The 72,089-nt window shown below is 41.5% G+C and overlaps 2 protein-coding genes across 2 annotated transcripts in view; both read left to right on the plus strand.

Annotated features, from left to right (window-relative positions):
* GPR78 (G protein-coupled receptor 78) overlaps positions 1-119 on the plus strand; it is a 7,413-nt gene extending 7,294 nt beyond the window's left edge. Inside the window, exon 3 of the mRNA XM_026121894.2 lies at positions 1-119. This exon is cut by the window's left edge and continues 2,025 nt beyond it. The gene's annotated coding sequence lies outside the window, so the exon portion shown is untranslated.
* A 14,458-nt stretch (positions 120-14,577) lies between these two features.
* CPZ (carboxypeptidase Z) lies at positions 14,578-53,907 on the plus strand. Its single transcript, XM_026122014.2, has 11 exons — positions 14,578-14,866; positions 28,022-28,045; positions 29,271-29,645; positions 30,462-30,674; positions 32,358-32,554; positions 33,560-33,721; positions 41,084-41,242; positions 45,995-46,130; positions 47,256-47,395; positions 50,689-50,788; positions 53,343-53,907. Exons 1-11 carry the CDS (start codon positions 14,779-14,781, stop codon positions 53,696-53,698), a joined length of 1,950 nt encoding a protein of 649 aa, XP_025977799.1. The 5' UTR covers positions 14,578-14,778; the 3' UTR covers positions 53,699-53,907.
* The last annotated feature ends 18,182 nt before the right edge of the window (positions 53,908-72,089 follow it).

A 72,089-nucleotide genomic window follows, 5' to 3' on the forward strand; every position in this document is an offset into this window, starting at 1 on the left:
TGCCTGTGTTAAAACTGAATGTACTACAATGGTTTTGTCTTCTTAGTAAAGTATTTGTACTCTCTCTAATTTTGTGTAAATACAATATTTCAGAAAAAAAATATATATGTGGAATCTTTCCAGCTTTATTAGCTTCCTTTCTGCCTACACATCCTTCCCCTCTACTGCCATGCTGCTACAAAAACCTGATGCTTCAGTCTTTCATGTCAGCTGCAGCAGAAGGATCAGATATCTCTGTAGGGGGAGGAATGCTAAATTTTCAGTTATTTGATAGTCAGTTCTGTGCCAAAAAGTTTTGATAGACTACAATATTTATCTGTAAATAAACATGAGCTTAATGATGCCTACAATAGTTAGGTGATCTATAGTTTTCCAAACCAAACGTTGCTCACTTTAATAAAGGAATATGTTAATGTAGTTAAATGTCTTACACTGTCACCTCCAAGACACTCAAGCTAAATAAAGCTTTACTCTGTGTTTATGTCTTTTAGTATTAAGAAAATAGTAGAGAAGAAAAAAAATGTAATAAACTTCTGAAGCCACATTTAAAAGCTATAAAACAGAAAGTAGTTAAACTGATACATCTGTTATTAAGTTAATTAATTAAGCTGATTCATGCCAGCTGAGGGCATTGTCGTGCACACATTACAATCACAATCCAGTCTTGCAAAGCATGGAGCATTTCTGGAGGTGCTGCAGTCCAGATGAAAATGAAGAGAGGAAAAAAAAAAGAAAAAGAAAAAAAGGGATTTTGAGCCTGTCCTGGGTGTTGCAAAATCTCTTTTGGATTTAGTTCCCATAGAGAATTAGGCTGTTAAGCCCTACAGTGTGCTCTAAATGAAAAGTAAAGACATTGGCATGTAAGGAAGAGCAAGGAGTGCTGTATTCTTCTTTATCCCAATTCTTCGCTCTCAGTCTTGATCTGCAATGAAGTGCTTTGCTTAGCCTTGCCAAAAGACATCTTCCTCTGCTCAGTATGCAAGGCCAGTTCTGCAGGTAAGTTCTTTCTCTTCTCCTCACCTCTCCCCACACCATGCCAGAAAAGGGGCTTGCTCTACTTCTGTAATCAAGCAGGAGCTGCTCAGTGCGATGCCTTGGCTTCATTCCCCCACTTTCCTGATGTAGGAAGAGCTACTGTGTCTCACCGCAGTGCTTTGTCTAGTGCTCTGGGTTATTCTGGGATAGGAGGGGCTAAGGGGAAACACATTATGTCTCCAACTTCTGAAATGCTGCAAAAAGGATCAAAAGATTACTGGGTGACTGGAGATGAGAGACATGTATCTTTAATGGTGGGAACATTCCCCAGAGGGGCCAAAGCTGTGGATTCACCCTTACTGCTGTTCTAGATAAAATGGTCACTAGAAACACAGCCCCGACAGGGTTTAGATCTGTTCAGAAGACTTCCAGAAAAGCTGAAACGTGGTATCCAAAACAGCATCTTGCCACAGGACCACACTCTTGCTGACTCGAAGGTGGCGTTCCAGGAAGCTTTGTCTGGATTTCATGCCAGGCAGCCCTGGGGCCCAGGATGCTTTTGTGATAGAAGATTAGGGACTGGCAAATGCCTGACAGGTCTGCTGTGGAGCTAAATATCCTGAGATTTGGCTCTCTGGTAGAAATGGCCAGCAGGAACTGCCTGATACTACGACTTCCCTGAGCCAAGGAGCTGTGACCCTCCTGCAGCTGCTTAGTGAAAGCAATGTGAGTTATTAGAAGAGAACTTGAGAAATACACATTTCTACAGAGCAGTATCAGTAGGCCTCAGAAAGGTCCTGGGTTGTGACATTTCAGTTCTTAGCTGTGGTCAAGATTCAGAATCAGGTCAGAATCAGCTGCAGAAACTAGAATTCAGAACTGCATCTTCCCTGGATACATCCTCATCCTAATAGCAGTCAGAGTATAAACTCTGCAGCATAATAAACCTTTAACCAGTCTATACAAACTGGCCTAACTGCGAAGATGCTCAGCTAAAACCTTTTTGTCTTAATGCACCTCCACCTAAATATTTTTAAGCCTGATGGTCTGGACATTTTCTAACAAGATCCAGGATGGAGTTTTTAATCTACTTTTACAGAAGAAAGAAGCAACTCTGCATGCCCTATTTCCTAGGTGAGTGCTCTAACATTTATTTATCAAAAGGAGAGTCATCTCCTCCAAATAGGAACATTTTCTTCCCTAGTGTGCTGATATTGCAGGTAAACTCTGAGTCTGTCAGTCAGATTGAGTTTCTGAGGCTATAGAGATAAAGCAGTAGTTGGACCATAGATTCCCAAAAGGTTGATTATGAGTTGGATCCCAATCTGCTCAGTCCTGGCAAGATGGACGTGCTTTAGTCCAAGTGCAAAAATTAAACTAGGTTTCCTGAGTCGTTTGATATTGAAAACGTGTGTGTCTCTGAGATTAGATGGCAGCTGAGCAAGGGGCTCCAGAATCATAACTTTGGCATTAAATGCCTAAATTCCTCTTAATCCACTTTAGTGATTTTAAGATGCTGTTTGATTAAGGACCTCAAATCCTCTGAACTTTCACTCTGCAAATTCCTTAGCCCCATTGCAGAGGGGCATATACTTCATCTGGATAAATTAGCATGTAATAAACCCTTGCGAATAACCTGCTCAATGATTACTAAATACAAATTGAGCCTATTTTAACATGACTAACGGTGATACTGAACTGAACTTTCAGAGCTATTTGCAATGTTAGGATTATTGCAGGATTAAGCATGTGAAGGTCAAAGTTCTTTAATATAACTGTTCTTATACAACCAGATAGTGAACTTGCTCTTTACAATGGTGTGTTAAAGATCAGACTCTGAAAAATTCAGCAGCTTTAAATGTTTTTTGGATAAAATGACCTGTGGCAAGATGTTTTAAGCTCACCCAGGTAAAGTGTTAAAAAAGATCCTGAAGAAAATAATCTTTCATGAATAAGAAGGTTTGACTAGAACCCATGGAGGACATGTTTTCTGTTGTATTCAGGATGTTTTTCCACCAAAATAATTATCTGCAGTTGTGCATGTAGAACGAATAATCAACTATGTGTTTGTCTCAAAAGCCCTTTCAGGATTGTCAAGTGCAAACGGCTTGCTAGGTCTAGTTCAGGAGGACACCTGGCTTGTGTGAGGTGTTAATTGCACAAGTAAATTAGAGGTTCTGCTTTTTATTTTTGGAAAGCAGGTCCAATTAATATTTAATAGCTCAACTGAAGACACAGCGGAGATGACCTTAAGAGAGGTTGCAAATATATGAATATCTTTCAGTGCCAGAAGCTTTGGAGAGCAAAATGTCACCTGGCACAATATATGCAACTAGATCCTGCTCTGAACTGAAGCTGCCTTTCCCCATGGCTTACAAATGTGACAGAGGCCAAATGACTGGTCACATTTCTGCATCTCTCTGGTTCTTTTCCTTTTACGGATAGGTTTTTCTTGCAAGGATGTGAGGGTGCATGAAGGTCCCTGGGGTGCATGATGGAAACTTGGTGCCTTCTGCTCTTTTTTTTTTTTTTTTTTTTAAATGAGTGAGCACTGTGTGAAGCATGAGTGGCTCACAGCCAGGCTATTCATATACTTTCAGTACAAATGAAACATATTGTAAAACACATATGTTAAATGTCATGGAACCCATATGGTAAAAGACATTTTTGAGTGTCAACTATTGGACCACTTCTGCCACCTCTTTTTTTTAACCACATGCTTTCAGGAATATTATGGACAGTAACTAAAGCCTCTTCATCCCTGAACTCAATCTACTATCACATACTGCCTATGCAAGCTGCTGAGCAGCCTCTAAACAAAAAAAATCCCCTTTGGGACACAGCCTATGCTTTTCGTTGTGCATACTTAATCCATTTCACTGCATCTTGCTCTTTGTGTACGACACAGACAGATTTGTATTCAAGTCCGTAGAGCAAATTGTCTGCTATGTGTTCAGTGAAGTTTCCAAGTTTCCATTCCTAAACCAAAGTGGTGAAATCTTGAAACACTTTCCAAAAAGATTCATTTTCCTTATGCCTGTCTCTAAAGTAGCTTCACTTAACTGGTTTTCTCACATTTGCGTTTTTCCTTTAACTCAGAGCTTAACACTCTAATTGTATTCCAGTGAAGCTTGAACTTAAGTGGCAGACTCATTACCACCTTGCTTTCACTTTTATAATTTCTGCCTTTACATATACAACCCTCTGGTCTCCTTGCTTGCAGCTGTCAAACCTGAGGCACATTTTCAGAATGTTTTACTGAAATGCAAAATATAGCTCAATGCTCTTGTTAATGGCCTGAGACTGGAGAGTGGGTCTGTGTGTTTATTCTCACCAGAATATTTAAATGTGTTTTAGGTCTCCTGTCTTGTATATTCTCCCTGTTCCTATTAAAACAAAATGTTAATTGGTAATACATGACCTTTGTTCTGTAAAAGACTGCTGCTCCCTCCTTATAGGTACATAGTTCAGGCTCTCAGCTTTAAATCTGGCTTTTCAGCTAATCAAAGCCCCTTGGCGCCCCCCCCGCCCAAAACCTGGTTTAGGCATTTAAAATATTTTTCTGGGCTCCCCACACAGTATATTGCATGCTTCATTATCTTTTTATTCTTACTACCTTACTGGAAGCTAATACCAAAATTGCTTTTCTTAGGAGACCTGAGTCACAGACAAATGAAAGACCACAGAGCCAGGAAAGGACTGAACTGCATGAAGCACACTTCATAAGACACATAAGAATGGAAGATAAAAGCTTTCATCCTGAATACATCTGCTGATCTACTGCTCAGCATTTCTCATGCATTTAAAAATGTGCTTCTTCTCGTGGCCAGGGATACCTCAGTGTTGACAGTGCAGCTGAATTCACACAAAACTATTTAGGATATTGGACAAGTTCCTCTGCCCGTCCTGAGGAGCTTGCACCACCAGCTTCATGTAGAAAGGGATGTCTGTCACTCTCTTTTCTGAAAACACAGCTCTGTGTGTGTGTAAGTTGTGACTGCCCTTTCTATCTATCTATTCCTTTCTATCTCACCATCTGAGACCGCAAGCTTCCAACATCTCCTGTGGGGCAGAGAGCTTGATCTGAGGTCTCTCACCTCCTTGGAGAAAGCCACGGCGGCTGGGCTGGAGGCTGGGAACAAGGATGTCCTGCTCTCCCTTTCCAGTTAGAGTGGTTTCATTGTACAGAAATGAATTGAAGATGCCAGTGTGAGAAAGCAAAAGGCTCCATGCACGTGATGCTGGAGCTCAGCGGACACTCACTAAAAGGTGGGGTAATGCTCCTGTTCATCTTCTGAGGGCTATTCATATCTGATTTATGTATGATATTCCGCTCACCTTGTTGGTGGGTGAAGAGTATTCCTGAAAGGGAAATATGTTACGGGCAAGATCCTAGCCCTGTTGACCTCAGAGAAAGGTGAGCCAAGATTTTACTCTAAGTTTTTCATCATTACAGAAAAAGTCTGAATTTGCAGAAATCTTTCCAAAAGACCATTTAAGACCAGTTCAGTAAGGAAGTCTATTCATTGAATTAATCATAATTATTAAAGAAAAAAAAGTCCTTGAATTTTAGGATATCCCAGCAAATGGCACTTATATTATACTTTATGACACTGAGATGTAGTCTGTGAGGTCTAGGTTTTTCTTCAAATGATAATATAAAGCTGTTAAGCAGACTGAAAATGCCGATGGTGCAGCTATTGGGCAAGCTGCACTGCAGTCCTCTGACAGTCACACACACCTCTGAGGCCTGCCGTTCTTAAGATTTCTCATACCTCTCCAGGTACAACCATGCAGTCTTCTCTCTCTTACTGGATACCTGGGCTTGTTTCAGAGCCAAGATCTCTTCAACCAAGTGTATTTGGCACTAGTAAGCTTCTTTCCTCTAGAAATAGGAGCACTGTGATAGCAGTGCTGAAAAGTGATTCAAACGTAAGGGTTTTTTTTTCTCCTTCCTCTTTAAAAATCTTGTTTATTCTTTGAAAGATACATATCACACAAAACAAGGAATAGTACACCCTCTGCCTGCATGTTTTATCCATAAGCTTTCCTTGTAAGCACTAGCGAATTCACTTTAGCCTAGTTACCTTCATAGCTGGGTTTAGAGAGAACTTGGCAGGCAGGAACAGCAGTGTTTTCTCTTTGCATCTCTGCCAGCATGTTTCCCTTGCAACTACTGGAAGCTCATTCAGTCGCTATCCTTCCTTCTCCTTCATCACCTTTTAAAGTCTCTCGCTGCTCTCCGTTCTCTCACTTTGTCTAAGACAGGTGATCTTCATCCCACACACAGTGACTTCCCCCTGGTGACTCTTTCCTTCTTTCCATGATGCATTCCCTCAGACTACTGTGTTGTTGTTACTGAAGCTTCTTCTGTGGATTTGGTTTTTTGCTGCACCCCCTTTTTTAATTAGTTTTCCACTTACGGTCTCTTTTAATTTTTAATTTTGTGCAACTGAGTAGGGTTGTAACATGCAAATTAACTGAGTAAACTAGAAAAAAGCTATGCCTTTCACTTTTTTTTTGGTGTTTGACAATGAAAATATGCAAAGAAATCAAACCAAGAATCTATTCTACTGAATCTCTTCAGTCCCTTACGATTTGAGTCTGCCAATTTCTATAGCCAGTAGGGCACAAGGGAGTAATATGGCTACTATCACATCTAACTGTATTTTAATCTTCAGATTAAAGATATCCATTTATGGCTGAGTCAAGAAGGAAATGGTGTTCAGCATGAATTCCTCATGAGAGTAAAATTCATACTTTTTGGAGCTGTGAGAAGACTTCCTACCTACTGTAGTCATAGGCCTTGTGAAAGGAAGGTTGGGTGGAAATGTAACCTCCCCAAAGTGACGATATACTGTGCATTCCTCTGGTGTATGTGCCAATAGCTAAGGGTCTGCTTTTGCCCCAGCAGCTAATTATCTCTACTTTTAATGCTGGTGCTCTCAGGTTTAGCCCTCAGAGACTGTCAGTCACCTGGTGGCTTTCAATTATACATGATATGAAACTGTAAAAAACAGAGAAATGGATCCCAGGACCTTTTGCCTCGTAATTTCCCATATGATAGACTACTGTGTTGATTTGACCAGTCCCGAGGGTAGCTGTTGCTTGGCAACATGAAGCTAAACATGTCCAACTTCAGGTGGAGTATGTAAATGGCTTGCTCTTAGCAGCAAGTTTTCTTAACATCCTGATATCTTCCTCACAGAGGAAAGCTGGAGGTCAGACTTGCCTCCTGGTGCAATATAGTTTTCCTTCAGGGCAAAAGAAGGAGCGATTGAGACTGTGTCCAATACAGTCATCTGCAGGAAAAGAAAAAATTCAGCTTCTACAGGTATTTCTTTGGATGTCTGTGCTCCAGCAATGTCCCGTTTAGCAGTGGTTTAAAGAAAGGGCCTGACTACCCAAAATTCTGGAAGGAAAAGTTGGCCATTTGGATGGGTCAGTGGTTCCTTCCTGTTCCCCATTTCAGTAAAAGAGCAGACATAACTCAGTGAAATGAATGGCAGAGGGAAATTAGAAAAATACAAGTCCCCACTTGTCACAGGGAGTTCACTGTCACAGTAGGTCAGGAAGCCAATAGCATGACTTGGTATGAAAAGGCCGAACCACTGATGACAGCTTTTGAGCCACTAGCTTCTTATTCTGAAGCATTCGAGGGTGAAGGAGTGGAGAAGCAACCTCTCTCGTGGAGTTTAGTCTCATATGTGGATGATATGGCATTTCTCATCTTCTTACAAAAGTTAGCAGTTCTGGATTGGATCTTTAACCAGAGGAGCCTCATGATATCAGTATCACTAGATGAATTTACATTGGCAGAGATTTTAATCCAAAATACTGGGCTTTGTCAAAAGCAGGAAGAAGGATTTGACTAATTGATGGAGCTATTCCCAGAGTTTAGTCCATGGCTGGTATTGTAGACTCTATAGCTTTTCTTTTATTCTTCCTGGCTGTCCTGTTCTTGATCTTTTGATCCTTCATGACTGTGGCTTGGCCTGTCGTATAAAATTTATTTTTTCAAAAGTGTCTTGAATGCTTGAAATACTTGTAGATGACTCTTGCATATCCAATTAGTCATTATTTGGCCAGGAAAAATCCATAGTCAGTAACTCAAATTATTTCTCATGATGAGTCAGTTCTTCAGCCCCCACCCTATTTGTAACCTCTCTCCAAATTCCTTCCAATTTAACTTCCTGAAATTAAAACGCTAGTGCTTTCAATGCCATTGGAGACAGAGTAATGTGATGCAAGTGCAGCACAGAGCAGTACTGTGCAGGGCTGTAGCTGAACCCTGGAATGAATCACGTGGTGGCATCTCTGAGCCAGTGACCCAAACAGATACTGTCACAGACTACATATATGTATCTTGGGACCAATGAGCTTCTTACAAACAGGGAGTCGGAGTCAGGGGGCCATTACACACATCACTACTTTGCGTGGCAGAGTTGTTGCGTACGGGTCTGGCTAAAAGCCCATGGGTTGTGCCCTCGTGGACTTTGCTAGACAGCTGGGAGAGCAGCCCTGAGCTCAGCCTGGGCTGTGGCCAGCTTGCCTTTGGTACTGAAGACCACTGTTTGGGATGGCTCCGTGGCACTGCACATCGTGCTGCTGAAGGTGCTGGCTGTGTGGGGTCCTGCATCATCCCAAGGGTGGTCTCCAACGTAGTCCTCACCTTCACTATCCCTATACAGCACCTCTGGTCTTTGGAGATGTGTTGAATTACCCACAATATTACTGCAATACCATGTGGCTACGTGACTCTAAAGACTGGGAACTTTGACGTAGAAATCGGATCTTTGAGACACTTTTTAAAAACAAACATAACCCAGAGTTTTTGTTGGATTTAGGATCTTAATATACTGATGTGTAATTTCAAAGGGCCTAAATGCTATTAAAAATATCCTGTGTTAACTAATTTAAAAGCCTAATTCTCCTGACTTTCAGTGAGGCTTGGATTTTGATTTGACTCAGGAGATTATTTCTGAAAGTAAAGTTGAAATTCTCAGATCTCTCAGGTCAATATTATTTGAAATGGCTACTGATCCTTTCTGTTCAAGTTTAACACCCAGTTTTCTGGAGAGTGTCAGCCCTGAAGGGACCAATTTCTCAGAAAATGCTGAGGATCTGCCTTCCAGGAATCAGGGTCTTAAGTATCTACAAACTAAAGCACTCAAAGTCACCTTTTCAAAATGCTGCCCAGCCCCTCTGCAGATGTGCAAAGCAAACCCTTAGGGACTTCTTTTGAATCGTGTGGCTTCAATGTTTTGTGAGACAGGGAAAAGAGACAAAGTGAAATGAGTCTCAAAATAGGACTGTCAAGTTCTTTTCTGGTAGAGCTGATATTAATTTTTAATACTCCATCTGTGATCAGAAGAAAAGAAAGACCTTTAGTTCTCAGCGCAAATCTTTTTTGAGCACACTTATTTTTCATTGCAGACATTATATATTCACTTCTGTGATTCACAGACTTATTTGCATTATTTTTCTTGCTTTATGGCAGTCCAAAAAGGTCACTCTTTGGCCTTATCTTGAACTAAGACCACAAAATGCATTGTCAGAAGTCCCTCCTGAATAATCCTGCTTGGCTACTTTACATGTAGGAATAACAAGATAATTCACTTTGGAGTCTTTGAGAGGGTAAGAAGGTCCTCATGTCAGTTCTGTCTTTTCACTGCTTAAGTTTAAATAATAATGTGTGCTGATGGTAGGGTTTCGTGATCAGCATATGATATTTTGCACGTTTTTGCTGCATGTAGGATTGTATTTATTACTACCTTCATCCCTTCGTGGTCTTGTTCTACCCTCTCATGCTAGGTTCCCTTCTAGATTTGCTGTCACTTGTACCTTTGATCATGGCTGAATTTTAACTACATGAAATTTTCCCCATCACCAACAGAAAGTTTTCAAGTGGTTTCATTTCTTACTGACTAGCCTGAACAAGCACAAAGGTCACATGAAGAGCTTAGTAAAGGAAAGGCACATATTCAGTTGAATCTTTCTAGAATGGTAAGGCCTCCTCCTGTTTTAATTGCATTCCTTTACGTTAAGATAGGATCAGTTCTGCGAATCACTTAGAAGTGAGACAAGGAACTAATTTTGTGGGTCCATGGCTTAGTTAATCTATGACAAGTCAGACAAAAGATGAAAACAAAATTTAATTATCACTGGGAATACCTTTATTGAATTTAAATGAACTGAAATTTTTTAAGAGCTATAATATGTATATATATTTTTTACATTTAGTATATTTTACCAGGGAGGAAAGAAAAATCTGTGACCCTAATATTAACAGAACAAAAACCACCCACTTGTTCATTGCTTGCTTTGATTTTGAGCAGACGAAAAAAATTTAGGGGGAAAGAAATTGGCAAAACATGTCAAAACAACAGAAAGAAAAAGAAAAGAATAAGTCCAATTGTGGAGCCAGTGCAGGAAATTTAATTTTTGGAGCATGGCTAGACTGGATCACTCTGGGGGTGTCTACCAGAACACTATTCCTTTTCCTATAGTGTGCTGGTACAAATACGGGCTTAGGTCCATAAAGATCGAAAATAACTGCTGGAAGCGACAGGCAGTCCATAGAGTATTTGAGATGTACAGAAAGTTTTAGTCCATGATCTGTTTTAGGATAAACTCTTAGGGTACAGTGTAGCAAAACATAAGAAAATTCTTGTGTGGTCTTTTTGTACCACCCTCTTTCTTGTTTCTCCACCTAATTTCTGGCTCTGGATGTTTATGTACAGTAGTTTCTAAAACTGGTTCAGTCTTGTGGGTCATAAGGGGAACAAACCGAATGTTGAGATAAAAAGCACTGCTGAAAACTTTCTCTGCAAGAAAGTTAAAAGCTCCCCAAGCATAAATGTAGATGGTCCCAAATGACAGAAAGAAAGAAATTTCCCCAAATATCTATTCCTCTTAACAAATGGAGAGCTCTGAATACCACGTGTATTTTAAAGTTAAACAAATACTGTAGTCTTTTATCTGCATGTATGTTAATTTATATTAGAAATGTTTTTTAGAGAAGGAGTTCTTCTGATTTATGTGAACAGAATTTAACACTTGGAAGCTGAAACAAGAGCCCTGGTAAGCCTTCCTCACATCTCTTTGCTTTGCATGAAGCACAGTCAAGGCATGGGGGGATGAGGTCTTGCAAAGATAGGTAGAACAGGGTTTTTTTTTGTTTTGTTTTTTAAATGTGCTTATATTTTCTGTAGTGCAAAATCTTCTGGATCAGTTTGAATTACTGTAAAGTCTCTTAAAACTATATCTGCTGACTTTGCACTGAAACAGATGTGATGAGCTCAAATATTCCACTCTGCCAGCTTCCATGTGCAGGAACTAACACCTAGTGGGAGAGACCACAAGCTAAGAGGGAGCATTTTGACTTGCAGTTTACACCCTTCAGAAAACTGCTATTCAGGCACCACCACTTTTGTTTATTGTTTTATCTCCTGTGAATGGAGTCTGCAGTGAAGGAGATTTGAAATGAAAAAACAAAACAAAACAAAAAATAGGTAATGAAATCTGGCCTGGATCTGACAGATCTCTGAGATCTCTACGCTAAATCTCTCTGGCGGTAGTAAGGATCCCGAGAGCACAAGCATGTTCAGTGTTCAGTATTTAATCCTACTTTGAGTACCTGCCAAACTGACATAAAAAGAGTTTTGGTATTTAGCCCTATCTGAGGATTTCTGGATGGCTGCTGTAATGTGGACTAGCAGAAAGGTTGCTGATCAGGAGAGGGCTAATCCGTAACATGAACTCGTAAAATTATTTTACTAATGTTATTGTAGTGATTCAAGTGCAATGATTAAACCCAGCTGGTGCTCCTACATCTGCCACTCTTTCCTTAAGGAAGCAAGAAAAATTGCAAGAGGGACACAAGAGCCTAAAAAGGGCTCCTGGGCATCTCAATGCGCCTGGTTATGGTGTGGGGTAGGATGCAGACTTGGAAGGATGAATAAACAGGCAGAGTTCTGCTCCTGTCACCTGAGACCATGGCCGCTTAAGGACGCTATGTAGCTATCGACAGTGGCCATACAGAAATGTGAGGTGACTCAAAGGACGTGTGCACCACATTGTAGTAGGGTGTAAAGCTGCAGCTCTGGTCCTGGGTGCTCTGCACCGGACACGGTCCTGGACCTCGGCTGGGCATGTGGCCATGATGATGTGACTCATGGTTCTTGTACCAGAGCTCACCCCCGTTAGTCTTCACGTGGAGCTGCCTTGCACAGAGTAGACAAAACATTGTCTCTGCATCATTCTGATGAATATGATGTCAAAGCACAAAAGCCTGTTGAACTGGGGAAAAAAATCAATGCATAGATTAGCAACAATTAATATTAAATGGATACAATAACCTTGAGAAAGAGAAATAACCTAATATAATGTCTACACAACTCATTTAATTCAGGGAAATAATGAACAGCTATTCCTAAATGAGTCCAAATCAGTATTCCCAGTGTGATGAATCACCTATACTTTGTCTCATCAGTATTTGAAATGAAGTATGGGCACAGTATCATTGCCTGGTAGGGAGCATGGAGCTGCTGAAAGCAGGTGGTTGTGGTTTGCAGAATGTTTTAGGGGAGCCTGGCAAAGTGGACTTAAGTTTGCTGCTATTCTAAAAACATGATCTTAAAGTATGTGGCATCTAAACTAGGACTGGCGGCCTGAAATATGGTGGAGGGAAGGAAACACAGGATATAGCGTCTAGGCTGAAGGATGGGAGACAGTGAGTGAGAAGGCACAGGCACAAACGAAAACCTGGCAACAAGAAAAAGGCAGAAAAGAGGAAAGCTTTTTGGACTATAGCCACTGAAGAATTAGTTCTGAGGTGGAGCTCACCTCAGTGGGATGTATGGTGGATGAGGTGTATCATTCCGTACTCATAAGGGCTGCAAAAAATTTCAAGGAAGAAATCAACATTTGGGAACGTGGGTCAGCTTCTGTTTGTAGGTAGAATCTCCTCAGCCTTTTTCAATGTGAGGAATTTATCCTTATCACTTAGGTAATATTTAGGTGTTTACTGCTGAGAGCAGCCTGAAACCCTCACTTTTTCTCTTTAATGCAAAATGCATCGTCCAGGCACACAGCGAGGTTTGGGGTTAAGTGCAGCCAGAACGAACCCTCAGAGGTACCCGAGGACAGACTGGCATTCAGCGCAGCCGTCCCCAGGCTGCCGGGGAGCTGGGCAGAAGGTGAAGTACGTCCTGCCCTTTCAGAGATGTGTTTGTACTGTCTTTTTGTTGAAAGTCCAGGCTTGCCCCTGTGTGACCAGGGAAAAAAAGGCAGCCAAATTATACTCTTCTCCTTAGCATTTTATTTTTGACTCCTGATGAGCTCGGGTGCTGTTTGCCCCCACTGTTACACCTGAGATGGACTCTGAAGTCTCCAGATCTAGTAGAAGTTACTAGATGCGAGAGAAATCACCCTCCTTCGCAGAACCTGGCAGCAGAGGACTTCCTTTTCTGCTGAGGTTCCCAATCTGTCTAGCGGTGTAACCCCTTCCAAACACGGCGAGGAGTCGGTTACTTCTCGAGACACATACAGCACTCTCCTGCCCTGTCAGCCTCTTCTGTGTTTCCCTGCAGGGCGGTTTGTTCGACTACATTACCAGAAAGCACAGAGTTTCCCTACCAATCTATCGGACAGTGATCAGCATGAGTCAATGTGCTATGACTACAAGGACAGACTCTCTGCGCCCGGGGTCCTGCCAGCACAGCACCTGGGAGATGGCTAAGCGGGTGTCTGTCCTCAGAGGAACACGTGCTACCTGGAAAGGCAGCATGCTTTGGTCTGTTTTGGTCCCTAACAATGACAACAAAAAATCCCTTTCCTGTGATATGCACAGAAAAAAGGAGAATTTTTCTATATGCAGGTAAGAAAGGAAGAGTTCACATCCTACCTGAGGAAATCATCTCCCACCATACATCGCTGTTTTAAAGAAACTGGAAAAAATCAGTTTAGGGTAAATTTAATATAGATCTACCATCCAGTTAATATATTTATTGTTGTTTTGGGATCTTCTCCAGGTTTCTGTGAAAAAACTTTTCAAAGAATAGACAGAAAAGATTATTAGCTCTCCAAGTTTTCTTGTGAAAGCAAATCTTATTTTTAAGTAAAATGGCATGCCTGGGAGGAGTACGTGGAGGGGGAAGCTGGTGCTGTGTTGTGGGCTCCCGTTGTCACTGTGCTGGAGGGGTGGCAGCTCCGAGCTTCTGCACTACTGCGTTGTGTTTTAAACTTGCAGTTAAGCTGGTTATGAAATACCATTCTTCAGGCAGAAAGTTGTTTTTCCTTGTGTGCTTTTCTCTTGCTCTAGCTTTCTGTTTCCCCCTGTTTTCCCCGGGCAGTCACTCTCCACTTCAGGAGGCTTTAACGCGGGACATGCTTTAAGGAAGCTCTCATTTTCCTTGGAAAAACTGCAGCACAAAGACCAAGTGTGTCAGAGACCCTTGGTGGAAGAGCAAGCAGACCCCCGGGGGACCCCCCTTCCCTTCAACTTTTAACGCAATTATAAACCAGGCTGCAATGGGGAGGCAGGCGGGAGGCAAAGGGGAGGGAGAGCTCGTTCCTCCTCCCTCTGCTCTGTCTCAAATCCTTTTGCTTTCCAAGCTCAAATGTTAGCTGAAATCTGATGCCTGGACTGCATATGCTGTGAGACGTGGGCATGCCCTTGCAGTGCACCGGTTTCCTCCGCGACTTGGAGAGCCAGAGCCGTGCTGCGGCTCCAAGTAGAGGAGCCGCTCCACCAGGCAGCGAGTGCCACATCACTGGGTTGCGGGTGCGAGGGGCTCCAGCATGGTCCTGAGGATCCTGCTCCTCCTCAGCGGGCTGTTTAGGGCCACCGAGCTGGCCCCTCGCTGTGAACCTGGCCAGGAGACCCTAGGTAAGGCTGACGACCCCGAAAGCCCTGCTTCCTTTCTCCTCCCTTCCCCTGCAGATGAGCAGAGAAAAGGTCACCAGCTTTGAGGAGAGGGAGGTAGGAGCTCTAGCCCTCCCCTGGGGACGAGGAATGAGCTCTTTGGAAAACTGAAAACTGCCAGGGATGATATTGGGTTTGTGTTTGAGAAGCACGGACAGTAAGCAAGGCAGTGGGGTGACTCTGTAATAGAAGAAACAAATCTATGATGCAAGTGGATGTGATGCTTCCCCATCGTTGTCTTTTAAGGCCATGTCTGGATGTGTCTGTCTGTCAGTTTGAGTTCCCCATCCGTAGGATCCCCCCTTGCTAGCTCGGGAATGCAGCAGATTGTCCCGGTCTCTGGCCTGTCCTTCTAGGAATGTGGTAGTTGGATTGCTAGAAGGTGAACTTTCGACCTTGTGCGTGTTTTTCTGTTTAAGAAAATCTCCTACATTCAGCTTTAGGTCACTTATTTCAAGTCCAAAGTATGAAAAGATTTATCAGGATCTGACAGCTGTAGGGTGTGTTTTAGCTTGTTACAAGCAATAGGGAATTTATACAAACCGATTAGCTAGAAAGAAAGATTTACCTATTAGAATAAAAGTCTGGATAGGAACACTTTGATACATGGATTAAAAGTTTTTGATTCAGTAACCAGCTGACTATTAAAAACAAATCTTTTAAAAATATGTGATTTTTTTTTTATGAAGGGGGCTTAATTCAGACTACATTTATGTGGGGACAGTGGAGAGAGAAATCCAGAGTAATACCAGTATAATTAAAAGGTCGATTCCAGGAAAACAGTAAAAGAGAGGAAAACTGTTTTCAGAGGGTTCAAATTCAAAATGATTTGGAAAAAAGATTTTATAGGAATATAGGAAGGGAAAGGTTAACCTGAAATTGACCTTAATGTTGCTCAAGGAAGTTCAGCAGTACTTGAGTTTTTAAATATAAACCATAGATTGTCACTGGCATGAAACTTCTAGACAATGCAATCCATGTGCCATGTACTGCGTATAATTTGAGAGTGCTGTTCCCATGAACATCAAAGTGAGGTCTACCGTAGCCTGAAGGAATTTTATTTTTGGATAATGCTGCACAAAGAGAAGTGTTGTAGGCTATTTACAGCCAGTTACAGGAAGAGGCTTTGCGGTTTGCAACATACCCTTTCTCTGTGAGGTCTGATTCTACTCCAGGTCAAGCTGATCACAGTTTTGCTTTGGGGGATCAGTCCTGGCAGCCATGAATGTATAGATAATGGAGGGTAACCCAGTTGAAGGTGTTGCAGAATGTCCTGTAGGTGCCTGCAACTGTGCTGGCTTTATGGAAGGACTTGAGGAAAGGCAGGCAATGCAAATACATCCTGTGTGTGGAAGGGCTGGACCTCCGAACACAGCCCTACAGAGATGGCTGATGGTAGGGAGAATGATCTGCCAATGTACTTCTGTTTTTATGTGGAGTAGAGGGTGAGGAAGGGGCATCCATCCTCCGGAGGGGTGTGGGCCAGGGAATAAAGTGTTGGCCTGGAAAATCAGACACCTGCCAGACCTCTCAAGGATCTTCCTTTAGTAAGGGGGAGATAATTTCAAGTCACATGCAAAGAGAGGGGAATGCCATGCCAATCATGTTCATGGGGTAACTCTGTAGGGGGTCCCCTCTCAACGACAGACAGCAGTAGCCTATGACTGCAGTTGCAGCAATGGGAGTTTGTCCCCTGCTTTGGGGTCTCTCCTACCAAATGCAGCTGTGGAACAGATTTTCTTGGCTCACCGGAGCCGAGTGGTCCTGGAGCAGGAGAGAAACCATGAGCTTCTCTCAAGCATGAGGGAAGGGGAGGTGTCAATGCCTGACACCCAGCAAGTCTGGAGGTGGTTTCTGAAGGCTTCTGGCCTTCTGAAGGATGCTTGCTTTACTGTGCTTCATTTTTCTCTCTATTTTAACAACAACCCAAAACAAGGCAGGGCTAATGATACCAATACCCTTGCAAAATACCAATACCCTTGTGCTTTCCTGTTGAGCTATATAAAGAGATAATCCCTGTAATCCAGGCCCAGTGAGCAGTCACCAATGCACGGCGCAGGCATCAGACAGTATGTGGGAAGCTTTTTGGATGGCAGCTGGGAACCATTGCACTGGGAGAGGGCAGCTTCCTTCTCCTCAGTTCCATGTGTTGTGTATCCCATGGGAGCCAGTAAGCCACTGCCCAACCCACAGATAAAATACTACCTTGCCCTTTCGGGAAGTAGCATGTTCCAACCCCTGCTGAGTTTTACTGGCCTCTTCAGCATCTAGTTTGGGAAAGAGAAGTACAACTTGGCATGTTGCCTCTGGAAGGTGGCCAGCCTGCAGTGTGGGGAGCTAATGGCACAGGTTCCACCTCCAGTGGCAAAACCTGTTTTACCTGAGCCTGTTTTATGTGCATGTCTCTGCTGCTGACTGATGCATTTCAGTGTTAATGAGTTAAATGCAGTACTTTACAAACAGCAACAGCAAAAACAAGAAAAAGGTAGAGACAGGCTAAAGTCTAAAAATACTAAAAGCAGATGACTTTCCTTGCAGTTGGGGCCAGCTCTACTATTGTGATGCTACCAGTGGTCAGGCTAAGCTTGCAAAATAATGGAGATAACAAAATATTTCCCAATTACTCATATTCAGCGGCTTGCAGCATTTCCCTGGCTGCTCCCACTGATGGGAGAGAGAACTTTACAGTGGACTTCCGAGGAAGAGAGAGACACCAGTGTTAAAATGTGTATGCGAATCCATCCTGGGTATTTACGGTGTGAGCAAAGACCTGACAGTTTGGCAGTATTCCTACAGCACATGGCCTGGTTTCTGCAGACCTGAGAGGCAGTGGGGGATATTGCACGTGTTGGTGCAGGGACAACCTGTGCCTGCGTGACGGACTCCGGGCCGGTGCCTCGCTGCCGTCTGTGGTGCCACCGTGTGGGCTCGCGGGCTTGCACAGATGGCTTTTGCAGAGACAGGGGAGCTGGAGGCTTTTGGAGGCAAAAGGGATTCCTGATGTGTGTGCAAGGGATGCTTTCAATGAAGTTCATCCGCTGCTCCCTGTTGGAGCATTTGCAAGGTGTTTCAGGTAAATGAGATGTCCCATCAGAGGTCACTTCTGAGGACTGTAGGTTGTTTTATTGGGAGGGCTGCTGTGATGGAGAGAGCACCGTGCCTAGGGCCACCCTTGTGGGCACCCCTCTTTGCTGCGTGCTTCCTCCTCCTCCTTCCACCCACTCACTCACGTCTGTTCTTTCTCTGCTCCCTTAGCCAGAGATTGCCACCCCTGGGGTCACTGCAGGGTCTCCAAGCCTAATGAAAGGGGGGACAGGAGGGAGTAGGGTTGCAGTACAGGGATATAAAGAAGAAAGCTGGGGAGGGAAAAATCACTAGTGTCAGGGCAGGGGACAGATATTTTATTTCCTCTGGGACCCAAAATAGCTTTTGTGGCACTGGTTATTCTAAGCTACGGTATTGTGTAAGACTGATTGTATGCTGGAAAGCCAGAATGATTGAAGAACTGGCCTCACATATAGATGCTGTATGTTTCCCTTCTCCTTCTCCAGTGATTCCCATCTCCACACTGTGCGATGGCTTATTGCTGAGCAACAAAAGGAAAAGCTTTGTCTTCCATGACCTTCAGGCTGACCCTATCTGCATAGGACCCAAGCATGTTGTATGCACATTTTTAATGCTTGTTTCTTGGTGTAAAAAACTATGTCTGTGCACACGCATAGTCAGGCAGAGCCTCTCCACCTGCTCTCATGCATTGCAGCGGCATCCCTCGGGGAACGCAGAGCTGGGGCTCCTCTGCCTGGGGGCCGGTGGTGCCTGGGTGCATCCCTCATGCTGCTGGGCTGGCACCAGGGGGGCAGAAAGGGAGCGAGGTCACAGCATCCTGTGGGAAAGCCCAAGCTGTGGGAATGCTTCCTGCTGTGCCTGAGATGTGTGTCCAAGCCTTGCCAAAAAAAAAAAAAAAAAAAGAGAGAAACAAAAAACCCCTAGTGTCTGCAATGTACACACTCACAAGACAAGAAATTCCAAAGATGTGAGGCCAAACTCTTGTAAACTCGGCTTTCATCCCTGAGTCATGTGAGTTGTTCTGGATTCCCATCACTGACTGAAAGGAGAGCTTGCCCTAATATTTCTGAGTAATTATTGTTTCAGCAACACTGAACATAAGCTACATTTAACAAGGGAAATGGAATGAGAAACCAGCACTTATGTGGGGAAAGTAAGTTTATGCTGAAAATATAGTACTCAGGTATCTTTTTTTTACCACAGTTTATGCATGATTTTAATATGAAGGCAAAGTTTTCTTCAGGACACTTGTTCAGACACTTTTTGATGTGTGGGTATATAAATATTCCCCTTCAGGCTATCTAGAGTCACATGAGAACAATTCGCTCCTCAAGCTTGGATAAATGTACCACTGCATGAGGAGAGTGTGCTGAGAAGTCTTCTCCAAGACAGCTTTACCTAACTTCACTCCTGCTGCCTGACATGAACACGGCTGGGGGGCTTCATCCCAGTCTATCTCCAGGCTCTGACCTGTGCCTCTTATGACCTCTCATTCTTGTTGGGACAGAGTCGCCCTCCCAGCGAGACACTGCTGTTCTAGATCAATGGAGTTTACGCTGCAAGAGTTAAAACATAAATTTACCCTCCCCCCCTTTTTATGCTGCTGTAACTCCGTTGATTTAGTTGGCACTATTTCAGTTTTACAGGGATATAGCAAGAAACCTGGCTCCAAGAGATAATATGAGATTAAGGCATGGACTTAAAATTTCCAGTGCTGTTAAGATCTTAGTCAAGGCTGTTGGCCTGACTATCAGTCTTTTGTAACATAAAAATACCACATTTGGCTAAAACTCGAATGCCTGCAGAAGGACCAGGTGTGATATTAATTGCAACATCTTGCATGCATCTAAACAGATAAGGTTATGATAGAGGGCTACATGGACTGTGCCTACAGAGGATGGAATGACCTTTGTGTGGGAGGACTGTAGCATCTAAGATAAAAGCCTCAGTGTATCAGATGTAAGCCTCTGTCATGTGAGGTTTAACAGACAAAATAGTCAAAGGTAAGCCTCTCAGTACAGCATCCTTAGAGAGTGGGCATTCAGCCACAGAGAATGTATGATCACAAAGTAAAGCTATGCTGGGATCACCACTCCAGATCCTAGGCCAGGATGGTAGTTTCATCCTTCTTCTCCAGGCACTGTAGCAAAAATTCAGTGCTTTAGAGATGATAGCTTTAGAGGTTTCCTGACCTCCTCAACCTCCTCATGCCCAGGTCTTGTTTTAATCCGAGCATCTCCCAGAGCTAAGCTGATTTCTCCTTCCCTCACACACCAGACACTGAAATATGGTCCCTACATGCCTCCGCATCATCTTGGTTCACAGTAAAAGCATATTCAAAAGCATCCCAGCCACATGTGTAGTCCAGCAACAGCCTTCAGCTAATTTGGCAATTGCAGGGTGATTCTGTTGTTTTCATTTTTTTGTGTTTTGTTATCCCACCTGGTAGTTTTCCCCTCACAACTTGGAAAACATCTCAGCTGAGGCCAAAAAAGCATTTAGTTTTAGGATTTTTTTTTTTTTTTTCTGCTCAGATCTTTCAATCGCAAGGACTCCCTGGAGTGGGACCTACAATCCAAAGATACATTTTGGGGTGGCACCGGACAATCCTGTTGCTGGAGGCACTGAGACAGTCAGCAGGGAGAGACAGGCAGGCAGCAGCATTGTTCCTTTGCTCTTCTTGGGCTTTAGGACTGCTCAAGTTTCATCCAGACAACTAGGAATAATGCAGAATTTCTCTGAGGTTGTCTTTGACTTGTTGCTTAGTGTCTGCAGATTGTCACAGATTTTGGCCCAAAAGTTTGCAGGTTGCATGAACTTCCATCGCCCACGAGAAAAGCTTCACCACCTCCTCATGGGCCCCGAGACTGGCCCACCAAGAGAAACGTTTCTGGAAAAGCCAGGCTGCGGCTGTCACTGCTGCGGGAACAGCTTCGGGGAAATCAGGGACTCGATAAAAATGGGTGTTTAATAGAATGCCAGGAAGCGGGTGCGTTAGAAAGAAGGATGATTAATAACGAACATTGGCTTCTCTCTTCCCACTGTGATCTTGCTCTTCAAAGTGAAAGCACATTAGACATTAATCTCTTTCAGGTGCTTTCAGACTTCTTCATATGAAGGAGCAGGGCTAAAAAGAGGCTTGTCTCACTGCCCGTATGTCAGGATCCTGCATACCACTTCTGTCCCTGTTTGCAATCACATCACTTCCTTGGGGCAGTTACAGCAATTGCTGAAGTGGAAGATTAGTAACAGGAGCACAGTCCTGTACTCACAAAGTCTTTGATGTGTCCAGAAAGAGGAGTTAATCACATGGGCTGCAATCTCCCCTCCTCCTCTGTGTGGCTGGGGAGCTTCTCCCCTGCACGTGTGTTTGCATTACTTAGCTGCCTTCTCCCTGGGGATTCTGCGTGACCATTTGCTCCCTCGCTGGGCTACCCCATCACATCGTTCCTCTGCCTTTAGCCCTGTCTCTTGTCCGCTCCTGCTGCACCTCCAGCGGGAGGTTCGGGTCCCCCAAAGTATTCCCTGTGCCCCTGTCGTGCTTGTGCTCGTGCTTGTGCTCGTGCTTGTGCTCGTGCCGTGCCAGGAGCAGGTTATGGAGGCAGGCTCTGCTTTGCTGTCTCCAAGTGCTGTTGCAACATTTTGCAAAGGGGTGCAACCCAGGGATATTGCATGTTGTTGTTTACAGCAAGTTTTGTCTCTTCAGTGTTACAAGGTAGGTTTTCATTGCAAAGACTGACTAAATGAACCGTGTAGAACAGCAGAGAGAGAGTAATACTAATAGAATCAGAAATTGAAATGCTTTGTTTGGAAAGGCAGTTTTATCTATAAACAATCTGAAATGAATACATATGTCTTCCAGATTAACATAGTATTGTAAGAAACGCAGGAATCTGGTAGTGGGTGTGTTTGTGCAACATAGATTATCTAACCTTGTTCGATCTGTCAGTCATAACACTGCAACTGTGTAAGCCTCACTGAATGGTTTAGATAGTCTGGATTTAAGATTGGCCCTTGGGCTGATGCCATATCCACAGGCACTCAAGTCTCCTTTTGGCTTTGCTCTCGAAACGGCTACCAGCCAAGCCGTGGCACTGGGAGTAGCTGTTGAGCTCCATTGTCCGATTTAGGGTTAATCACAGCAGCCTAGTTCTCTCAGTGCTGAATCATCAAGGGGAAAAAATGTAAGCTTGGCAGTTAAATACGTATGTCCTGCATTGTAGATTTTCAAGCTTGCCTTTGCAAATTAAAACCAGAAGGGTATATTATAGAGAGGGCTCAGAAAGCTTGAAATGGCTTTTCTCCTCTTCAAGAAGTGATTTTTATCCATAATCTTAAATAAAAGCTGTACTACTGAAAGGACTTTTGTACCTCTGGTGGAATAGAGAGAGTATAAAAACTGAAAAGACTGTTCTGGATCCGGAGGAAAAAAGTTCTCTCTATATTAACCTGTCTGTGGATGTGACTATGAGGAAGCAGCATTGTCTTCCTCCCAGCCCAGAGAAGTCTCTGCTCAAAAAATGGAAGAGGTTTAGGTTCTGTCAAGCATACCAGAAGCAGGGATTGAAGCCTGTCAAGCTAATCTGAAGATCTGAGAAACACTCTGTATATCATTGCCTGCAGATTCTCTCAGGAAAAAGAGAACGATGAAGCTCTTGCAGCAGGCGTTGCCGGAGCTTCGACAGAACCAGTGGGCACAGGGGTTTGCTGGTCATTTTGCTGGCTCCAGGGCTGCGGGAAGCGGGCATGCAGCTGCAGCTCTGCAAAACTGGCCTCGCAGAGGTCTCTGCTGTCTGCTGTATAGGCAGGCAGGCTCTGGCCCAGCTACGTGCATCCACACTTATAAATAAGTACAGGCACTGGAGAATTATCTTTGGCCCTTGCAGAGCCGCACCCTCCAAGACATATGTGAGCATTGGCATGAGGAAACAGGAAATGTCCAAACACCGCATCAGCACACATACACATTTAAGACCTGCTCTATAACAGAGATTTTCCCTCTTGCTTTTATGTGCATTAACTCCTGATATCCTGAAAGCTCAAGCTGCTTCACTCCTGCATGTTTACATGGCAGGGATGTGGCTGATGAATGGGTCACAGTAGCTCATACCGGGCTGTGGTGGAGGTCGCAGGTGCTTTCTCACAGGTCTCCTCTGCGTACAGGGTGCAGGTCGGAGTCATGTCTGAGTAGAAGTATGGTACCAAGGCTTCTCTGCTGCCCTTTGAGGCCACAGACTAGACATAGCTGGCAACAGGGTGGCATGCTGCAAATATGCAGGGCCTAGAGATTTAGTATTGTGGGGAAGGAGTCACTTTTGCCAGCTAATCAACAAGTGAGACTTAGTAGCTCTAAGCTTATGAGGAACATCCCAGGCCAAAGTAAATGGCAAAGCTTTATCCTTTGACTTTGGTAGAGTTGTACCTGCTTATCACATGCTGAGATATGCAACTCAAGTTGCTATGGAAAGGACATTTGTGGAACTGAGTGTGGATTTGGGTTCCTCATCTGAAAAACATATCTATCATCTCCAGTCAACATGTTGTTAGTGGGTAATAGCCGTATTGCCTAATGAATTGCTTCTCCTTGTAAATATTGTAAAAATAAAGTATAGGGGATAGGTAGCAGACAATCTGAAACCAGACCTGTCTTTACCTCTCTTATGCTAAAGTCTATTCTTGCTCACAAAATGATCCAGTTCTCTAGTGAATCCAGCTACAGGATCTGACTTAGCAAATTTTCACATCTCTCCCATCAGCTGTCTGTTCCTTCATGGCACCTTTCCTTCTAGCCAACTGGGCAGAATAAGGCATCTGCTGAAAGCAGCAAGACTGCTGCTTTGTGGAGGGCCAGAGCAGAAGGAAGCAGCAGCACCATGCCCAGTTCCAGCCTGCTATATTTTCCCTTTGGTTTTCTCTGCTTGTTCCAGCTGTTGCCGGAATATGTTTTCCTCCAGCTGAATAAGCAGGATACTGAGACACCATTGGGAATAGGTTTATGCCACGTATCAAACTGACTGATGGGTATAGCACTCCTGCACAATAATAGGAGTCTGGAAAACTGTATGCCTCACTTTCATTATTTGATCGGTATATGTCAAGAAGATGAACAAAAAGGACATTTGTAGCTGAGTGACAGAGCCAGCAAGAGGCAAAGGTGACTCTTACCTTTGATGAAATGTGAGCAGTCACAGAAAGACCATTCATACTCCCCAAAAGAACCCACAGAGAGCTTCACTCAAAGCCCATGACCCTTTAGCCTAAAATTAGAGTAGCTACAATACTGTCATTTTCTGTTGAAGACAAAACAAGCATCAAACATTTCTTAGCCACCCTTCAAGGTAATGAAGGGGACTTATTGCTAACAACCCTGATTACAGCCAGAGATAATGTCATCCTGCTCGTTGGGATTCGGCTCAGCTCAAGCCAGTCCCATCCACACCAATTTTTCCCCTCTGCATGAAACATTTGGTTGGCTCCAAACCTGTGGCCAAGGCACCGTGCAGTTGTAGCTGTGATGGTGTAGACATAGCCGGATTCAGGGAGAGAGTGACGTCCAACTTTATGAGCAGGAATAATTGGAGGAACTCTTACTAAGAAGTGATCACTCCTTTCTGTTTCCACGCTAACACTGTACAAAATGTTATTCTCTGATTATCTCCACCTTTAAAAGTAGATAGATTATCCAGCTGAGCTGAGGCCTTTTTAGAAATGCCTTGACCTCAATAACTCACTGAGGGGATTGTGCCTAAGGGAAACACATTGAAATCCTATGACGGAAGGCACTATTCATGTACTACGTACTGTTTATTACTATTAGCACGATGTACCAAGCCAGAAAAGAAATCTGTATGGATATAATTTTTTCCAGCTTGCTGGTTACCAGAACTTGCTGGTGTTGGGGATGGGATGTTTCTGACAGTTCTGATCCCTCGTATATTTTATGAGGTAATGTGGATCAATGACAATTCAGAATATGGAACCAGACTCATTTCCAGTTAAACATCTCTCTCCAAGATAAGGTTCCAAGGTTAAATTTGCTCCCGTTGTCATGATTTTATTTTGGCTAAGGAGTGATCAACTCATTAGCAACAGACATGCAGATGATTACATTTAAACAAATACGTTGGGACTAGAAGTTTAAAATTTCTATAGTGCAAAAAAAGGAAAACATAAATATGGTTTTCTGAGAACAAATGCTCAATTCACTGAGCAAGAAGCTAGCTGCCTGTGCCTCCAGTAAGAGTCGTTAGGAGTCGCAGTATAGCTAGATCTTCAATACATCACAAGAAAAACGGACCCTTTGGTGTTTAAAAAGCTTGTACGTAACTGCTTAGCTTCAATGAGTCATTGGTGAGAAGAGCGCCAATACTTATTTTAGCATCAGTATTTTTCTTTAGTCGCCAGAATTAGAGAAAGGCAATATAGAATCATGGGCTACAGGAGCAAAAGAGGCCTCTCCTGGGTCATCAGATCAAGTTCCTTCAAAATTGAAAGAGCTTCCTCTATTTGGCCTAGTAAATAAAATGCAAAGGGGATCTGATTGCTCTCTATAACATGAGAAAAGGACATGCACCAGAGAGTTGAGAGAGCTATTTAAGCTAAAGGACAGTGTTTGTACAACAACACACAGATTTAAAGTGGCCATGAATACTTCTAGGCAGGGAATTAAAAGGCAATTTCTAGCCATTAGAGGAGTCAGCTTTTGGAAAAGCGTTCCCACGAGAGTGGTTGAGGAGGAAAAAATTAGTTTTAAGATGTTATTAAAAGAATTATGAAATGCAGTTACTAGAGTGCGGATGAAATAGGATGGGGAAGAAATATGTCCCCTCATATCCCCCAAAGGCCTAATTGCTTTAGGAGAAAGATATGCACAGAATTACATGGGACTGATAGATTTGTTAGGCCAAGATCCATAAAGCATGTTGGTAGATACCGGAGGACTCAGGTGTACTTTTAGGTTAAACTATGTTCCTGAAGACCTATATACTCACTAGTGAATTTTCCTAGGCACCTAACTTACAGCTTTCAAGCATGCCTAGAGATGTTATCAGGCTGGCAGTGCTGGGCAGCGCTCTGTCTTTCTCAAAGAGGGAACCAATTCCTCAAACAGCTTCAATGTAGATGCATGAGAAAGTAAAGTCCTCCCTTTTTAAGGTGGGCCAGATCCTCTTCTTTTTTTAAAAAAAAACAGAGAAATAACATGATTGGAAAAGGATCTTTAGTTCTTTTGTAATACAATAAATCAAGGATTAGAGTTTTCATTTACTATAGTTTTTAGATTCTCCTTCAGCCAAAGGACTTCAGACATATCTCCATCACCATTACCTCAATACCTGTTTTGAAGCTGCTCAGGACAGCGGGGAGGAACCCAGCTTCCAACTTGCCTGTGGAAGCCGAGTCATTTTGGAAGAACAATTCAAGATATTTCAAGTCAGAGAGAGTAGGCCTCTGTCACCGAGACCGAAGGCCCTTATCTCAGCATCCCTGTGCCTAAAGTCTCTACTGGATTCAGGCCTCTGTCACCAGAGTGTTTATACACAACAGAAATGATTATGAGGAGCAGCCAAACTCACTCCTGTGCAATTTCAGTGACATCAGTGGGATGTAACAGGATTCAGATTTCATAAACAGCACATTGGAAACTTTTCTTTTGCTCTAGGTATCGATATAATATTTCAGTTATTTTCCCCTTCTTATTCAAATCTAATAGCTAATACCTATTTGCATTTAATGCAAAGTCCAAACATGTAACATATGACAAGAACTGAGGTGTTAGGTTATGTGATTTCCATGAACACAAAGGAGCACAGAGGAGCGGTGGCAGGCAGGGGAGCTCCAATAACCAAATGAGAGGAAAGGGAGCGCCCTGCCCCGGCTCCTCCCAGGGCTGTCACAGGAGGGTGATCAGCCCCATGGGCCAGCGGTGACACCCGTTAAGGTAAGTCAGTGCAGAGGCTCCCCAGACCACATTAGAGGCTGGAGGGGGTTTCTGCCTACTGGTGTACGGGACTCATTATGGGATGGTGAGAAGAGCATCTGGGGATTCTACAAGACTTGTAATGGGATGTTTAGGGAAAGGACCACAGGTGGGGAAAGGAAAGGATCAAGGCAGTTTGGGGAGGAGTAAGCATGGAAAAGCAGAGGGATAAGGTGATAAAAGGGGCCACCTGAATGTAAACAGGTGGCTGGTCAGTCTGGCCATGCCCTGTGCCTGATCAGCACAGTATGCCCTATCTTCTCATTAAATTCTTTTTTCGAACTATTTTCCTGGGCGAGTCTGGGTGCATGTGTGTGTGTGTGTGGAGGCCTGAGTGCCAGCAACTGGAGTGGGACCATGGGTCACAGCTGCCCATGTGTCAGGTGTGCCAGCAACTGGGGACAGCGGCATGCAAGCATAGCATGCTAGTGTGTATGTCAGGTGTGCAGTCACTAGTGAACATCCAGCTAGATTAGCCAGTGAGTAGAATAAGAAGTTGGGAGCCTGGGATTACAGCAGCCCTGAGTCTGGGCCAGCTACTGGAGTGACCAGAGTGGTCTGAGTTTTGGTACTGGAGGGACCAGGAGGTCCAAGGCAGCTACTGGAGAGACCATGGGGTCACTTAGTGGTGAGGCTGTAGGTCTGGACCAACTGCTAGAGAGACCAGCGTGTGTGTGTGTCAGGGTGTGAGGCAACTGGGGCAGCTCCTGGGTAGATGGAGTGTCTGAGCCCAGTGACTGGAGGCATCCACATTGTACACATGTATATATATCTGTGTATGATTTCCACCAAAGCGTTTTCATCCTGATTAGCCAGAGATGGGAACAGGATGACGCTTTTGGTGCTGTTCGTGTTTGTGTGAGTGCTGTTTTCTACCCGCGTGGCTGGTTGTGTGCACGTGTGGTGTGTGCGTGTGCCTATTGGGAACACGTGCTTAGCTGTGCTGCCGGCTGGAGCTGGGGACACAGAGCTGTGGCAGCCTTGCCTCCTCTGCACTGCAGGATTGGGCAACACCTAGCATGAGGTATCATGGGTACTGCTGTCCCATAATGCTTTTGTTTTACTTTTATTTGCAGGTCAGTGCCAAACTGTACAAAAAGGTATGATGTGACTTTGCTCTCTCTCCTTGGGGAATCTTGAAACCTTAAGTATTTCTTCATTGTTTCCTGCTGAGTTTTCTAATGTTGTTGCTGTAGCTGGTCTAGTCACTAGAGAGATGTTCTCCCTACCACAAGGCAGGATTTTGCTGTTGTGACATTAGTATCATTTATAACCAGCTGAAGACATCAGCAAGAGAATGAGGCACAAACATGGGCCCACTACTGTAATATCCAGTAATTTTGCAAAAAGAGACATATCTCTATTACTTTCTTTTCACCTTTGAGCAGGTTGAAGGTATTACAAACATCTTTTGTTCCTAATGATTCTTAACCTGATTTCTTAAGGTAAACTATATTTATGAGAATACACGTGTAAGCACATGGACCTGCTTGTTTAACAGTCAAGTCCCATTTACCTTTTGAACTCTTTTGGCATTTTCAAACTTGACAGACAGGCTAAAGTTTCAGAGATATTAAATTCTTACAATTTTTTTGAAGGCAAGCAAAGGAGACAGATATCCTAATGATACCTTTCCCACTAAGGAAAAGGCATCAGTGTGATCACACATCTTATTAGAGAACCCATACTAAAATGCAAGGAAAGGGGAGAAAGAGATAGGACAAATACACTTTATTCAGGTATCTGCATTTTTACCATATTAGACACAAGCAAATTCACACCTCAACAAGGGATTTTTCTCTCTTGTGGATTCTCTGGTGTTTAATGAGCTCGTACTGTAGTCTTGATTTAAATCATAAGATTTAATTGAGCATGAGATAGTAATCCATTAGACACCAGGATTAATTCATTTTTCTGCTCTCCAAGCTACATGTTAAATGAACTTCCATGTGGGCCAGGTCTGCCTGTGTTTTCTGGCCAGGGATCTGCCCTTTCATTGGTGTTCAGGTACTGAATTAGCAAAATAATCTTATTTCTGGAGCTGTGCTAATCAATTTGAAAATCCCTGGTGCTCCATAAAATTGTCAGATATCATTTGAATTCTGAATCAATCTCCAGACTAAGAATATTTTCTAGCCTCTTTTTATAAATGGTTTGGGACATCAGATTCATTTGGGAATATAGCAAACTGTCTATCTGTTGACAGAAGGAAAAAGAAATTTATTGAATATGTTGTTTGTTAGGTTGTCATTGAACTGATTCTTGCATTCAGAGTGTTGATGAAGCAAGTTATTTTTCACGTTTTTCTTCTCATTTTTTTCCTAGCAAAATGTGTGGACATCTCCTTAAGTTCTTGTACTGATGTTGCCTATACTCAGACAATGTATCCTAATTTACTGGATCAGAAGTCTCGACAGGTGATAGAATATAGCTCTGAGTATATTCTCATAAGCGTCCTTCACAACTTGCTTCAGGGAGAATGTAATCCAGATCTGAGACTCCTGGGTTGCTCGGTGCTGGCCCCGCAGTGTGAAAAGGACAAAGTCATAAAGCCCTGCAGGCACATCTGTGAACACCTGAAAAAAAATTGCCTCCCTGCTTTTGATGCAATAGACATGGCTTGGCCCTACTTCTTAGACTGTGATCGCTTTTTTGCTGGGGAAGAAGAAGGATGTTTTGACCCGCTGGCAAAGCTGCGAGGTAAGAACGGAAGCTCTGCTGACATCTCTTACTTGACTAGGTGGGAAGGTCTTGTCTCACTGAACTTGGCATGTCTATGACACAAAACCTCTGAGCTTGTTGTCTTTATGGACAGCCGTGAGGTGCTATTCATTTTGTCTCACCTATTTGAGATACTTAATTAAACTGTACTCACGATGTACCTGTTTCTCTCCCTGAAATGTGCACACAGGGTACCAAGATGGCCAGTTCAGATCCAGATATTCAAACTGTTGATACCTGCATGCAGCTAGATATACTCTGCCCTCTATGATAGCTGTCTAAAATATTTAAAATATTTTATTTAAAAACTGAAATTTTAAGGTGCTCATAAATTCATGACAGCTTAACAAGCTTAATAGCTCATTAAAATAATCTCATTTGTGATTATTGCAGATTTTTGTTTAGAGGAAGAAGATCCAGATAACTGAAGACAGCTGAATCATCTCAAAAATAAATTTGTTCCACTGGATTCAAAGGCAAAAATCTGTACATTTGTGACTGAAATGTGCTAGGCATTTTATTTTAATGTATCAAGGGCTAAATTACAGCTAGAGATTGCACAAAATATTTGTTATTGTACATATACATTAGTCTGTTTTTTGCAAGCAAAATATGTCACAATGAACAGTGTAGAATGTATTACATAGATTTAAGGTTTCGTTTGCAGCCGTAATTTCTGTAATTCCTATTGGAATATTACTGGAAAAGCGTATTTTGTGGAAAAGTACATGCATTTGTACAATCCTGTTTCTGAGCACCGTGATTTTTAAACAGTGTCATAATTTTTCTTTGTAGGAGAACCAGAAGTTGAGGAAGATTTGCCTTCAGACTTGCCAGCAACCTTTATTCAGTTCAAACACCATTCATATTCCCAAATGGTGAGCATTTTGAAGAAGACTGCTTCTAGATGCTCCCATATTGCAACAACTTACAGCATTGGTCGTAGTTTTGAAGGGAAGGATCTTTTTGTGATTGAGTTTTCAACCAAGCCTGGACGCCATGAACTGCGTGAGTTTTATCAGTGTTGATCAGGTAGACTGCTAAATTACACTTCCTAAATTATTTAGAACTTGTGAGAAGGCCTCAGATACAGAAGGACACTGACATAAAAAATGGCAATGCAGCACAGAAAACAGTCTTCTGGAACAGAGCTTCAGGTCAATACAATACCTGTCGGATAAATATCAGGATTTTATGTTATCACACCACCCAAGTATCTTTAGGATAGGAGTCCTTGCAACTTTTCTGTAAAGAGGAATAGCGTTATTGTCTGATTTTGCAGATTCATCACTGAGACAGCAAGGACCAGATTTTTAAATGTACTAGATCCTTCAAAATGCAGATAATTTTCTTGAGGAATATTAGGTGTTATTTTCCAGTTACCAGCTCCCAGCTCAAATACAGTACATGCCTAAATCCAGGCAGATTTCTTTGGGCCGTTGCTATATACCGAGAGCCCCAGGTTACTTCTCATCAAACCAGCTCCAGAATCAAAGCAGTCTCAGCGGTGTAACAGAACAGAACTAAATCTGACATTTTTGAGCTTATTATCTGAGGTCAAGCTTGTTGCTCCCCTTGCTGCTATGCTATGCTGCTGGGAAGACTGGTGCTGGCTTTATTTACTCTTGGCCACTCTGCCCGGCACGGTGTAGGGCTATTTTGAGGTGCTTTTAAAATTGACCAGGATCCCAGAAGAAGTCTTTATCAGAGCAGGGATTTGCATTCATATTTTCTGGCCTTTAATTCTTCCTTTCTTGTTTAAAGAATAAAAGTTGCAGGTGTCTTTATTAGGTGATACTCCATTTGACAGTAAAGCACTATGAATCAGTAATACCTTTTAAGTTAAAACTCAGATATGGCATGATAAAAGATAATATTTTAACACATTACCTAGCATCTCATTCTAAATCTTTCAGAGCTTCATGCTGCTCTGGACAGCAGAAGGAGAGGTGGAAATAGCTCTAGAGTCAGAGCTTTTGCCCGTCTGAGCAAGCTGGCATAATAGCTCTGTGCCAGCCCTTCTCCAGTGTCTAGCGCTCCAGGCTGGCCAGGATCAGAGATGGAGATGAAGGAGTATACAGAAAAAGGTGTCTCCAAAGCCATCTATTTTTTACTTTTCATTGGTCTCTAAGGAACAGCGGAAGTTGAGAGAATAATTGCAGGGAATCGTGAGATCATACGCTTCTGGCAATCATCTTCCAAGGCTATTTGGCCTGAAAACTCCTTTTCATGCATGACCTAATTTCTGCTCCAAATGCAGAGATTACTCATCTGCCAGTCGTTTCTAGAATCTATGACAAGGCGTTGAAACCCTAGGTAAGTGGCAGGTGCCAGCGGTGTATTTTGTTCCTTCCCAGGCATGCCTTGACATTTCTGTTTGCAGTATTCTCTGTTCACAGTTAATGAGTTCAGCTGAAGCTAACTGCAATGATTACTTCATGTGGTTTGGGGTCCTGAAAGAATGGACTTACTTTATTTCATACACTCAGAAAGCTGTTTAAATTGTTGCTGAACTGACTTGAAATGGAGGGAAATTCATCTGGAACTGGCATGCTATTTACAGTAACGTATGTATTAAATTAGTGTAAATAAAACTTTCTGACTCATCAGTAAGCTAGCTGGATTACTCTGCTTTTGGAAGCCATCCAGGTGTAATCAAATTAAAGCATGTCATTACTTCATATTTCACAGTCAAGCCAGAATTTAAGTACATCGGCAATATGCACGGAAATGAAGTTGTTGGGAAAGAGCTGCTAATATACCTTGCACAGTATCTGTGTTCAGAATATCTTCTGGGGAATCCTCGCGTCCAGAGCTTGATCAATAACACCAGGATTCATCTCTTACCATCACTCAACCCAGATGGGTATGAACTGGCTGCTGAAGAGGTAAAAGACTTTTTATAAAGAAATGTTCAATGCTTCCTATTGCTAAAATTCCCCATGGAAAAGGACAAAGTGAGAGGGGATGTCCCGTGTGTGGGAGGGAGTGCTAATAATGGCAGCTAAAATCCCGGTCTGATCTGATGGCAGGTTGTTTTGCAGTCATGATGTGAACAGAGCAAATAGGAAATCGAAGCCACATTAGCCGTTATTGCTCCTTGCATGCTGTGACACGAGAATGACTGTGTCACTTTTTCACACATTTTGTGGTCTGCGCTATCAGTTCTAGAACAAAATGCCCACTGACTCACTTTTAATGACTGTTCAATTACTTTATAAGGAAAAGTGGTTTAATACTGTGGAATAGATATACTTCCTCCTGAAGAAGACCAGGTATAATAAAATACTAATATTTTCTCTACTATCAAGCTTTCATAATGGATGACAGTTTTCAGATCCCAGCTTGTGTTTGAAGAGGACACATGAAAGCAACATTTCTATTATGTGTTATCTCACATTCTTCTTTTCACCTTGCTGTTATTGTTTGCACCATTAGCATGGAAACAGAGCCTTTCTTTTTCTGAGCTTGCTCATGTGGTGAGCAATATCTATTAGAATGAGTTTGGGATTATTGCATTCTGCCTGAACTTTTCTTTGAGTGTCAGTTGTATTTTTTTTTTCCCCCTCTAACACACTCTGCATGTTGCTCCCTGCTGGGTAAGAAACTGCTGAGTTCCTCTCATGAGTCTCACCACTGGTGACTGAAATGGTTCCTGTATGCTACTAAGTGCTTTAGTGACATGGGGGTAAAAAATGATCAATAACTATGATTTTTTTTTTTAGCTGTGTAGACATTCTTATCAAATCTCTGATGCCTTTCAAAACTTACTAGTTTTGCAAAACTTCCCCTTGGTGATTATAAAATTAAATTTTGAATACCTCTTTTTTTCCAAAAAGAGATATTTTCAGAAGGGAGAATATACTGAGGTTGGCTTCTGTGTTGTAAATTAGGGAGCTGGTTACAACGGATGGGTCATTGGACGACAGACAGCTCAGAACTTGGACCTGAACAGAAACTTCCCAGATTTGACATCTGAGGTTTACCGAAGGGCTGGGATTCGTGGGGCACGTCTCGATCACATCCCCATTCCACAGTCCTACTGGTGGGGTAAGGTATGAGTTACACATTTCATAAATCACATACGCTACAGAGCAGCTCAGAAATTAAGAACCTAAGATTGCTTGGTCTGAAGTTGTTCTCTGGTAATCAGGCTTTATAAGTAGGACTACACTGGACAGACTCAGAACTGGCATGAAAAAATCCTGGCCAAAGAGACAGGGGTCACAGGTCATTGGGAAAATTCGTGGAAAATTTGGAGTCTGCTATTTTAGATAAAAAATAGTGACTGTTTGGAAGGGTCACCAGTGTGTAATGATTTATCACTAGCGATTTACGCGGTGGTAGCATGTTGAAATCGGATCTCGTTACTCTAAGCTCTGTACAGATTTGATGCAATAGTGGTTTCTGCGCTGGAAACCATGCAAAGGCTTCATGTGAAGTTATGTGCCATCAGCTTTCCACAAAAAGGATGGTTATAAGTGCTCATAAATAGCTGGAGCAATGGAAACAGCTGTTCAGGCTCCTGCAGTGCTGGAAGGGTGACAGGAGAGCTGCTGCTGCCTCCCACCATGGGGAGCAGGACGGAAGGGGCATTGCAGGGGCTTGCACTCATCCCCAATGACCTTTGCGTTACGTGATGTCCAGGGACGCTCAGCTCAGGCCTCCTGGCATCCCTGGCCAACTGGCTTCCCCTGATGCTGGCAACTCACGTGGGAACTTAGTTCCCCTAAAAAGAAGAAACACCAGAAGCCAAATCAGTAGCTCTGATATTGAGAATGCCTCTTTCCTTTACTTCTCTCATGAAATCATGGTTTTTAAGTCAGAGGTTTTTTTCCATTTCAATTTTGTTTGCTAGCAAAAGGCCTCAAGTGTGTAGGGAACAGGAGAGTTTCAGCAGCTGTTGTATTAGCAGAAGATTGGGGAGCCCACACCAGAGTTTTGGACTCTTCCCCAGGTGACCTCATGTAAGGCCAGGTCTAAATCCCAAAGGCATCTCTGATGCTGCCCCAATGCCTTAGTACCCTCTTTCACAGCAATAAAATCTGGATAAAAGCACCACACTGTCTCAGAGCAGTGTCACAGATAAGAAGAGCTGAGAAAAGCTTAGTAACACACATTATATCAGACTGCTGATTTTCAACGTGTCTCAGCTTAAGAAATTTATTTTATTTTATGCTTTTTATTGTACAGATCCCAGCTCATGCCACTAGTTTTCTGCATGAGTATAAGATCACAGACTTAAAATTTTCCAACTTTTGACTGAATAATAAGTGCTGCTAGTAAGCTGGTAAATGCAAGGAGTGAAGAGCCACAGAGAGGAAAGCAGTGCTGAGAGCATGGGAAGCAGAGCCAGAGGCCACATGAAAACAGCCCAAAAAAGGGATGTTAGCAGAAAAGTCTTGGGAGGTTACGTGTTCACTTCATCCCACTTATATACAGTGGTTTTCATGGCTGTACATCTAAGAACTATGTGTAGATATCAAACTGAAACTTTTCTTCAACAAATAAAATGTTTATGAGAGAATATGAAGAATCCTGGGCGCAGGGTGAGGCCCAGCCCTGTCGATGGCATGGGCCGACTCCAGCCTGGCGTGAAACTTTGGTGGGGACCTGGGCCGTTTCAGACACGAGTCTTATCTGGTGTCCCGGAGGGTTTGCTCTCCCATGTAGGACTGAGGCTTAGAGCCATCCCTGTTCTTTTTTTGGGAGACCTTCATCCCCTTCCTCTGAATACAGATTTTGGCTGCGAATGCCTGTGTTTCACAGTAATTGTCTGAACATGGCTCACTTGAGTTCAGTATCTGCCATCCTGTTCCCTCAGGGCAATCACGGGATTATTTAGTTAATCAGGAACCTGCCTGCTTTTGTAACATGCAGTAATGTTTACTCAGAAGAATGTGCTAAATCAAAAATACATCATAAAACAACAGTCATTTTATACACATAGCTTACTGGGAGTCACTATGGTATTTCAGAGCTTCTCGCTGATTCTGTTTCTTTGGTAACGGTTTCTTGCTGGGCTCCTGGTTTGAGAGCAAGTGCTATCTGTTGTTGCTTAGGTTGGACATGCTGTGTAATTGCAGGTCTCTCATATGCCAGGCTTTCTGAGCCACATCACAGTGATGTGTGTGATTACCTGGGGGAGATGCTTGCAAGGACTTGTTCCCTGCCACAGAGACACGAACTTGTTGCTGACACTGACTTCAGTTCTTGCCACCATTGTTTAGCTCAGCTGTGAAGTGCAGTCACCAGCTAGTCCATGAGGAGATGGCTGATGACTCAAACGGTGCCCGTAATGTCTTACTTATCAGAGAGAGTCCTTTCCTTGCAGTCCTTTGCAGCATCAGTGTTGAGGGTGCCAGTCTTCTGTGAACTCCATCATGGGCTGTACCGTCTCCTGAGTTGTGTGCAGACAGGCTCCAGTGAGGGCCTGACACACCTGGAAAATGCCTTTTGTTTTTTCCTGGGTGTATTCAGGCAGGTTTTCCTTGCCCCCTTGGACTGGATGTCCCAGGTGTGCATCAGCCCTTGGGGTGATGAAGGTGGGGATGGATGTGCACTTCAGCCTTGTGCATGCTCTTTCTGCGTCCTGAGGTGCAGGACTGAAGGACTGAGCACCAGTGAGTAAGGATGAAGGTGGCTTTGAACCCCCAGTATCCCAGTGCCCGGTGCCAGCTGTGCAGCTTGTCCCACACTGCCTTTGCCTGCTGTGCAGCCCAGAGTCCCCATAACTCATCTGATTTACTGGCTCTAACCCTAAATGGCTTCCTCCTCTGGGTTCTGCTTCTGTTCCAGTCCTTTTAGCAGTCTTTGTGATGGTCAGTAGTAGGCAGATGCTTGCTTTTAAAGCCATGGTTTTAGCCCTCACAGATGGTCTTTGTGCATTGTGAGGTGCAGGGTTGAAGGCCTGAGCATCAGTAAGGACATTCAATCAGCCTGAACTCTGTCTCGGTGGGGGCAAAGTGCCATGGCATCAGATATGTCCATTCCTTGCCTTTGTAGAGGAAATGGAAACATGGTGACAAATCATTCCTCACAGCACCAAAGGTCATGGGGAACCTCAACACCAGCCTGTCACCTACCACTTTCTTAATAGTATTTATAACCTGCCTTATGAAAATGATTATGTGAGTATTACAAGGCATTGTACAAAGACTAGAAAATAGAAAGTGAGCTCCTGGCCAGTCTCATGAACTCGGGAGAGCTCCTTGCCTCCCTCTAACTCTTGCTGTACAATGTATTTCATTCTCTGCTATTATGAATTATTGCAGTAGGTGATCTGAGGGCTAAAATGAAGTCAGTTAAATTGGCTTGATTCAAACAGGGTTTGGGGGCTGACACTGGAGGCTGGCATAGTCTTTAGGAAAATGAGTCCAGTTCTTTCTAAAAGGGGAAAAAACATCTTTGAAAACCATGGAGATGGTGCCTAAATACAGTATAATAAACAGAAATGAGACTCAGGTTTAAAAATGGTAATGGCCATACATTGTATTTATGGCCAAATAATTTAACTACTTTCTAATTGTGTCCTGAATTGCTCCTGTGAGATGGATAATTTAAGATTGATGTCCTCTGACTAAAAAGCAAGAGCTCTAGTGAGGGAAAAAAAACCAAAATAACAAAAAAACAAACCCATATTAAAGGAAAAGTCTATGAATAGTCAAAGGCCAGAGTGACACAAATAGCATCTGATATCTTCTGATGGAGCTGAACCAGAATAAAAAGGGATGTGCACATTTCAAAGCCTTAATCACTGTACATGATGTCACTGAAATGCTATTAAGATAAAAATAGTGACATTAAAATTACTGATTTTTCCGCAACATTCACTTCAATAAGATGTTGGCTCTGTGACACAGCAGTGTCTTGTGGGTTATGCAGGTATCTAGCGAGGAAGTGGGCTAATCGGGGGAGAGGCTGATTCTAGGAGCTCTCTGAGTAAAACTGCCTATTGCCTTTGCCTAATGCCTTGCAGAAGCTACTTAAATAGAAATCTTTTCATCAAAATATGAGACCCCTGTTTCAAAGGAGAGCAGATTCTGTCCCCAACATAGCCTCATCTGTTCTGTCTCCTGAAAAGGGTCGCTGGCCTGTGGCGTCCCCTGAACCTCGGCTGCACGTTACCTACAGGAGTACTGGTGGGCACAACCCAAACCTGCCAGGGAGCAGGAGACCCCTTCCCCATGGTGTTGCCTGAGGTTTTCAGGCTATTACATGCTTCCCACATGTACATATCCTGCCAGACACTGGATGGAGTATCAAGACTTGTGAGGACTGTAAAAAAAATCCAGAGGAGATAACACCTGTTATCACTTCAACCAAATAATTTTTTTTCTGTTTAGTTAGCGGGAGATACAATTTTTGGACACGGAGCTGTCTCTGTTGACTTCTGTGACTAGTCACAGTGTGTGGTTTAGATCTACAAAGCTTTGAATCAAACAGTTGATATGTCCTTCACCAGACCTGGCTGGCAAAGGTGGAAACGTTGTAGCTTCCCCCTGCTCATCACCACCCAGCAGCCAAATATTGTCGCTCTCCCACCCGCTCTCCCACCCACTCTCCCCTTGCAGCGGAGGTGGTGGCACAGAGCGTGCATGCTCCTCCTCCTCCTCAGCTTCAGCGCCGAGTTAGTCTGGTCAGCCCGAACCCTCCTTACAGTGACGGATGGGAACAGAGGCTCTTGGGGACCCCTGTGGAGACCAGTTAGCCACTCTGGCTTGATGTAGTCGAACTTTAGTGAGCAGAGTGAGGAAGAGGAGAAGCGTTCCTCTTGTCATTTTGCTCTTCAGACTGGCAGGGATGGAGGTCCTGAGTCTAGCTGCAGTGCAAGGGAAATGGTTATGTTGGTGCTGGAGGAGAGGGAAACAGCAGGGAGAAGGAATAGGAGTCTCTGTAAGGCAAGGAGGAGGAGGAAGGAGTGAGGATCCCTGAGCTGCTTTGGTACCATCCTTCTGCTCCTCAGGCTGCCTGGAGCAACAGGAATGCAGTGCTGAGACACCTTCATAGCTTGTAGCACTGGCAATGTGCTGCCAGGTTTCTTTTCATCAGAACACGTGGTTTGTCTTTTATTTTCCAGACTTTTTTCATTTTTGAGGTCTTCCACATCCCCACTCCTTACTCTTTCCTCCCCACTTTTCCTCAGGTAGTGGAAATCTGACTGAAAAACTAACATTTTTATTTAGGTGCATTTATCATGTGCCCTCATTTTCTGGGACATGCTCTCTTCTCCCACCTGGTATTTCTACGATATTCTATATTTGCCAGGATTTCTGGATACTAGTCAGCTTTTAAGGACCGACTCCCACGTACATGTCCTGTACCCCTGATTAGACTGTTCTTTGTCTGCAAAATTCAGACATGTCCATTGAATATGTGCATGTGTCACAGCAATATGTGACACTTTCTGAAACCTGAGACTCACTGTGCGATGTGCTACATGAAATCCGGGACAGACTATATCAGCTCAGTTTTTAGGAGACCAACTTCTGGCAGGCATGCAAATTTCAAAGAGTTTGCCACTATCACCGCAAACTACTAATTTCTTAATGATTCACCTTACAGCAGTTGCAGGTCTCTCAGATTCCTGTTTCTACCCAAATGCAAGGCACAGCCTTTTCAAATAGCACAACTGCAGTGGCTGGAGACCCAAGTTCAACTCAACAACCAGAGATCTAAGAAAGCCTGAAAGCTGTGAGGACAGAGTAAAACAGTTAATAATTATGGCATCTGAACTGTGGTAACCTGCTGCCAAGGTCAGAAATGAGCAGGCGAATAACTCCTTAAATCATTCCACATATTTGCACTGGGGAGTGATGAAGCTGTCTTCAGCCAGACTAGTGAGCTCTGCCCTGAAGCAGAAGACGAGTGATCCCACTGGCCTTGCTGCCAGCTCTGCTGCCGTGGGGGCAACTCATGGCAGGGACGCGACAATCACCTGCTGAGGGTGAAAATGCTCTATCCCACTCCAGATATTTGCAGACAAATGTGGAGCTGTGTTGATCTGTCAGATGAATAGATGTAGGGAGGGGTGACTTCTTAGCCTGGATGTAATTACACTAATGTATGTAAAATTCTATCTAGATATGCCCTTTCCCTGAGATCCTTTGCTCTCTTCCTCTGTTCTGGGGACTTACAATATATCAGTGGTGCAACATTGCCCCACAGGGGTGTTTCTGCTCCGCATCTAACTTTGTGCTCCTCACAGCATTCCCAAAGCTGTGATGTATTTGTGGAACAGATTGAAGACTGATCCAAAGAAAACGGGAATTACTATTGGCACAACTCTAATCTATAGGTCTTTAGGGTTTTTTGCTTTCTTTTTTTCTCCACATTGCTATTTAAACTGTTTAAACTTTGGCACTCAGTTTGCTCTTACTGGTTATTAGCTGCTCCAGGATCCTGACTAGAAAATTTTCTAATGGCTGGTGGGAATTAAAGCAACGGGCGATATGTTGTGTTAGCAGCTGTGGACCAAGTCCATCATAATAGACCCTGCTCATTTTTTTTAAAACTGCATATCCGCATCTGTGCAAAGCAGTCCCGGACTGGCAGCACTGTGCATTCACTCGCTTGTCCACTGGTAATTTCATAAATTGCAAGTGAGCAGAGCATGGTCTCCCGTAAGGGCACCTGGTTGGGTGCCTGGGCTTGCAAGGACTGGCCACCAGATGACACTGTTGCCTCTAAAAATTAACTAATACCGGAGCAGGACTGTGAAATTATTCCTCAGGAAGAGTGGAGCCTGTGTTTCAGGGGGCTGGGTACCCAAGTATCTTTGGGAGTCTGGTCCCCACTCCCTTAGCAGCTGTTACTCAGCGTGGACTGTCACCGTGACAAATTCTGTGCCTTATTTGTGGCCGTTCACTGCAAGTAAAATGCAGCCGTTTCTGAGTTTTCTATATGTTACTCCTCATTATTTGCTAAATGATAGTGAACGAGACAGTGCATTTTCAGCAAGTGCTAAGCATTAGAAATTGATCTCCATATTCCGCTTATCCATGCAAGGTCAATCCCACCGATTCAGAAATGAAATTAGAGAAGGAAGTAATTTGCTTGCAAGTAATGGTATAATGCCACCATTTTTCAAATTTAAAAAATGTTGTCATCACATTGAACTGCTGAAAATGCCTTTGCAATAAAATGTTACTCCTTTGTCAAAGTTTCTCTTTCTTTTCTCAGTTTTTCCATGGTGATTGCCTCTAGCTTATAGCTATCCAGAAGCAGTGTGCCTCATTTGTTCCCTGGAGCAAACCACTGCTCCTTCGGCCATTAAGCTTTGGGATTGAGCAGCTGAGGATCTTTGTCATTCTCCTTTCTGACACACTCCCTTCTCCACTGGGCTTTATCCTGCCATGGATTGACTCATTTCCAAATTGCGTGATCACTTATAGCTTTTTTTTTCTCCTGTGCTTCAGGTGGCCCCTGAGACGAAAGCGGTGATGAAGTGGTTGAGGTCGATCCCCTTCGTGCTCTCTGCCAGCCTCCATGGGGGTGAGCTGGTTGTGACCTATCCTTACGACTATTCGAAGCATCCTCTGGAAGAGAAAATGTTCTCCCCTACACCTGACGAGAAGGTAATATTCTTTTTGCATGGTGAGCGTATCATATGTTTTCCACACGTGGAACCATGAGAACTTTTCCTTTAACAAGTAACAAATTTAACTTTGATTTATTTAGATTTTATACGTGTGTGTATATGTATGTATATAGAGATATATGATTTATATATCTGTTTAATGTACTTTTAAATATATGATCTTTTGCACATTAACAGCTTGATCTGTAATGATTTACTGATGTTTTGTGATGTCAAACATGATCCCACAAGGCACAGGTTAGGGAAAATGCGGGCTCTTGCATTTAAAGAGCCAAGGGTCTGATATCTTCGCTGCTGATTGCCAGGAGAAGTGGAACAAGTCTGATCCACAGTGCTGAAATGCAGAGCTGTAGAAACGAAAAGAGGGGCTGCCATATGGTGGCAGCGTTGTAACGTTTATTCCAGGTCAGTTAACGCGGGTGGGTTTCCTGCCTCTCCGTCCCTGGAAAGTTCCTCATCTGGGACTCGCCGTAAATCTTCTGTGAAATTTTTTGCCATCTTTCCTACGTCCCTTTGATTTTCTCAGTCTAGTATTCATTGTCGACATGCCCGCTAGGAGAACAGCTAGCTTTGTAGCCTTTTAGTGTATGTTAAAATGTTTCTGGCCTTTTAAGAAAAAGCGGTTCTTTATGTAGCCAAACAGCAGTTGAACATAGACAGCATTTGATCTTCAACTTGATATATCAGTTATCTTTGAGCATATCTTTTGGCTGACTCTCTTATGAAGCGACAGTTCTCACCAGGAACTATTAAGTATTTCAGTATTTATCACTATTAAATAATTCCTACATCAATACATTTCTTCTGAACTGTACAATACTTATTGATTATGTGTGCATAACAGTGATTTAGCAGTAAAAGAGGCCAGAGTCAGCACAGTAAAGAGCACGCAGAGCAAATGTTTAGCGGATGGTAATGAAAGCTACAGAAGATCTTGGTGAGGACTAGGGAAATCAGTAACATGTACACTCATATATATGAATTACATTTTCTCCTGTATCTTCTTCACCCCATAGCCTGTGCTAGAGGCACAGTGATTTATACTTACATGGCAGAGGAGTGTGGCCATGTGTCTTACCAAGTCCGTTCACTTGTGGGACTTGAAGGATCGTAGTCCCTCTGCCATCTCCAGACAGTGACAGCATGTTTGCTTTGAAGGAGAAGATGTGGTCCTACATGCAAAGTACCCCATCCCGATCCCATGCACAGCTGGGTGAGCCCTAAAGCGTGCCCTTGGTTTGGGACAGCGCAAGTCAGGACGTCACACAAGTGGCTGCTACATATAGCCTAGAGCTGTAAAACTGAGGAAACTGAATACAAACTTCGAAGTTTAAAAGTTGCAGGGGAGGGCAAAGGATCGCCACAATTAAATCCAGCTTTTCAAAGAAGTCAGCACAGGAACCTTAATGATGCTACCAATATCACTGTCAATTTTGCCCAGAAAGTTATAAAACCTGTATTGGTTAAGTGACCTGCATTTAACTGATCTCATCTGCAGTTGCTACTGCTGGGGAACCTGCATCCTGAAATGCTGCTGCTTGTTTCAGCTGCTGCTATGTTGGCTGTAACCCTTGTTCTGCCTGCTGACCTGTGGATCCACCCCTGCAAGGGAAACAAGGCAAATTTTCACCCTTGGCTGCAGCCCAGGATGAAATGCCACAGTGCAGCTAGTGGCTAGAAATTAATGACTCAAATTCTGCAAAATACATTCAAATCAGGTTTAAAAAGCTAGTGATGGCTCCCCTTGGTACAAATGCACTGTTTGCAAATGCACCTGGATGCGACCTCCTTATGGTCCTCACAGCGTATGTGTGGCGGCACTGGGATCCTCTTGGCAGCTGGTCCAAGATACAGCAGATTTCAGGCCTTTTTAACCTGCATCACAGCCTGGGCTGGTACCTACTGGGATTAACCGGTCTCAAAAGTGGCCCATGTCTTTACCCTCATGTTCTTGCGTCTAGTCCAGCTCACTTAATCCAGAGCTTTTCCATTTTTTGGCTTCTGTGGAGATGGATTTTTTAGCAGGCTCCTGTTGCTTTGTGATTCTCATGAGGTTTCACCGATGACTGTGTGCCTGGGAGCAGAAAGGTACCGAAGGCAGCGAGTTCACTTTCTTCAGTGAATAGAAACATTCCCTTCCCTCCACCCCGTGAAAAAAAATACCCAACCTGTGAAAGTCAATGAGGTAAAAGTGCTGCCTGAGGTAATGGAGTTTACCTCATTTTACCAAATGAAGCATCACATTTCCAAAGTCACAAGAAGTCTTTGCTTTTTATTTATTTTCTCCCTTTTTGTTCCTCTGCATTATGCCAAAATGTGTAAGTTTTTTGAGGTCCACAGCTATTCATACCTTAGCTGCTAAGTGATAGATAGATGCATTGCTCTCTGAGCAAATTTTAACTTGTTTTTAAACTTTACTTTTTTTTTTTTTAATCTAGTTCATTTGATTTTGGATTTCTTGCTTTCTCTCCCTGCTACCACCCATCTTCCTTTGCTTGTGTTAACAGCCAAACAAAAGCCTTATGCCACTTGGTGTGAAACCAGAGAAGAAAGAATTGGTCATCAGAAATAAAATATCTTCAGATGTCTTTGGAAAAATGGAGAAACATATTCCTGAGTCACATAGGCTCTTTTTAAACTACTAGTGAATATCTTCCACAGGTGGTCCAGAACTGGCCCCAAAATGCCTTTAGAAATTAAAGATGTGAGGGCCTGGTCTCTGTACTATTGGTAACAAAAGTTCTTGTTAACATGTTTAATTAAGTTCCCTTGAAAGTTTAGTTGAAAAGAGATGGATGTTAACAGTGTGGGGCTGATCAGTGCTTAGACATATGGAAAGTCAAGGGAGGTGTAAAAACATTTTGTATTAAGTATCTGAGGTTAGGATTTTTAGCATCTGCTCATCAGAAATATTTTGGTAAACTTCCTTTAAACTTTACATAACACTTTGTTTGCCACTCTTCCTTGGTCAGCCACTTGATCCCATAATTATCCCAGCTTTGTGCTTATTAGAAACGTTCCTAAGTGTTATGTCCAGATTGTGTGCTAGGTCATTTCAGTCTCCATGCAGCATCAATGATAACAGTTTAGCTTTCTTCACTTTCTGAAGTCAAGGGAAAAATACAGTACAGCCATTCTTACAAAAATCCACTCCAAAATATCTGGATTAGTGCTTTATTCTCTGTGCATAGGGCCAAGACCTTACCTGTAGCGACCCTCTGAGGCTCCAGCCTCTCCTAGATGTGGTGGTTCCAGGCACTTCCCAGTGAGGCCAGAGCCCTCCAGGGCTCAGCCCCAAGCAATGACCTCTTGGATGGACAAACCAAAACTATTACCACCTTCTACCTGAACTGGCGAGTGCCTTTTTCTAATATGTTTCAGACACTGTTAGAGAGGTATACCTAACGTCATTAATGGCAATTAGCTAGAGGTGTTATCAAGAGTTTCGGTTTGCGCCTGGAAATACCAGATGGCCTGAAACCGGAGTTAGTTATCAAAATTTACAAGCACCTGAAAATAAAATTGATAAGCCCTTCAATACCTTTCATAAATGGCAAACAATTATTCTTATTACTGTAATCAGCAGACACAGGGAGTAATATTGTTCAAAGCACCTTTAAGCTTTGGAGAAATTAATAAATTGCACTGAGGATAATTCACACATTTTTGTAAAGCATTTGATTTAGGAGGCTAAGTGTTTGGATTTAACTTCTAAGTCAGTTTGCTGCGCTGTGAGGTTTACCTAAGCTCCTTGAGTCACTTCTAATGTCCACCCATTATTATTAGGTTCTCTTGTAAAAGTAGGATTTAAACTCCTCATTTTCTTACACGTGTTTTCTTAAACAATATGCAAAACACTCAGCTAAACCAGTAGCATCTGACAATTGCCATCATTTTAGTGTTGAAGTCTGAAATTATAATTTATGTAGATAAGATCCAGATTAAAAAAAAAGGCAGGGTGTGGGGGGCAGTTCCGTACAAATTTGGAATTAACATCAGAGAAAAATAGCAAGAAACTCATTGGAAGAAATGCTCTCTACAGATCACTGCTGTTTCTTCTGTCTTCAGTGCATGTATCCATCACTTCTCTTTTCTGGGTGATGACTCATCTGCTCTTCATCAGTATTAATGCTCTATAGGAAATCAGTGGTGACATCCTCCATCACCACATACTCGTCCTTCACTTTTTAGGAATGCTTTCTGCCCCATGAAGAAGCAACTGCCATTAAGATCAAACTGACAGGTTGTCCTGTGTGAGTGATAAGTACAAAGCAAATTGACACTGTCTATTTTAAACTCCAGCTGCCCTTACAAAGATCTGGTTGGGCTAAGGCTGATCTAGGGTATTTTTGATAGGGTAAAAATAACATGAACTATAACATAACGGGGAGAACTAATATCCACTTTTAAGCCCAAGACTTAAAGACCAAAGAAACCTTCTAGTCTCTCCCCAGATGATAAACCTGAACCCAAATATCACAAAATCCATCCATATTTAATATCATCTCTAGCTAGATATACTGAAGTGCAGAGAAGGACCTCAGGGAAGACAATTCAACACTCCCGGGAGGAATATCCTTGCCTGGAGGCTCACCTTTGTTCACAGCCCTTGAGGATGCAGGATGGCTCATAGTTTGGTCTTGCAAGAGCAATAGTTACTAGGTACAGCATTAATGGCTGAATGTTAAAGTTTGCAAAATTAAATATACGACAAACTCTTTTGTTACAGATGTTTAAAATCCTGGCTAAGGCATATGCAGATGCGCACCCAGTCATCTCAGACCGATCAGAAATTCGCTGTGGTGGAAGTTTTGTGAGACGTGGAGGTATAATAAATGGTGCTGAGTGGTACAGCTTCACTGGAGGTAAAACCGCTTTACCATCATATCAAGTGAGGTAAAACCTCTATATGACCTTTATGAGACACAAGGGTTTGAAAGAAGCAATTTTATTCATTTCAGTTCACTTTAGATCAGACCCCTGCAAAAAATAACTTGAGAGGGATTTAAGTAGTAAAATGTATGTTGTTAACATTTATATTCAGATACTGTTGGAGAAATTCAACCCTGATATCACCTGAGAGAAGTTAACAAGTTATGCAGGAGTTGAATTTGTTATTGTATCTAATGTCATCCTAGTTTTAAAATCCGAAATGGTAGTTTATGAAGAAATAAATGCTTAATATAATGCTCTTATCCCTTAACAGCAGCATAAATTTTGATCCATCTTCCAGACTCACATTGTGCTTTATGCACTCATGCTGCTTTTTCAATCTCTTTAAATAAAGTTTCACTTAAGAGTGCTAAGGAATAAAACAACAGAGACAAATAGCACATTCATTTGTGCTTAGGTAGCTAATTTGATTTCCTCACTAGTATTATTTGGTTTTCTTCAGGATTGCTAAAATATTGACATAGATGAAATATCAGTGTTCATAAAATTTTCAGAAGCACTTCAGTCTTATTTTCAAATAGGACTCAGCTGGACCCCAAATAATTCTATTGAAACTAGGCATTTAGAAAGCTTTAGAGCATGAGTGAGAATTACGTTTGAATATCCTAGGCTTACATTCCTCTGAAAATTATATTCTGTGTCTTTTGTGTAGGAATAATTTTGAGCATACTAATGGAAAAAGGCCATCATCTTTACTGGTGACCTTTGGAAATCACCTCTGATAGTACTGATTATCCAGTCACTATGATTAACCAGTGCTTATCTCTCTATTGCTGCTTCTGAGTCTGGTAAATGATGCTTTTTCACCTGAAAGGAGTGTCATGGTCATTAATTAATTCATAGGTGAACCAAGTCTTGTAGTATTCTGAATTTCCTGAATACTTTTTATATATTGGCTGTACACATTCTTTACAATATATTTAGCCACATTTGCAGGGATTGCATTCAGCTACATGCAACAGCAAAGTTCTAGCTAAGGGTTAAACGGCTTGTTCATGGTCTCTTCTTCTTCTTCTTCTTTTTTTTTAAACCTATAGGCATGGCAGATTTTAACTACCTTCATACAAATTGTTTTGAAATTACCGTGGAGGTAGGATGCGAAAAGTTTCCTTTGGAGGAAGAATTGTTTACCATCTGGCATGAAAACAGAGACTCCCTTCTAAATTACATGGAAATGGTACAGCTCTACTTTTACAAACCTTAGCACTTACGGTTTTTCTTCTTCATTCTTTGTCAGTATTCCTTTCTTTATTGTTTCCCCGTTTAGTTATCACCAGAGAGCACTGAATCAATCATCTCACTCCACCAGGGGCCCCGGTTCCTCAGCTGGTCTAACAGGACACAGAGATAACATTTTCCCTGTCTTGCAGGAAGGATGGAGATTGAGGGCTGTAAAGGCCTTGAAAACAGTGCAAAAGGGAATAGTCTGTAAATACTTTGTGCAATATTATGAACGCACTCTCCCAAATTCAGTACCACAAAAAACAACATATTCAGAAAAATATGAATCAACCTTTCTCTTGACAAATAAACCTACAAGATTTACTTTCCAGAAAGCTTCTTGGAACTTCTTGATTTTCACATCCCATGTTCTTGGTCCAAACCCCCACTGTACAGCAACAGGAGATGTAACGGTTCAGCTGGAATGGAAAAGTTCTAAGTATCTTATTAGAAATTCTGCTTTCATGGTTTTCAGCTCAGTTTTTGGACAAAAGTGGTTAACAACTGCCTAAATCCTGACATTTTAGAGGAGCAACTGTACATCTGTGAGCCTAAAAATATATCTTTTAAGAGTCACTTACAATAATAAGTTTGAGCTCAGCAAAAACAAATACCTCATTGACAATAAGTAAGTGAACACAGAAACACAAGTTGCTCATCTTTCTCTCGGCTATTAGTATATTAGCTTTCTGTCATGCCTTATTTTGATAGAGTATGCAGTAATTTAAAATTGTTAGGAGTGTTTTTATGGCCTTTCTAAGCAACCTCTTGCTACTTGTGGTAAGTATCATCATTCAATAAAGTCTACAGTGCAGACCACCAAACTCATTTCATTTTACAGCTGTCTGATGAAAATGAGTTTTAGTGAATCCAAATGGAGCTGGGTTAAATCCATATATATTGCAGTTGAAGCCTTCAAGATGTAAAGATTTTTGTAGTGTGAGATACTGTAGAAGTCTATGCCGGAAAAGCTTTTTGAGTAAATGCAGGACAGTAAGCAAAACAACTTTGCAGATAAGGATGACTGAATTACTCCTGATAAGGATTAAGTCTGCCATAACCAATTCAAACTTTTCTTATTCTGATATATGCCAGGATATTTGGTGTGTGTACAGCTCTACTTGGCTTAACTCACAGAAGCAGAATTCATTTTCATAAATGCTGACTCTTCTCGCCTTTGGAAGTGGTGTCAAAACACCCTCCCAAACCTCTACGGTGCAGACTTGGGGCTAAAACAAAAATTATATTAACTAAAGCAAAACAAACTAAACATTGCTAAAGAAATTTCAATTTTGTCATTTTTATACCATCATGTTGTAATTGCGAGATTATTATTGCTGTTGGATGAGGTCATTCTACTTTGAGTATGTCTACACTGTAAATTAAATTTGGGTCTGAGATGATTCTTCTGACCAGATTTACCCACCATCCATATGATAAATCCTCAAGTCCATGCTGAAAAGAAAATTGCAGTTATTCATCATAATAGTTCTTAAGGCATAGTTTTGAAGTCCTTATATTGTGTATTACCTTAGTCCTCCAATTAATAGCTCCAGTCAATATGGAATGAGTATTTAACAAGAACAGTGATACACAGTCTCACCTTAAATAAAAAACTGCTGCCATTAGACTAGATTTATTTTTTTCCAAGCTTCTTACGAAGAATTACTCTAAAGTTGGATATTTTAATGCTTGTTTCAAACTTTTCCACTTCTCATCAGAAAAGTAAATACACATATTTTCTCCATTGTTTTGTTGCTTTATTTTTTTTTTCCATTCTTCTCCTTCTGTGACAGATAAAAAGGAAAATGGGGAGGGGAAAATGAGAATAAGAGAAATAAGAGGAGGAAAAAAGGAGGGAAAAAAGAACAGCTCGAGTGAATCATAGTGATTCAGGGAAAAAACCCAAATGGAATTACTATTCATTTTAAAAGTTCACATATAATTCCCAATAGAAAGCTTTTCCATTTCTGAAGATTGCACAAAAAGAATCTACTCTTTACAAATTTAAATTTTTTTCTGTGTTTTTTTTGGGGGGGGTCAGACTGCAAATATAGTGAGCTGGTTGTGCACCTTCTTGTATGACAGAATTCACCTTGCGCTTTAGTTTGTCACCCAGCACGTTGCTCATCAGCTCAAGCAGCTGAAGTGTCTGCTTGTAAAGAAAGGAAGACAAGTACTGTGCACACTGCAGTCATGACAGTCTGACACATAGTGACACAGGCAGCAGAAAGCTGATGAGGAGTCCAAAGTAGCTGAAGATTTCACTGCACCATTCCTATTCACCGATATTAAATCAGAATATTAACAGATTAATAATAACAATTACATTAAATGTTATATATTGATTAATATTAATCATTATGCTTTGATAATGATTAATAAATGTTTTAAAAGACTGTACATTAATATAAAATAATATATGATGTTTTGCAATCACTTGTTATTCTAATTTCTTCTTAACTTTGAAGGGTTTATTTTATCCTTATTTTATTCTTATGCTTCTGCTCTATTTTAAGTTAGTAACAGCATGTCTATTATAGGATAATCGGTCAGTTTTGTTTTTTTATCTTGAAGCATTTTGGGATCCTTTAATACAGGATGGAAGAAAATAAAAAGTATGTATTACAACTAATACTAAATACCTGATTTCTTTATGCAACCTGCATTAATTATTTCTACTGCCAAGATGGCAGCGTATTATTTGATAAGTGTTACTATCTGAAAGCTAATAATTCTACTTTATTTTGATTTATTTCACACTTTTTTTAATGCTGCACTTTACATAGATTAAAGGGCCATTGCTTTGTGCTGAACTGACTTCACTCACACCACCAGTGACTCCATTTTATTGTGTATAGAGTATCAGCCTGTTTTTTAGAGGCCTAATATTTCATTTCTTTGTGGTTCTGGGTCTAGGACAGACATTCAAAAACATTTTTTAAATATAGTAGTTGGATCATCAGGTGCCGCTGATCTGTGCGCACACTTGATGCATGGTCACATACTTAGTCTGAGAAAGCAATTGTTCAGCTCTTCCTTTTCCTCAGCTCTCTCCAAGAAGGAATCATCATTGCAGAGCTCAAAAAACAGTGTGTGTGATCTGGAGGGGGCATTAGCACTTGCAGCCCTCCACAATGGGTCGAACCTCATGAAAGTAGTTTCCTCTCTATATGGGTTTCCTGGTAGAAGATGAGGAGGAGGTACCATAGTAATTAACTTCCATCTAACTTTGCTTTGCTTTGACAGGTTCATCGGGGGATAAAAGGAATTGTGTCTGATAAATTTGGCAACCCAATAAAAAATGCTCGGATTTCAGTCAGGGGCATCCAGCATGATGTCACCACAGGTAATATTTTTACTTGGAGCTTTTTCTTGTGGTAAAGGTGAAAGCACTGAGAGCTGAACGTCATGTTAATGGAGAATTCAGCTCTCAGCTGTGGGTTTGTTTCTAGAATCACAGCAGAGAAGACACATCAAAGCACATCTTTTATATGGTGTTATAAACATATAGATCTATCAGAGCTAATGTAGCTGCATGCATGCAGTTAAGTCCCACCTTTTGCCACCTAGCTTTAGAGCTTTACTAGCTTCATGTAACATTTTTTGCAGATTAAACCAAGTGTCCTTTGCATAGACTAAAATTAGACCTTTATATTATTGCCATTTTTCTTTTCGTATATATCTGTGTACATTCTGCTGTAAGTATGTTGAAGCCTTGAGTGAATGAGGCCTTATTGCTATGAATAATCTCCTCTTCAGGCCACATGTGTGCCCTGAACTTCATCAGACTGCTGTACCAGGATGTAAACACGATGACAACTCCACCTCATTTCTCTTGTGTTTGTCAATTTAGGATTCTTATAGGCTTAACACAAACCTAGAGAAGAAACTCCTCATTCTTTGTTCTTTTAGTTTAAAAAGAAAGAAGAAACACCAGATTATACGTGTCCCGTCCCATTATCCTGTAGAGTAAGGTAAAGGTGATTTACCAATACACTGCCTTCAAGGTTTAACCCTGGTGTAGCGGCCTCAAGCTCCTACGAGACAAACTCAACAGTTGTCTCTGCTGCCTCTCTCATGTCTTCAAAGAACTGCCCCGTTGGTTGCCGGTGATCAAGAAAAAATACCATTCCAGACCCTTCTTGCTATTTTTGTTAGGCCTGGATAAAAGATATTTTATCCATATCATCTCCTAATACAAGGAATGTGGTTTTCAGAGGCTAATTCTGAATAACTGTTCAAGAGCCTCGTAGACACTACCAGTTGTAGCAGACAACCTGTGAGCAACAGGCTACCTAACGAAAAAGGGGATGCCTACTCTTTTTTTTTTTTTAATTAATGAAATAATTGAATCACACTGGTCTTGACAACATCACCTAACAATAGCTTTACTTTCTATGAACCAACAATAACTTCTCATTTTTTTTGGCAAGGGAGTCAGCTGGCCATAAAAGACAATGGGTCAGTACACAAATTCAGAAATTCATCATTAAGTACATGTTTCACATTGGGGGAATGTGGCAATAGCTCTGAAGGGAGGACTGAGGCACCCACCTTAGGGTGGAATCCACGCTGACTTTAACAACATGAATAACAGCAATGGTTGAGGGTAAGCAAGCTTTGTTGTTCATAGGAAAAAGTATAAATACATATATATGATTTGTTGACAGTACTTATATCAAATGCAAGATGACTAGAACATTGAATTACATTCACTGTATACCTGTCATCAGCTGATAAACATGTATCAATGTATATGCAACTGTTAATTTTCACAGTCATAAAGTTCTGAGCTTTTAGGCTCTCACTGAAATCAATGCTCTCATTCTATTATTGATTTCAGGGAGAATAAGGTATGCCATACAAGTGCAAAATAGAAGACATGAATGGTAACATTTTGCTCTAATGGTAGCTGTTGAATCAATTTGGAAAGCCAGAACAGCTTATAATGTAGCGGATGCTTTCCAGCTTTCAAGAAAACTAACATTAGAGGGGACACAATAGTGGAGATGATGCAGATTCTTGAGGCTGTTGGGAGACTCTGGCATGAATTAGGGTCTCTTTCAAACTTCTTCCCAGACAATGGCTTTCCATTGGCAGTGGACCTTTAAAGAATTAAGAATGAAATAAAAAACGTGTTTACATATGAAGGAAAAAGGAGTATTTGTTCTCATTTTAGGTGGGGTTAAGAATGTCATAAGATTGAAATGTCTTTTAATCTTAATGTCAAAAAAGACTGAGAAATTCCATGAGAAAATAACATTAATGCAACATTAACTGAGTTAAGAAACTTACCATTCAAAATAAAGGAAATAGAAAATGAAGAATAAATATTCCATTTTAAAACTGCCTGCTTTTGCCTGCAGGCTTTAATCTTCAGCTGGTGGAAATTTACACCCATTTTACACTAATGGCAATTTATACCAGCTGCAGCTCTGACTCCGTAGTCTGATGCTCTATAATGTCTGCAAAGGAATAGAATGTAATATAAGAAAAAGAGGAATTTCTTACACTGCAGATTGGATTCTGCCTGCACTTCCTTAAGTTTCACATGGTTTTTAATTCATTTGATTTCTTTGGAGTTATTCCTTATACCTCTGGGAAGGTAGCATGAAGGAAAGCTTCCCTTCCTTGTGGTACAGATAGAGCAGCTACTGAAAATTTTGCATGTGAATTTTACTGCATTAGCTCCCAAAGGCCAGATTTTCACAGATGGAGTCCCTTTCCATAGTTCAAGGGTTTAGGCCTGATCTTTTTTTTCTAAATCTGAGCTGACCAGATCCTGAGATCTGCCCTGAATGCTTGTGCTCTCCGTGCATGCAGGTGGACACAAATACGTATCCGTAAAGAACAAAAGACTAAAAACTAAGTTCTGTTTTATCGCGTTTGCCTTTTTTAAGCTGCTGATGGGGATTACTGGCGACTCTTGCCTCCGGGAACATACATAATCAGCGCTCAAGCTGTGGGCTACAGCCGGGTGATGAAGAGGGTCATCCTTCCGGCCAAGATGAAGCGGGCTGGCCGTGTAGACTTTGTGTTGCGACCTGTTGAGGTTTGGCCTAACAAGCTGCTCCGCAGGCCCATGGAGGACGCGTACGACCCGTATGACCCGCTGGAGCTGTTTGACCCTCACGCCCAGCATGCGCAGCCTGAGTCCCAAGGGGGATCGGCTCAGGTGAGGGAGAAGCCCTGGTGGTGGTCCTACTTCAGCTCTTTAGACCTGCACAAACCTCTGTGGCTGCTTAAAAAGCACTAAATGGTGTCATTGCTCTGCTCACTTTATTTTGCTGCCATTCCACCAAAACTCCAGATGCCATGATTGCTCTTGGCAATATTTAAATCGGTTTCATTTGAAAATACAATGTTAATTCAAGCTCACTTACTTCTTCTGTTTTCTCTTCACACACAACTGACTATATTCAAGTGTTTTTATATATTAAACATAATAGTGCTCTCTTGTTCAAAGGCCAGGTTTTATGTATTTTTTTCTTAGTAATGCACTGTACTTATGCCCATGTAGTTAATCATCACATTCATTATTTATTAGGTTCTAAGTAACTGCAGGAAAATATTTCTGATCCTTTAATGCATTTTCATACTTGTCTTAACACATTAATGACTGCATATAGTAAAAACAACTTCTAGGAAAATTTAGAAAACTCCTTTGCTCTGTATACATTATTTTAACATATTAAGCTCAGTTCTTTAGCTCTTCTAATATAGCTCACAATGATTCTTTTTTAAAATCCATCATGTGATATTAACATTGATTTTCAGAAAGTAAAACTCTGTTCTAAGGAGTTTGCATATCCAACCCCTATGATATTTAAATATTAATATAATTTGAGATTATTTTAATTTATTAAGTAAAAAAATAGTAATATGATTTTACTGCTGGAAATGTATGAAGTAGAAAAATACATGAGATAATCCACGAGGAATTAAGTTCAAATGTGACATATTATGCTAAAGATGTTAACATCATGAACTGTTTTGAGTCCATGCGCTTGTTAATAGAATTAGTAAATATCAAACAAATCACACATGTTTTTTCTAAGACAGCTGAGGAAAGCTAGGTGAATAATGGTCTTGTGAGATATGGTCCTCTGTCAGATGTAATCGTCATTTGGGGGGATTTGAAAAATATCTTTAATTTTGATGAAAAACATAGGCCTACATTTGTGTTGAACTGGTTAATGGATCTTTATGTATTCAGAGTATTTCCTCACCTGTCTAAATGTCATAGTGTGTGAATAAGACAGCTGTTTGGAGTTGACATACTTTCTGCAGGAACTGCCATATATGTTGTCTGCATTGCCCTCTGATTTCTGAAAACTAGTTTCCTCATCTCGGTTAAAGGAGCCTGTATTGCATGAATCCTATAGTCCATGTGCACATATGTCATATTATGATTACCTAAGACGACTCAAGAGATGAATGATCTTAATTCTGCAATCAGATGCTGCACATGCCTGAGTACCCTACTCCCAGTCACAATCTGATTGAAGTTAGGAGTCTGTTATTCTTGTGCTTAAATATTTGCAGGATCAGAGACTACATAAAAATGGAAGAAAACAATCTCTTAGCATTAACAAAAATGGTTATATGGGAGTGAATGTGCTGCACGTTGAGAGGTGTTCCTTGCCTAGACTAGCCAAGTTAAAGAAATCCTGAATCCTAAACATGTGAGCAGGAGGTTACCTCCAGACTTTATTCCCTGTAGTAGGCATTACTACTGTTTATTATGGTCATTTTTTTCTTGAAAGCCACCATTCTGTGAAAACAGTGGTAAAGCTGACAAAATCAGAACAACATGCTGAACTGCTGGCTATTAGCTTTTTTTTTTTTTTTTTTTTTTTTAATGCATTTAATGTCTCACACACTTAGAGAGATGCTTTCTATAAGTATTTACCAAATTCTCACAGGGCTATTTGGAAATTTTTCAAGTAATCACAGTAAACCCAAGCCAGCTGAAATGCAAAACAGAATGACTGTACAGAAAATGCACTTCTTTCCTCAAGTCCTGTGTTGAAATACTAGACTTGGCCAAGACTGTGGCAAGATGATTTGCTGAGCAAATTGCAAAGATGTGCCACGTTTGAGAGTGTGAAAAGAAACTGTTCTGTACTACTATACTATTGATGTGAAACAGGTATGAAACAGAGCAAGAACAGCCTCTCTCATCCACAAAATGAGTTGTCCAGCAGAAAGAAAAGTAAGATCAGATTTCTGCTAGTTTGCGTAAAGCAACCTGTATAGACGAGATGCATTCTAGTGCATTGAAGCTGCTCTAAGAACTTTGGGAAAAGGTATTACCTCAGTCTTCTCCAACTACTTCATTTTTCTGGGACATAAAATCTTCAGTTTCTAGTTTCAACATTACTCCTTGGCGGTGGAAAAGACTGAGAATTCTCTAGGTGACCCAAAAATCCATTTCAGTTCAGATTAGACTGAGGACATCTCTATTGGTGCTTTGAGGCAAATAACAAATGAAAGTATTGGTCAAAACAAGCCAAATAGTAATGCCCTATAGAGTCAAAATTAGTATCGCCTTTGCATTTTTATTTAAGATTAATATAGATTCAATTCTACATTTACCTGGGAAAGAAAGTATTGGATTACATTTGTGCCCTGAACTTCATTATGGGACCCTTCTTCACTTTTCACTTCAGTAAAGAAATGTGTAGTTAATCTCAGATTACCCACATAAATTCTGTTTAGAAAAACACTAAAATGTGCTTTAAAAAAATTTAAGTAGTTGGGGGATTTAAGCATCATAGGACCTTTAGGCATGTCTAATAAATGCATGAAAATGAACACAGTGACCAGCTTCCTCAGGCACCTATCAGGGGGCTACTCAAGTGCAGGGTTTAATGGACGATGAAGTTAGGTCCATATTTACATAATTTCTGAATAGGAACTGATTTAACATGCACTGAAATGCTTTGGTGAATGATGGCCTCCTACCCTTCAGTGCAAATAACATAGGATAGAAGTGAAAACCAACCAAAGTTCCCTGATAGTTTCCATCATGCTTAACCTATGCCTTATTGGCTTGGCTTTTTTCCAGCTAATCAGTATTACTTTGGAATGTGACATATTCTGCAGTCAGACTGTATTGCCAGGCTAACTGTTGCTTCTCTGTCCAGGAATTATAGTGTGTGTTCATGAGACTCCCTCTCCTTTTAAGCCAGAGTGTACATAATTTTTTTTCAATTACCTTCCAACCACATATCGAACAGTATTGACGTATGTTTTTGTAACATCCTCCTTAATAATTAAGTTCCTAGTCTCCACAGTCTCTTCAGAGGGGGATCTTCTCTACCATGGAGCCAAACTTTTTCTGCACAAAGCAATTGCATTAATAAATGTTCTGACCTGCCAGCTGTCCAGAGAACCTCAACAGTGAGCCAGTAATGAATCTTCCCAACAGGTCAAAGTATGCATATCTAATTAACAATGTTACAAAGATAAAGAGCAAGAAGAAATGCCTGCTTACATCATACTTGCAATTTCTCTTTCACTCATATAGCAGAAAAAATCAAGAGCACACACAAAAAGTATCAGGAGATAAGTTGCAATGTACAGGTGTACATGAATTATTACAGAGAAGCTTTGGGTCTGTTTGTTCCATTCATAAAGACTTTTAGAGCAAAAAGACTCATAAACAATGGGGGAAAAATATACAGCTGTCAACATTTTCATCTCCTGTAACAGAATGATTCTCCAGCCCTGGGCCAACCACATTTAGGAAGGAGCATCTTTTTTTTTTTTTTCCTTAGGGATGGAAAAGAAGAGAACAAAAATTTTAAGTGTCACTTACTAATAAAACTCTTCCTGGTATCATTTTTCATAGTGTTTATATAGTTCTTTTCCATTTCATGCCTCAGTTTAAAGCACTCCCAAACAATGTTGCGGTTGGTTTTGAAGTCCTGTGGACCAGCTGTCAGACAGAGCTTGGCAAGCCACTGCCATTTCTTTGTGTCCGTCATTCTAGCATCGCACTGCAGTTTGAAAACAAAACAGGGACGTCTTTAATGGTTATGCAAGCTGCAGTCAAAATGAGACGAGACTGCCTGTCTCCGCGGCGATGCCTGCAGACGAACTGCAAGACGCCGGCGATAGGTGGGCTTTCTCCCTGCAGCCGCGAGGCGCTGAAAATTCAGCCTTCGGGAAACGAGGAGCAGCACCGAGCGGAGACGCTCAGGTGGCCGGGATGGAAATATGAGCGGAAGCCGATACACCTTTTAGCAAAGCTCCTGTCAGAGGGACTCTCACGCTGTCCTCCTTCGCTGTGTAAGATACGTACTCTGAAGCTACCCAAGTCTAAAAGGAGCGGATGGGGAGGTTGTACTGTACTTCCCCTGCTGTCTTTGTCTGCACAGCATGTTGGATGAGAGATTACATTTGACATTTGTCTTTTCTGACTTGGTGTAATTTCAAGTCGTGCTGCCAAAGGGCTTCATGTAGGCTTCTTTGACAAGGCATCGAGACCTCTGCAAGGAAGCGGGCGGTTTTAGCCACCGATCACACACTGAGAGTGCGCAGGGACACTGAAAGAAGGGTTTATTTGTGGGGCTTTTTGGTGGCCATGTTCAGTCTCTGGCACTAAGTCCATTCAAACTGAGCTGCTGCTGAACTGGGGAGATCCCTCCAACTCCGCAGCTCCTTGCAGGGTCCAGGCAGCCACCGATGCTGCACCAGTTTCACAGGACTGCACCAAGCACTGGTGTCAGTGTGGACGTAGTGGTATTAGTGAGAACAGGGGAAAAAAAATCAAACAGGACAGATTAGCTTTAAATTTTCTTGGGCTGTGGTTGGACACACAGTCCGGGAAGCAGGCAAGCAGGGCTATGGAGCTGCCGCCCCACACACCTGAGCAGCTTGCTCATATCAGCTTTCTGCCTCCCTGCCCCCGGCACCATCAGAACAACCTGAGGGAGCTTAAACACTGCAAAAATCATTTTTTCTCTGACCTAGGCCACCTGAACAGAACTGAGGTAGGAAGAAATTATACATGTGATTTTGCACACCTGAAGCCCAGGCCCAGTGGTTTGCTGCTCTCGCCCAGGGACCCTCCTCCTAGCATCGCTGAGAGCTGGCTGCGTGAGCAGGGAGCGGTGAGTGCAGCCTGCAGGTCTCTGCAGCACAGCGTGAGTAAGCATTTCGGTTTAGTACCAGGAATGACCCAGACTGCTTTTGTGGGCAGAGCTTGAAAGCGTAACTCCATTTTCCCATCCAGTTTGGAAATGTTAGTAATGCATCAGGTTAGCTGGCAAGGTGTGGTTATATAATTGAACAGGCAAATAAATAATTTTATAAATATAGATGTTTCTGACAAGTGCTTGCTGCTGGGGTGTCTGTGAGAAACTGTATTATGGAAAGAGGTATAGCATTTCTTTTATAAAGAAGTGTGTGTGTGTATGTATATATACATATATAAACTTTGAACTATATCTATAATTCAGGTGTATTGGTCCTAATTCAGAAGAAGGAGAGAATGAAGAAAACTGTATCAGTAAACACCAGCAATTAGCCTTCTTACTGGGGAGTAGTTTAAATGATGGTAGAAAAGACTTAGAAGCTAAACACTTCTTATGGGGCTATGTTATATTCTAATAGTGGAAGAAAAATTCATTAAACCAAAAAGAATAGTAATGGTTGATAGGATGTTGATTTTTTTTAAACTTCTTTCATAATGAATTTTAGCTATTTCTGTGCATTCAGTAATGCAATGCACACTCATGTCTTTCAGCTTTCTCCTTCTTCTGCCACAAGATACATATTCTTTATTTTCATGTAATTAGTACCAGCATTACTCTATGCTGGATCTGATTAAGGATTTTTGTGATGTTTTCTGTTTAAAAAAATACTAATTCAATGAAATTGTAACATGTCATTTTAACAGAAATTTGCAAAAAGGAGAGAGTGGAAAGTTCTGTTCTGATGAAGTTAAGATATTTCACTTTTCATGATTTGCATAGCAACACAACTCTGAATCTCGGTTTCCTGCAAGATGGAAACTTCATTTTTCAGCTTGAGCCCAGTTATATCTTACAAAAGAACTTTATAATTTCCACTCCTTTCTTTTTATGAACTGTGATTCAGTGAATTGAAACCTAAAGGCTGTTTTTCTTTTTCTACCACATAAGTAATTGTTATTATGAATAATCTGACTGAAGTCTTAAATTATAGTATTTAGTTTGTTGTATCCCTTTAAGGAAATATTTTTCCTGTCATAATGCAAAAGCTGTTAATTTCTCATTAAAAATTCACTGAGCAGTCTCAGATCTGTATAATATATACTATGCACTATATGCTCAAGTACTACCATTCACACACACAGCTGTAGGATAAGGATAAAAATATAAGCAGTGTTGCAATTAGAAATTAAACCTTTAAGAGATTAAGGGGTAAATTCACAAGAAAGTTTAAGAACATGTAACTTTTGGCACAGAAGTTCAAAATGTAAAGGCTTTAAATCCCTGCCTACTTTCGAAGGCTTTATATTTCCTGTTAAGTGGCAGCCAGCAATACGCCTTAGGTATGTTAGCTTTGCTGTTCGGCGTGCACAGTGCTGCCGGTGCGTAGAGGGGCAAGTTTTCTGACCAGGTAACAGGCTGCTCCGCATCACACAGCCAGCGGCACGGGGTGCAGATGTGCCACCGCAGCAGTAGCATCCACACGGGGCAGCGGTGGACCCGTGCTCGGGGTCCTCCTCCGCACCCTTGGCTTTGAGTAGGGGTGATTCAGTTCCTTGCAAGAGTGCTCCTGCTTGACAGTGATCTGCGACTCTCTTGCTCCCCAGTTTTAATGCTGCTCCTGTTTCGTTGCAATGACATGCTTACAAATGCATGAAGCAGGGACTATAACCCAGTTCTCCAGCTCATTCAGTGCATACTTTAAACACTCAGGTAAAGACTTGGCCCCTTGCTTTTCCTCCCTCTTGCATTCTGCATGGCCCAGTGGATTTTCTATTGAGTGAAGCAGTCTGTATATTATGAGTATATATTTAACTGGGGGTTTTCAATTCCCCTGGAGGGAAGGGCCTTTTTGTTTCATTTTTGTTTTTTCTTTTTTTGTTTGTGTGTTGTAATGATGAGGTTAAAGGTTTTTTGTGAATCTACTTAAGCAGGCCTAAGATGTCTCTTATTGAGTTGGTAGCAGTCTTTTCAGCAACCTGTCTGCTGACAAAGCAAAGGGAGTGTTTAAGACTACGTATGAAGGTGGTAGTTGGGATTGTTTTTTTTCAGATGCTTTTTCTTTGCTACATCTGCTGTAAAAAGCTCTAATTTTCTAATCTAACTCATTATAAAGACTCTTCCAGATGGAAATCAATGGCAGTTCATCCAGCATGTATTTCCATTAACTTTTGCTTGACTATTGATAATTGATAGGTTAGTTGAAACAGCCCTATGCTTATTTTTCATTCAAGTATACCCACTGCTTACTATAGACTATTCTCCTGATGTAAAAATGGTATTAATTCAAATCCAATAGCAGCAATCCATTTTAAAGTGAGAATTTATATTAAAGTTGCATATATAACAGCTAATGCAGAAGACACAAATAATACATGATTAACGATGAGTAGACTGATGAAACCTACATAAGTTGTATTAATAAAAAATGACTTCAGAACTCTCTGCTTTATTCATCTTTATGAGGAACAAAGATAACATTTGTCATCAGAAAATAAAATTTTGTAGATAAAAATCACAGACAACTATGCAGCAGTACATTGTAGAAAACAATATGCCACTAACTAAAACAAAAATCAGACAGCATAGCTCTTACACAGACATTAAGTAGTATTTTAGGCCTGTAATAGTGTTTCAGCTAAATACATATTTGAGGCATATAGCCCAATATTCAAATGAACGTTATTAAGTCATACACTTGATGTCTCAGTTGACCTTAATGTCAGTCACAAATATAATTATAAATAGTCTGTAAATGTACTAAAAATATCAAACTGCCAATTTAAAACCTTTAGCCTATAGTAGGAGTAAATATCTGGGAGATGGATCATATACATGTACAAAGAAAGAAATATGTACAAGGCATTTTTACACGTGAACATAATTCAGGGAGAAGGTGACTTCTAAGAACAATGGCTTGTGTATTGGAGGGCTGGATGATTTGATTGCTGCTCAGCCTCGGAGAACACTTTGTCTCCTGTGCAGTCCACTCTGAGCAAGTGATATCCAATCTAACAATAAGTATATTACGAACTTCAAGGAGAAATGAAGAAAATGGAATTTGGTACGAAGTGAGCTGTCTGGTGATATTATCATGGAAAAGGCTAGATTTATCATCCCTTCTGATCTGCTAGTCCAGGCAAAAATGTAAATCTTTCTTATCCTATTCTACTCGATTAGAACCAAGTTGGCATGAATTTGTAATTTGAGTTGGCTTGTTTTGACTGAACAAAGCTGGGGAAGGTGATCCTCTAGCTCAGGGGCATGGTGACCTTTTGGGTGGCAGGGTGGTGTGGACATCCCAGGAGGGTGGCAACTGGCACAGCTGCCATTCAAAAAGAAGGGAACTTGTCCCAGGCAGTAGCAGAGCTATTTCTCTCTGGGAAGTAGAAAAAGATATACTTCTGTATATCACACATATAGGATGATACATACACACACATATAGTAAATTTACAATATATATAATGTGTATATAAACATTTATGGCTTAAGTTGCATAATGTACTACTATTTTAGTTTATTTTGCCATCAAAAAAGATAATAGTGCCTTTGGGAATAGAAAAAACAATATTGCCTTAGTTGAAATTGATTCTGATTTTTTTGAAGACATGACAGATATGCCTGGTTTCGAGTCAAATACTGAAGGTTTCACAGACATGGGTCACAACACTTGAGATGTTTTTCTCTATTAATTTTCTATTAGCTAAATTGAATAAAACATGGATGTGGCCAAAATATTAATATGCGAGTTTCCTGTCAAAAATTACTGTGGTAAAACTGATATAGTTAGTTTTGTCTTTTTTTTTTCTTTTTTATTAATGTGAAATATCGGACCTCATCAGTTCACCAGGTGTAATACTTCAGGAACTGAATCTCTAGTGAAACCAAAGGAGAGACCTGAGGAGGTTAAAACAGCAGCAAGGCTTAGTGTTTAAGGCTACCAGGAAGCCATGAAGCAGGGATATGTAGCAGCCTAAGATGACATTATGGTGTAGCGAATGTGATGCGCAAGGCAATCTCCTACCATCCAGTAGGTAACTGGAAAACTGGCCGTTTGTTTTGACAAATATCTGTTTTATTTTTTTTCTTCACTAATGTTAAGAAAGGATAGGAGAAAGGAGAAAGGTATATAAAACCTCAAAAACAAACTGTGTCTAGCAAACAAATCAGTGCCATTGGTTGAAATCACTAAGAATAGTTTTATTAGTCCTATTTGTGCAGAATATGTAAAAATTCATTTCTGATCAGAAGGCCATTTTAGTTAGACACAGGAGTTAGACAAGTCCAGATTTTAAAATCTCAAGACCCTTGCTCAGCAGCTCAATAGTACCAAAAGTGTGTAGATTACTTTGCTTCTGATGTTGATATTCCTCGCTTGAATGTCTACTTGTTGGCCTGCTCAAAAGCACCAGTTCTGGCTGTGCTTGGGGATGTGGCTTCTATTTCAGTCTCTGCTGGGATTCACGAACTGGATTTTCCTCTGACTAGTTTCCCTGAAAGGCTTGGTCCAGTCAGCACTCATGTTGCTTGTTTGAAAAACTCCAGTGGCTGCGTCAGCTTTCATTGAAAATCCAGCTAGAGAAGGCAAAGCCCTTTATGCAATAGCCTAGTGTTTACAATATAGTTGTTACATGTTCAGATCCTCCCTTCATGAAAAGTGCTTCTATCCCATAGCTTTCCCCTGACTAGACCACCTTCTGATCAGTAGGCTGCTCTGGGTGAAGCCACTAGATTAATATATTTCTTATGCTATTTTTATAAATATCTGTCTATAACAAAGTCTTAAACAAAAGCAGCAAAAAGACAAAAGAACCATAGAGCATGGCCATGCTCTCTGTTTTCAGGGGTTGTCCGCTTTCAGTAAAGTGTGGTGAGTACACTTATGGATTGCATGTAAGGAGATAGAGTATCTGTGGATGGATTCACCTCACTAAATGTTAGTGTAGATGTACATAAAAGCTTTAGGCTCAATTTATTGTTAAGGTAAGGATTAGGCACTTTCCAGTCACTGTCCATCTAACTGGGAGGTCCATTTCATGTCTGCTTTGAAATAGGATGGATTATCCCCAGAAATGCATGTATTTCTCTCCATTGGCTATGAGGAGACTATCTCAGAGGCAAACATCTACCTACCAAATTTAGCTGGGTCCCAAATGGAGAATGAAACATGTTCCTACATGGGGAATATTTTTGCCACAGTTCTCGGTATTTCCAGAAGCAGGTATATTGGTTATTGGAGAACTTAACTGACAAAACTGAGCAATCTGTTCAAATGCATAGAGGTTAGACTGATATTTGAGGTTCTCATCCTTTAATGGATACTGTCAAATTCTACCAAGGACCTCTCTGAGTTCTTTTTATACATCTTCATCATGCACAGAAACTCTACCAAAAGCTGAATTGCCATTATAAAGTATATATGCAGTGTAAAGAGAGCACAGCTCCATCTAGATCATGGTCGATCAAGGCAAGAAAGAGGGAACGTCAGTCTCTGTGGCTTATAGTGCTGTTTTTTATGAGTGTGCAAGCTGGCATTTAGTCAGTCCAGCATGTTTTACAAGAATGTGTTTCCAGATTTCTAATGCAGACCCTAAATGACTGAGTAGAGAAATATTCTGGGAAAGGCTTGACAGACGGAAATATTCAGGAGTCACAGAGAATGAGCTTTAAACCAAATCTTTTTAACTACATGACTAATGCCTGTACAACCCAGCTTTCATTTATCAGAGTAGAGTGGTTGCTGTTTATAGCAGACACTTTTTGACAGAATTGTGAAGGTATATCAGCCATTGGGGGTTAGATTTAAACACAAATGACCAGCACAGATTGAAAATGTCAGGTAGATAAATAAATCTGTTAGAAGCAGGGAAGATCATCTGGCCTAAACTGTCTATTCTTTAGAGTATCTTAAACTTAGAGGCTGAGGGGACAGTCATGAACACTTAGTGTAACCTTATACACAATCCAGAAGACAGAATTCCAATTGCAGGTGTATCTTACTACTGCTTGAATTTCCCTAAGGTAGGAGCAGAGACTTCCCTGAGGACTGTAGTCCACTAACACTGTCCATGCAGCATAAATGGTCCCAGGCAGGTCCATGTTGCTAAGCAGTGCCCCCCTCCCCTGCACCTTCTCCCTCCACCCTACTCTGATCAAGCCTCTACCCACTTCATCGATGGGTACAGGAACATAATACATTACATTCATTCATCTAAAACACCTGTCTGCTAGGAGATTACTCACAAATTGCCCACTAGTGGAAGAAATGCAGCAATGGATAGTGGTGGAATTCTTAACCTGTGAGCATAAAGGCATACAGCTATGGTGTATTAAAAATAACTACTGTAAAACAACCCCTTATTATATTATATAGTCATGAATGTCTTTGTGAGCTATTTAATGTCAGTCTCTCTGTTAAACTCTTGTCAAGTATTTCGATTCTACTCTGTGGCAGTGAATTCCATGTTTTGCAGACATTTTAATGCTTTAAGATGATATTGTAGTTTGCTACTGAAATAATGCTCAACCTCACTGCTGAGACTGCTAAGTTTCAGAAACTGTGATGCAGAAATTCCTCCAATGTAACCGGTCAGTCAGCCCTCGCTAAATATGGGTTAAAATGCTTTCTTGAGTAGGAATGGGCTGTTGATTTCTGGCAACAGAGTGGACATGGATTAGATATTGCATATTGGCCCTTTTGCTGTGAGAAGGGGCATCAGGCCAAACTAGTCTGTGTGACACCTTCAAGTCCTTTAAAGCCATGTTTTGGGGTGGAGTTAAGGTCAAGGACTCTTCTGCTTTCCTCCTGCCGCTGGTGGTATCTGTCCTGCTCCACTGCAGAAGGGGGAACGTAGTGGCCTGGCAAAAAGTAAGGAGAACATAGCTTTAGGGAGGTCAGTGATGCTATGGTTAGACAGCTTCCAGTGCCCACATGTACTTGCTTAAAGCTAGCTTGGGTAACGCACTACCACACAATATAGTGGAATGCAGTGTATCCATGCCATTAAATACCCCCATCACTTTCGATGACTAAAAAACTGTATTGAAAGGTAAATGCTGAGATTTGAAGTTGGCATGGCACAACACAGTCTATTTTCATTTTTTCCTGTGTTAAAAATGCAAAAGAGAGGTGCAGGAGTGCTCCTGGCAGTTTGGTTTATAGCAAGGTTAAGTGGATGGGAAATACAATGGGGAGCAGATGACCAAACAGGAAATATCTCCTTATTCAGGAAAGCTTTACACTCTTGTCTTGTGTGAAGAGCAGCAGTCAATCTTGCAGTGCAGATTAAAAGAAGAGACCACACAACCTTTTGGGGAGTGTGGGAACAGTCACTATGAGGACTCAGAAGTATTTGCTAAGATGTTGTAATAATTGACTAAAATAGCTAAGCTGCCTTATCTTGCTGGAGAGTAGATTGCTTCCTTGTTCCACTTACAGAAACAATGCTGAACATGTTTTATTTTCTTCTTCTTATCATGTAGATTTAAATTTTTCCATCCTTAGTCACCTTATGTAATTCATTCCTCTGTGGATGATTCCACTGAGCTAAACTCTGGCATAATAAATAGTACGGTTCACAGTTCCCCGGAGCTGTTCAAGTATCTGACTGGCTACATCAACATTGACCTTGGAGAGGTGGTCCAGGGCATTGGCTCAAGTCTTATTTCCTTAGACAGTAGTGGAGAGCCTGGGATGCCTACACTGACTAATGTTGCGGGACACATTTCACATTGGCAAAAGCAGTCAAATGTGAGTACTCTGGGCTGGACTAATAATGTTAGTAGCGATAGGCCAGCAGAACTTCTGCTTGTAAAGCTTTCTGGTGAGAAGAGGCCTTTCAGAGGCAAAAGTACCCTGTCGTGACTGTACAGACACGACTAACCTGCCTCATCTTTGTAAGTGATGCAGCTTTAAATTTTGGGTCTGGGTCATATTTGGAGATTTCTTTTGAAAATACAGTCTTCCTTTATGACTGCAAAATGACTCCTGGAGAGGCATCAGCAAAGCAAATATTCTGGTGGCAGTAGAAAGTTATAACAGCACAGCGGAGCAGCAGTGAAAACAAATAGCTCCATCGGCAGAGGAATTGAGGAGGTTAGGTTCCCTCTTGATCTGTGTCTCGAGGTTGAGTTCCTGTGAAGATCCTCTCAGGTCCAAGAAGGGCTGAGCTCACTGCATAGCCACCTTCTCAGCAGGAACCTTAGCAGGATTTCTTTCCTTGGAGCTCTTTATCTCTCTGTCAAATTTTGATTTCAATTGACCAAAAGTCAGTGGGGGAGTAGATGGAATGACACAGGCACACGCACTCTAATTGTATAAGCTATTTTCTTTCAGAAACTGTCTTCTTGCAAATGCAAATATATCTATCTGAGACTATGGGGGTGAACTGCTGCTCCCTCCTGGGTACAAGGGTGCCCAGTTGTTGGGAATCTCGTACTTCTCATGATGAATCCATGTGTCCTAAACTGCTTTGCCAGTGATAAAAATAAAAAGCTGGAATGAGTTCCTTCACTTTACGAGCAATGATAAATGCACTAGAACCCACTTAATTAGCCCATGATAAATTGCATGCCCAATTAATTGTGATGATTGCCTAGGGGGGGAAAAACCAACTCGAGGCAGTCTGATGGCTCTAAACAACAGACTAATGGCAGACTTTAGTGAGCACTGGAGAGTCTCTTTCCATGTCCTTCCTGCAGTTGCCTGTCGCTGAGCCACAACAGTAATCAGCCAGGGATGTATTTGCTTGCACCAGCTTTGCCCCTATATGACCTTTTGTTCATTTTACGCTGGTGAAATGAATTAATATTATCTTAATACGGTGTTTCCTTTCCTCGTCCCAGCAGCAGTGCGTGGTTATGCTGTGGACTTAAATGCAATTAATGAAATATTAAATGAATGCAATGGGCTTCCTTAGCCCTCAGAGCTGCAGGTGGGAATTGAGAGGAAACACATTAAAGGTAAAAGAGCTACCTGAACGTTAAATCAGCATAGTTCTGAGAACCATGCTTCACAGATTTATCTACAGAGCCTGTGAAGCATGGCCATTGCAAGCAGAGTCGTACCAGTTTAAGCAAAAAGGTGCTTTTAAAATGATTTTGCTAAACCAGTGACAAAGACCATGCAGACGTTGCTCTTTCAGTTTTAAAACAGTAAATGACTTCACAGGGCAGAGTCAGGTCCCAAATGTGCCATCTGCTTGTTTGCGGTTTGTTTACTTTATACATGATTGAGTTTATGGCTCCTCTTGGTTCCTTTTACATAATGGTGTTATCATAACCACATAATTAATGTTTTTAATGTGTAGCAGATGAATGAGATGCAACAAAAGAGATAAAAATATCTAATGTATAAACAAGATTTCTCAAAAAATACCCTGTAGTCAAGTTTTATTCCATAATATTTTATATAAAATTTAACATCTATTTCGTATTCTTAGTTTACAGAAATAATAAAGGTGATTTACAGTCTGTTTCTGGAATGTTAATGAGTGACAGAAACAAGTCTTTTTGTCTATTTGTTTCCTAACACATTTTTTTCTGCCATGTATTAATTTCCGAAACCTTACGTAACTTCAATAAGAAGTACATATAATGTTGCACGATTAAGACAGACAAAAATATTCCACATTATTTGGGGGACAGTCAGAAGGATCTCCTGGAAATCTCACTAAAAGCCTAATCTTGAAATTCTTACTGTTTTCCATACTTTCTCCTCCCGCAAACATCTAAATACATAGCTGAACAAATGTGAAGCTTACACTCTTGCCCCTTCTTTTTTGGCAAGTTTACCCCTCTGTGAATGCAACCAGAAGTTGAGCAGAAACACATGGAGTGAATACGTGTTGTTCTTCCGTCTCCAGGAAAAATTATCAAGTGGAGGTGAAGAATGTGAGGTCAGTGGGGAAGAGGAGGTCAATGAGAAATTTGTTGCTGATTTAAATGTTTGCCTGTCATAGATTAGATTAGGTGAAGTTCTCCCTGTGTCAGGATCATAGAAAGGTGTCTCCAGCAATTCTGTACTAGCCTCCCTCCTGGGATGGGTTTCTGCTGGAAGACTTCTTAGAGATGCTTTAAATTGTGAATGTTCAGATGAAGACCTTTATTTATACATTCACAAAAATCAAGTTTTACTGATTTCTGTAGCAATGCACAAAGCTGATACCTGCTATAAAGGAAGTGCTTTATTGGAATAATTTCCAAGTGGAGTTACGCATTATTATTGCAGACAGGTTTGAGGGTGAAGCAAACAACGTTTGGCAGCAAGAATATTTAACAAAAACGTCTTTAAAGAATTTAGGCTGTACGCTACCAAGTATTTTGCAACTCTCTCCGCTGACTTCTGGGCCTCTATTTTTCTTTCGTGTCAGTTAAGTAACATGAGGTGGTTGATGAACGCTGGAACGGAGGAAGTCTGGCTTCTCCCTAATGTTTGTCTAAAGGTTTGTTGACTTTGACACCTAGGAAAAGACCTCTGTGCCAGTCTGTCACCACATTTGGTGCTTTTAGAGCGTTCCTAAGGATTTTCTTTCATGTAGGTTCTATGAAGTCCAACAAGAAGCAGGGTTTTTACTGTAAATATTTCTTCAGTAGAGCTGCTCGTAGGACTTTTTTATCTTAATTAGCATCAATTTTCACAATCTAGAAACTTTGAGATCTCTTCGAATCTCCTCATGACAGACTGAAATAAATAAAATTTGATTAATGTTGCTAAAATTTGACAGTAAATTATTAAGAGAAATGGACAATTGAGTAGACTTTAATACTCAGAATGATACCACAAGACTCATTTCCTTAGAAAACCTGCCTTAAAAAAAAAAAAAAAAAAAAAAGCCATACTGAGTACATTTCATCAAGCATTACAGCTGGTCTTCTGGAGAAAAAAAGAAGCAGCTTACAAAGATTTTTTTGGTGTGGGAGCTCTGTTCAAAAGGCTGAGGCAGTGAAATGAAGTATTTAAGTTTGGAATGACATGCAGCATCGAAGAAAGACTTACCAGGACAAGAAATTACAACCCAGGTGGTCTTTGGAATAGAATGGGGAGACTAGCAGTATCCCTGCTTGTGTAGCCTTCATTTTTGTTTAAAAATAGATGATGTGATCCTATTGGTCTTTTGAAATTTACTGATATGACAGAACACCGAATGTAACCAGGGTTCTTCCTACTGTATGACTGAAGGTTGGTTATAAATAGCTCCAAATAGTTGAAATCAGGAAGTGACTATAATTCAACTGAGAAAAAGATTCACCTTCAGCAGCTGAAGTCTAAGCAGATGAAAGTTAAAAAAAAAAAAAAAAATCCACTGGAGGTTAAAGGCATCTGAAAGGCCTGGCATTGAGATCTCTAGTCATTAAATTTAGGGCCAGAGTCTGTAAAGACTAGAAAGTGTGAAGCTGGACTTCTTCAGTCAGGCCTGTGAACTGACAGTATTTGTCTGTACTTACAATAGGTACTATAACCTTGACTTCCAAAGACAACCTAATTATTAACCATGGACTGTCCCAACTCCTGAAGCAAAAAATCATGGTCCAAGTTCAGCCCTCCAGGTTCTGTTATAGCTCACTGGGAGAGCTGGACACCTCTGGATGGCTCCTGTGAAAGCCAGCATGCTGAACAGGGAGCTACTGGGGCCACTGGGAGGGCTGAAGGCAGAGGATATTTGTTCTGGCACCTATATGACTTCTCCAGATCTATGAGATTCCACCCTCTCCTTAGAGTCCTCACAGTCAGATCCCGTCCTTAAAAGTAGGGGTCTTGGCACTTTTCTTCAAAGCTTACTGGGATTTTGATGCTGACCGCAGCTCAGGCCTCCCAGGAGATGGCTGTAGTCACTACCTGGAGGCTATCCCGTCTTCAGGGAGGCTTCATGGGAGCATGGAGGAGGCGAGGAAACCTATGCATGACAGTGTCCCACAGGAGTAGTTAAGTTTATTTTTGACCAAAGTGCTTAAAAATTTGTTATGCCAGAGTGAGAAAGAGGGAACACGCCATTGCTCAAGTAAGGGCACACACAGAAGCGAGGCCAGATCTGGAACCAACCCAGCCTCGATCAGTGCCAAGGGCTGTCTGCTGATTTAGCACATTTACTAGTTACTGGTGGGGAGTTTGCGGGGAGACAACAGCTGCCCACACACTTTCTACAGACTGAGCTGAGGTTCCCCAACTTTCAAGTGGGGGAGCCAGACTTGCACCCTGAGCCCGGGTACTTCAGGGAGTTTGCAGGAGCAGAACTGCTGGGACTTTAGGAATTTTGACAGAATCTAAATGTCTTCAGTATTAGATGATCAGAGAGTGCTGGTTTTGAAGACTGAAATTTCAGTTCGGGTAACTCATTCCAATCCACAGTCAGTACAGGAGTTAAAATCCCTCTGTGGATATTGGCCTGTATAAAAAGCTGCTGGACTGTGTTTTTACATAAGATCTTGAATGACTTTGTAAACAGTCAGAAGCCTCAAATCTTTCAACAACAGTGCTCTTTGTACTAAAACTTTGGTACACAAAGCTATGTCATGGACTTGGGTTTGAAAACACTCAAGTAAGTTCTATGTAATGGCATCTTAATGCCTAGACAAATGCAAAATTAATATCCTGACATTCTCCAGCAGCAGTAATAGTGAGAACAGTAAGCTTTTTATGTTTTTTTTTTTTAATAGCAAGCTCTATTTTTGAGACAGGCAGAGGAAAAACTTCTCAAGCTGTAAGCTCAGTGTCTCCAGAGTGAATAGGGTTCAATGTAGCATGGATAATTTGTTTGCTTTGCAATTATTTTCCGTCAGTGGAGACAAATTGATTTGTACAATAAAATTGACGGTCACTGCAAGGCAGCTGGCTTTCTAAACTGTAAGAGGATTTGACTAGGTTAAGTGAGTACCAAATTTTTGGAGTACTAGGGTGTCCTTTTGTACTGGTAAAACTTGTAGCAATTTTAAGACTTGCCAGTGATTGCTATGTGACATGTAGCATCACTGAATGCCAGAATGGTTATTCTAAATACTCCTGTGAACAGGACTACAGCTAGATTTGTGGCCTGCTTTGAAAATAATTTCCATCAAAGCAAAAGTCAAACACCAGAGAAAGAGAATGATAATAGAGCAGATGAACAGATAAGAAGGAAACAGCAATAATTGCCTCCAAAATGTCTTCCGAATTATTAAAGGAAATTGCATATGTAATGGGAGCCAGAGTAGAGGATTCTGGGCAATGAGAGAGCTTCTGTCTGAGGAAAGCACATAACAAAAGCCTTATCTGAAATGTAGGAAAATGATCAGCCAGTGAAGTGCATCTCCACAAATGTTGGTGGTAGAGGCTGAGACGTGGTGACCATTTTGTACTCCAGCTGGAATATTTGGGTGAGTTTGTCCAAGTAAAAATATCTAAAGCCCATTAGAAGTAAGCAGAGATGGGCATCCAATTCTTAGCCTTTCTGTTTAAAACACAGAGTTT

Source organism: Dromaius novaehollandiae, chromosome 4 (genome assembly GCF_036370855.1).
Source record: "Dromaius novaehollandiae isolate bDroNov1 chromosome 4, bDroNov1.hap1, whole genome shotgun sequence".
Classification (NCBI taxonomy): Eukaryota; Metazoa; Chordata; class Aves; order Casuariiformes; family Dromaiidae; genus Dromaius; species Dromaius novaehollandiae.

Coding starts and splice junctions, on each gene's coding strand:
- CPZ (XM_026122014.2), top strand. CDS start 14,779: ATGGTCCTGAGGATCCTGCTCCTCCTCAGCGGGCTGTTTAGGGCCACC. Junction 41,243..45,994: donor CCCCTACACCTGACGAGAAG/GTAATATTCTTT, acceptor CTTTTGTTACAG/ATGTTTAAAATCCTGGCTAA. Junction 50,789..53,342: donor CCAGCATGATGTCACCACAG/GTAATATTTTTA, acceptor GCCTTTTTTAAG/CTGCTGATGGGGATTACTGG.